At 37.7% G+C, this 72,089-nt stretch overlaps 5 protein-coding genes across 6 annotated transcripts; 4 read left to right on the top strand and 1 right to left on the bottom strand.

Annotated features, from left to right (window-relative positions):
- Positions 1-510: 510 nt before the first annotated feature.
- LOC149144844 (F-box/LRR-repeat protein At3g26922-like) lies at positions 511-2,433 on the top strand. The gene is made up of 2 exons (XM_089449930.1): positions 511-1,675; positions 2,161-2,433. Exons 1-2 carry the CDS (start codon positions 596-598, stop codon positions 2,422-2,424), a joined length of 1,344 nt encoding a protein of 447 aa, XP_089306056.1. The 5' UTR covers positions 511-595; the 3' UTR covers positions 2,425-2,433.
- Positions 2,434-6,402: 3,969 nt separating this feature from the next.
- On the top strand, positions 6,403-8,306 carry LOC149144845 (disease resistance protein RUN1-like). Its single transcript, XM_089452283.1, has 3 exons — positions 6,403-6,848; positions 6,953-7,992; positions 8,079-8,306. The coding sequence occupies exons 1-3, from the start codon at positions 6,752-6,754 to the stop codon at positions 8,304-8,306; spliced, it is 1,365 nt and encodes a 454-aa protein (XP_089308409.1). The 5' UTR covers positions 6,403-6,751.
- On the top strand, positions 8,088-9,559 carry LOC149144846 (uncharacterized). The gene is made up of 2 exons (XM_089449847.1): positions 8,088-8,280; positions 8,414-9,559. The coding sequence occupies exon 2, from the start codon at positions 8,414-8,416 to the stop codon at positions 9,182-9,184; it is 771 nt and encodes a 256-aa protein (XP_089305973.1). The 5' UTR covers positions 8,088-8,280; the 3' UTR covers positions 9,185-9,559.
- Positions 9,560-24,713: 15,154 nt separating this feature from the next.
- On the bottom strand, positions 24,714-26,575 carry LOC149144847 (uncharacterized). Its single transcript, XM_089452284.1, has 4 exons — positions 26,487-26,575; positions 26,209-26,378; positions 25,101-26,104; positions 24,714-25,014 (listed from the first exon to the last, which is right to left on the bottom strand). The coding sequence occupies exons 1-3, from the start codon at positions 26,573-26,575 to the stop codon at positions 25,806-25,808; spliced, it is 558 nt and encodes a 185-aa protein (XP_089308410.1). The 3' UTR covers positions 24,714-25,014; positions 25,101-25,805.
- A 17,072-nt stretch (positions 26,576-43,647) lies between these two features.
- Positions 43,648-45,847, top strand: LOC149144848 (F-box/FBD/LRR-repeat protein At5g56420-like). 2 transcript variants are annotated; one of them, XM_089449442.1, is made up of 2 exons: positions 43,648-44,797; positions 45,294-45,847. In XM_089449442.1, exons 1-2 carry the CDS (start codon positions 43,718-43,720, stop codon positions 45,600-45,602), a joined length of 1,389 nt encoding a protein of 462 aa, XP_089305568.1. In that variant the 5' UTR covers positions 43,648-43,717; the 3' UTR covers positions 45,603-45,847. The 2 variants fall into 2 exon arrangements, with proteins under 2 accessions (XP_089305568.1, XP_089305569.1); XM_089449443.1 differs by having other exon boundaries at positions 45,297-45,847.
- Positions 45,848-72,089: the final 26,242 nt, after the last annotated feature.

The following is a 72,089-nucleotide window of genomic DNA, read 5'->3' on the forward strand; positions in this document are numbered from 1 at the left end:
AATTCACCTTGGTCAAATGATGATATAGCCTTTGCATTTACATTCACCCTAGTCAAATAATGATTTTCTCACTTATGATGTAGCCCTTGCATTTTAGTTGTTATGGCTATTGGTCTAGTCACTTTTTTTTTCATTGTTTTTCATAGTTATATGGTGATAAGCTTCCATGAGAGTGTAGTAACAATGCACTATTTCTCTAATTAATAGAAATATATTTAAAATAATTCAAAATAAATAAATAAATATATATATATATATATATATATATATATTTTTTTTTAAATATAAACTTATTTTCTATATTATTTAAAAAAACACTTGAAATAAATTCTATCATAACCCTAATTATATTTATAAATTTCAATTAAAAATTAAAACGAATTGAGAAAAGACACATGTCAAAAAAAATCTTAGACAAACCAAATGAAACAGTAGCCGCTCCTGCAATTTCCCGCCATTTTATGAAATCATTGTGTCTCGTTACTTTCCATTGGCTTTCATTTCCCTCCCAGCATTTCAGTTTTCACCGCTGGTATTGGTTTTTGGCCTCGAATGCAATCCTTTTTCCATCAAAGGAGCTCTGTGAATCAACAGTATGCCGCCCGCTACAGACAAATTCTCCACACTACCAGATGCCATCCTCTGCTCCATCCTGTCTAAAATCCCGGTTAAAGAGGCCATCAGATCTTCCCTTCTCTCCAAGAGATGGAGATTTCTGTATACCCAAATGCCCCAACTCATTCTCTCTCCACATCTTCTTTTGGCCCCTCTGGATCCAGATCCCCTATCCATTGCAACGGTGGAGAATATCATCTCCAAAGATCCAGATCCCCTATCTATTGCAACGGTGGAGAATATCATCTCCAAAATTCTGCTCTTGCATTCCTCTGATCTGGAAGTCTTTTATCTATCCATCGACGTTTATCCTTCCGCGCCCATATGCAATATTGATACCCAATGGCGGTTTACACGCGACAGTGTATACAAATGGGTGCGGTGCGCAGCATGGAGAAATGTTCAACACCTCACTCTCTGTGATTCCCCAGATAGGGAAATCCCGCCTCCTGCCCTTTTCTCCTGCACTCGTCTCATTACACTCACACTCTACAATTACATTCTCTCACGTCTTCCAACCCATTTCTCTGGATTCAACCATCTCACCACTTGCAACTTTAACTATGTGGAATTGACAGACCAGTCTTTAGCTCAGTTTATATCACATTGCCCTCTTCTTCGAAATCTCAGCTTATATAACTGCGTTGGTCTGCAGCACCCTACCATCTCGGCTCCTAACATTACAGATTTAGAAGTGCATGATGGTGTGGAGGCTTTAACAGTGAACTGCCCGAAGCTTAATACCATGCATCCATGCCTGATAAAGGATTTGAGGGTGAATGGGATACTGTTTCATGAGATTTCATGTTCAATTTGGGAACTCAATATGCAGGGTGGAAGTAATTTGATTGGATTGAAAGTGGAATTGCCACCTGAGGCATACAATTTCTCCGCGGAGAGATTTATAGACATAATAGGGAGCTTCAAGTTATTGAAGTTGCTGGTCGTTTTTGTTGGGCCTTTGCTTAAAAGTGAAAAAGAGATGGATATTTCCCTTCTCAGTGTGTTCGACAGGCTTCCTCATCTTGAGGAACTATACATGGGCGAGGCCTTCTTCTCGGTAAGAGCAGAATCTCTACATAACTTTGATGTGTTCAGTGCAATAAATGTTTCCATGATTTTGTGTTTGAATTTGGTTCCCATAGGTATTAGGGTATCTATAATGTGCAAGACATGTCAGACAAGGCATATGCTGATTATCTAGCCTGTCTTACATTTATGTACATTTGTCTTACATTTATTTACATCTTACTATGGGCAGGCAGGCAGTGGGGTATGTTTATGTGGATTGTATATCCATGTATTCGAGGGGAATAAGTGAAATAAATGGTTGAATATGCTCCATGACTATGAAATACTAGAATCTGTAATCAATTGCTCAAAAAAAATCACGATACCTTAGCTTACTCAAAAAAATGCCCACTCTAATGTAGATATGCACATGCTGTAAAATTCTTCATTGGTATTGTTATTTTCCATATTTATGCCTTTTACCTTGTAAATGAGGGCAGAGATGGCTGACTATAGTTTTGAAATGAAATGCAGGAGCTAGCAAACTATGCTATACCTTTGTCTCTAAACTCCCCACTCTCTAATCTCCGTAAGATACATGTCTACATATATATAAATGGAACCGGTAACAGGGAAATATGTGTATTAGGTTGCCTTCTTCAGAGCACCCCTGCTCTACAGGTCATGGAACTTCAATTAACTGATGACGCGGATTCTGAAAGTCCAATGTATACATGGTTTTTAGAAAACGTGTTATATTTGAACAGAGCTTCCAAGCAAGCAAGGATAGTGTTATGAGAATCTCCTTGTAAATTAATGAAACTGTGACTGGTAAAAAGGATTTCCTTTTCCTTTTTCTTTTTTTCTTAACAGAAGGGATGGGCAACGAGATTTTGGAGAATTTAAAAAAGAATACAATTTAATATTCTTGAATGAAAATTCAAGATAGTGTTGGGTCATGTTCTTTATGAATCTCTTTAGCAAGGAGTTCATGAAGGTTGGAAAGGGCTTAGTTTATTACAGACCGAAATTAAATGATAATTGCTTTTGGTTTATATATTCATTATTGAATAAAAACAGCAAATGTTTCATTATCATCTATTTTTTATTCAAATAATTATTAAAAAGATAACTGGAAATGTTTCATTATTATCTCTTTTATTGTAAACTGAATTATTAGTTAATTAGGATCTGGAGAAAGGGATAATATCTAAGCCTTCTTTAATAATGTTTATGTTTTTTTTTTTTTTTATTATAAACTGAATTATTAGTTAATTAAGATCTGGAAAAAGGAACTATATCTGAGCCTTCCTTAATAATGTTTCATTATTATCTCTTTTATTATAAACTGAATTATTAGTTAATTAGAATATGGAAAAAGAGATAATTTCTCAGCTTTCTTTAATAATAATCACCAGGCATTTTACAATTCCATTATTATTTCACTTTGAAAATAAACAACAAATACTTAGCATTGGAATACAGTTACCACAAAAACAAAGAGATTATATAGTCATGCACAAATTGAAATTGCCCATTGTGAGGGCAATTACAAACAAAAAATCAGCTGTCAATTGATATCATATAGATCACTTTATCGCGAAAATAAATACTAATGCTCTTAAAAAGGTATTTTAGAACTAAATACTAATGTCATAAAAATATCATTTCAATAGGAATGTGAAAACAAAATATTCAAATTATATTATATTGATGTTTTTCATGATAATGGATATTGTTTATAATTTTTATTTTAATTTTAGATTTATCAAATATTGAGAGATCAAATTTTTTGAGATGTAATATTTTTTAAAGTAAAAAGAGATTTAATTTATTTTGACGCTTAATAGATTCAGGGATAAGATGGATCTAGTTAGTTCTTGTATAAGTATAACTAATTGGAGTATGAATTGCTTACAAGATGTGGTGATCAATTAAAGCTTTCAAAAAAAAAATCCGAATGAAACTGAAAATGTTGTGATAACAATTTTTTTTTTGGTGAGCCCCTTACCTTGTTAGTTGTAATGAAGCTTTATAACTTTATTTCTTTGGGAGTGTTTGGTTATTGATATGGAGAAACTTATTTTCAACTCAATGAGATGTCAATTCCAAGAAACTTGTTTTACACAACTAATTATCTCCTACAAAGTTCATGAGAATTGTAAATGATAAATATAGAGTTGAATGCAATTATGTTTGTGGCAGTGAAGGCATGGGAATATGAAACAAAATTTTTAATGTTATCTCTCAAATGATGTCCCATTTTAAACAAGACCTTTTTTTGCAGAGCAAAATGGAGTTGGGATGATCTATAATTTTTGTTTTAGTATTAAACTAATTTTTAAATTAAATTGTAGACACAAGCTAATTAATATTTATGAATAATTCATAATAACAATTGTTCTACTATTAATTTAATTACTGAATTATGATTAGCATAGTTATATAAATTAAATCACTTGTAACTATAGATGGATATCAAAACACTTAATTTGTAATCAGAATACTTAGTTCCTAAAATATTTCGTATAGTGAAAATAAAAATAAAAATAAAAATAATTTAATTATTAAAATAAATAAAATATATCAATAACCCTTTTCAAATATTTTCTAAATATTATACTTTTTCCTATGATTTATGATTTAGTATTAAAATGGATAAATTTGACACAATCACTTTGAATATAAAGTTTTAGTAGATTAAACAACTTTAACAAAATTCACACAAACTTTTTGTGTGATAATTGAGACCAATCTTAAGAAGATAAAACAACCTTAACAAACCAATTAAAACAAATGAGAAATTGAAGCCTAATCTCCCAATAAATGTTGAGCAATCTCTAGCCACTTGAAGCAGAATATGGAGCTCAAAGTGGGATCTTGGTAATCCTTTGACTTGCCAAAACCAAAAAAAAAATAAAAATAAATCATCAATTCTTGAATTCAAGAAAATCAATTTTTTGAAATCTTGAATTCAATTTCTTGTTATAATATCAATTTATTGATATACTTGGAGGCAAAAATTATAAAAACTATCCTTGAATAAAACAAATTCAACAATCTTAGGAAAAAATTGCTCAAGAAATCCTAAAAATTAGTAACTATACATCAATAAAACATTATTAATAAAATTTGGAAAAAAATGCTCACAAGTTCTAAAAAGTAAAAACTAATAACTAATTATCATAATAGTTATTAATTATAAAAGCCATGTGTAAACATGATTTTTTATTTTTTATATTATAATTAATGTAATTGAAAATGAAAATATAGAAAAAAATAGAAAAAGATTAAAAAAAAGAAATTAAGTCAAATTAAAAAGAATAAAACTTTATAAATATATATTGGAAAAATATTTTTTAATTATTATTTTTTTCTCTTTAAAATTCCTCATTTAAAAAAACCATATAAAAAGATAAAAACAGAAATATAACTATAATTTTTTTCCTTAATTATTTTTTCTTCTTTAAAATTAGTCATTTTAAATTGAAAATATGAAGAAAAACTATAATTCATGAAAATGGAAATAATAGAAAAAAGAAAATAAAAATAAAAAATTTAAATAAAAATGAGATAAAATTAAAAACAAAAAATAGTAACTAATAGAAATGGAAATTACTAAATAGTCCATAATAAGACCTCAACCAATTACCTTACAAATAAATCAATTTAAATAAAAATAAAAAATAAAAAACTAGATTCCCAAAATTAAACTATAAATAACGGACATAAATTTTTCCTAAACTGATCAATGCTTAATACCATTTATAAAAGGAGTAGTCTACCTAGGCGGTAGAATGGCCCGTTTTTCGGCACCGGTCGGAAAATCGTCCGGCTCGGGACATCGGGAATGTCTCCACCCTCCGCCACCCTCCTGGAGCTCCGCCACCCTCCCCTGGCAATTGTTGGGTATACGAACAAAGTCCCACATTGATTAGAAGTGGTAGAAGTGGGAAGGATCATGGGTATATAAGGATGAACAAATATCTCCATTGGTATGAGGCCTTTTGGGGTAAACCTTTTGGGGTAAAGCCCAAAAACAAACCCATGAGGGCTTAGGCCCAAAGTGGACAATATCATACCATTGTGGAGATATGTGGTGTCCAGAGTCCCAACAAGTGGTATCAGAGCCAAGTTCGAGGTTACCCAAGTGGATGAATCCTCGGAATGCCGAACAAAGATGGTGAGCCCCCGTAAGCCTGTGGATGAGCTCGGTTAAACAGGCGGTGTGCTCCAGATTCTTCATGGACTTGTCTTGTTCTCCAACACGGTGAAGAAGAGTTGACCTGGGATGGAGCAAGCTCTCGAGACAGGTGGTGCTACCATGTAAGGCGTGTGCTTCCAACGCATTGGAGCGGAGAATCCTGGTTGGTAGAGAGGGGAGAATCCTGCGGATGGTTTGAGGGGAGGCTCGATGGTCCTTTGTTCGAGGGGAGGATTGTTGGGTATACGAACAAAGTCCCACATTGATTAGAAGTGGTAGAAGTGGGAAGGATCATGGGTATATAAGGATGAACAAATATCTCCATTGGTATGAGGCCTTTTGGGGTAAAGCCCAAAAACAAACCCATGAGGGCTTAGGCCCAAAGTGGACAATATCATACCATTGTGGAGATATGTGGTGTCCAGAGTCCCAACAGCAATTCTCCGCTTCTCCGCCACCCTCCCCTAGCAATCCTGACATTCCTGCCACGGCCTGACAAAAAATCGGATTCGGATCGCAGGGAATGGGGCCTGATAGACTACTCCGATCCGGTTCCAATTCGATTTTTCACCCGCGCGCTGGTATTCATAATCATAACCCTGTTACTAATATGTGAAGCAGGTTAAAGAACGGCCTCGACTGAAGGAAGGAATGGAAGATTTAATTCAAGAAGCACTGGAGATGATAGTCAAAGCTTCTATCATGTGCTGCGTTCAAATTAATTCGTCAAAATTTTCCAGGCGAGTACTGAACGCTCTCATGCCCATTTTTATGTTTTGCTTACATCCCTCTTATCAAATAATCCGGTAAGACTAAATCTAAATTTGTTTGAGGAACTTTACTCACAGGTTTTTCTCAGCGCCCGTCGACAAGAAAGAGCTGGTTGAATTTCAAGCAGAGTTAGAAAAATTGTACAAGCATATGAAGACCCGATTCGATATCTGTCTTTACGATGCCATTGATTGTAGGTCGGTGCGTCCACCGACAACACTGGAGCGAGAATATCCTACATATGCAGGTAAATTATGAGACATTGTGAGTGTTGATTGGTTTTGTACAAATATGAATATTATTTTTAAGGTTTTAGGATAGTTTTTGATATGTTTTTATATGGTTAAACAGTGGGAATTGAAGAACCCATAAAAGAAGTTGTTAATCTTCTGGAATGGGAAAGTGAGAAAAATGCAGTTGCAGTTATTGTGTATGGTTTTGGTGGAGTGGGAAAGCCTACTCTGGCGGATGTTGTGTTTGCTAGACTTGATATTGTAGGCTGTAAATATTCGATGGTTAGACTTGATATTGTAGGCTGTAAATATTCGATGGTCAGATTGTTTGATGATATAACATCAACTCCAAATATTGTAGAGTTTCAAAAATGTATATTAAGAGATTTGATGGTGGGCATAGCTGAAGAAAAGGCGGAAAAGCTAGATGTTAGAACGTTAGAAAGTGGACAGCATCAAATTGGGAGTGTGTTACAGAAAGAAGTAGCCTTTCTCTACGTAGACAATGTTTTGGACGGTGATAAGCTGCAGCAGCTTTTGCCTAGGGACATGCATTTGGCCAAAAAAGTGAGGGTGCTCATCACTGCGCGGGAAATGGGTGTGCGTACTGTGTGTACAGGGTGCAAAATGGAAACCAAACAGTATCCTATGAACGGCCTTCCCACATCTGAAGCGAGGAGTCTTTTAGAGAGGGAAATGAAGGAGGCACAAATAGACTCTAGCCAAATGGAGAAGATAGTAAAGATATGCGGTGGAATCCCAAAACTTTTGACAGTGGTTGCAAGCTTTATAATCTCCGAAGGGGACAAACAGAAAGCCTTTCGGATAGTGATGGAAGACAAAGAACATTTGAAGGGTCAAGCACTGGGGGACATAGAGCGCTATGTCTTCGCCTATGATCATCTTCCTGAAAGGTGCAAAGGTCCATTTCTTGACATCTGCGTATTTTTCAAGGGAATGAATTGGGACTCTGTGGCAGATGTTCTGGGAGAGTCTGAATTGGATATGCTAGAAAAGAGAGCATTGGTTTCTAAAGACAGATTCACGTGCTTAAATGTGCACGATGTGATTTTGAAGATTGGTACCGTAAGGGCAGAGGAGACTAGATTTAATTTCACCAATGCAAATAGGAGTCAATTTCAAGAAGTTTTAGAAAAGGTATTAGAAATTGGAAAATAAATGCAGTGAATTATTTCATACAATCCCTTTCTCGATTATTATGACTAACTTAATTATAATTGCAGGACATCTCAGGAATCGATGGCCTCTGGTTTGATGGTTATGGAGATCCATTGGAAATGCCAGCAACAAAATTGGATTCAATGTCTAATTCGTTGAGAATTCTTCGGTTTGGAGTTTTAAATGTGAAGGGTAAATGTGAGAAGAGATTTGAGAAGTTGATGTTTTTCCAAGGAAAAGTTGCCGGTCTCCCATTTAGTATCTCAGGTAAAAGAATTGAGATATTTGAATGACAAATCTTCGATAAAGCAACTTTGCTCCATATATTTATATACGCGTGCTCATTTGCTCCAATGATTTGATAATGGTGTATAAGTTGCATTCATTTAATTATGTGCAGATGACTTCCAACCTGAAACACATGGAATTAAATGGAGCGGGATCTTCCCATGATTTTGAAATCTCTCCGAGTGATCTTCAGCGGCTCCGGAATTTACGGGTAGCGCGATTAATCAACTTTGAAGCATGGAGAAAATTGCCTGCAGAGTTGGGAGAGATAATACATGAGTTACGAGAATTAACTCTTTCCGGGTGCACATCTATAAAGGAAATACCAAGATCCATATCAAAGCTTCAATATTTAAGAGTATTGAATATGGAGGAATGTTATGGATTGACTGGGTTGCCTGAGGATATTGGATCATTGAGTTGTTTACAGAAACTCAATCTCTCAGAATGCAAGCATATAGAAGAACTACCGGAATCAACTTTAAAACTTCGAGTAGACTGGGTTCGAGAGTTGCATTCCAAGGGAAAGCTTTTGGAAGCAGTTGATCCTAGACTTCTTAATGAGTACCCTGTTGAAGAAGTTGGGCTCGTTCTTGAACTGGGTTTGCTCTGTTCCCATCCTCATCCCGAAGCTCGACCTAGTATGAGAGAAGTAGTGCAAATGCTTGCAGGCGATAAAGCACATCCTGTGCCACCTTCTGAACCTCCTTCGGCAGACACACCTACAAGAACTGAAAATCTTGATGAATTCATTGTTTCATTTTCTTCATACAAGCATGGTTCATCTATTGCTATCTCACATCCTAACAGAAGCTCAGATGGTAGGTTAGTTTTCACACCGTATAGAACATCACCACTTTCACTGTTAGCAGCAACAGCTTGAAAGGTGTGTGTAATTAAAACAAGTCATGGAGTAACTGTTGTTGAAAAAACATATTTATTTTGGTCCGTTGGTGCATGATCCATGTCTTCTTGTTTATTGGACTGGCCAATGATGAGTTACTTCCTCTTCAAACAGACTAAGAGCTGGAGTTCCAGAGATACAGAGCTTGGAGTTTTCCTTTTGATATGTCAGAAAAAAAAAGGCTAACAGATCTGAAGTCTATGATTGCTGAGTGTAGACAAACTGTGTGCAGTTTTACTAATCTTCAAAGAGTATTTGATGCAACAAAATGTAGTGATTTTTCTTCAGTTGACCCAGTTTTTCATCTCAGCAAATGGCTTGATTATCTGATACAACAGAGTGTAAATTTAGAGGAGAATTTCTTCTTGTTGAGATTTTCTGTTTGAGCAAAATAGGAAAAATCTCAGCTGATGACAACAATAGGGATTCAGTTCCTAGATTAGCTCCAGGTTGTTGGGAGGGAGTTAATGCCTCCTATATTTGATGTGAGGGAATTAATGAGGCTGTTAGATTCTCTAGGCTATATAACAGGCAACCATTCGGATGTTTGCTAAGAGAGTGTGAGGATTTCTTGATGTAATCTCCAATTTGATTAATAAACTCCTGATGCCTATGTTTGGTGGACGTAGCCCAGATTGGTTGGGTGAACCACGTTAAAAGTTGTGTCTTATGTGCTTGATTGTTCTACTGTGTTAATTCTGTGTTTATTTAATTTTGCTGTGCACCTGATCCAACAATTGGTATCAGAGCATGTTGGAGGTGCTGAGACTTGCGTACTGGAGGTGGATTGGCGTGATCGTGGATGTTTGTTGCTGCGTATACGTTGCTGTGCGTTGTGATTGGAGGTGCGCTGTGTAAAGTGATTCGGTAGCACTTGATCAGCGTTGGATTTGGTGGGCGCTCTTCAAACCGTTCCGATGCGGAGAACAGCGTGTATTGACAACAGTATGACGCAGTTTTCAAAAACGTATTCTTGATATGCATTAGAAATTGTGTATTGAAAACGGTATGATGCAGTTTGAGTTAATGCGTTTTTAAAATGATAGTTTTAAACACGGTGTTGATATGTTATAAACAACGTGGGTATCTATTTTGAAACCAGCGTGGATTTATTTAAACAAAACCTGCATATTAAAAATCGCATGGATATGATGTGTTGACAAACTGCGTGGATGTCGTTTTACATTGAAAAAATGCGTGGTTATGTTAAAACACAATGTGGATATATAACCGGACAGCGTAACCTGCGTGGGTATCTTTTGCAAACAGCGTAGATATATATATATTTTTGCAATAGCATTGATATAAAACTGTGGTATGCGCTGTGTACATATGTGAATTTTGTCTATAACAGTCGGCCCAAAATCACATAATCCTGTTAGGTTGTGTCCAAGTTCAGTTCGGTGAAACTATTTGCCCGAAATTTTTTAGAGAGTAAATTATTTTGCCTGAAAGGGATGTATTCCTCTTGAGTTTGATACTCAGTTTATATACTGGAATTTTGCACAGCAATAAGGCAGTTGTTTTTTGTGGTGCAAACACAAAGGCATAGGCAGTTTGTTTTTTAATTTGCTAATTGCTGGTATTTAATCACAAACTTTATTAAAAGTTGGGTTTTGGAGATTACTGTGTTTTTTGCTGATACAAAAATGGCGAAAACTCAAAGTGCCTGGTTTGAAATTGAGAAATTTAATGGCAAGAATAATTTTGAGATCTGGAAGGTGAAGATGCACGATCTGCTGGTTCAACAAGGTGTGGCGAAAGCACTGTTGGGGAAAAACAAAAGACCTGCTTCCATGACGGAGGATGAATGGGATGAGATGGATGATAGAGCTCTGAGCGCAATTCGGTTATGTCTGGCAGACGATGTTCTGTTCAACATTGTGTCAGAGAAAACCGCCGCAGGCCTGTGGACGAAGCTTGAGAAGCTCTATATGACGAAATCTTTGACAAATCGGATTCTCCTGAAACGACAGCTTTACAGTTTGCGGATGAAAGAAGGTACCTCAATTGCTGATCAACTGAATGTTTTTAATACCTTGTTGGTGCAATTAAACAGTCTAGATGTGAAATTTGATTCAGAGGATAAGGCAATAACTCTATTATGTTCTTTGCCTGAATCCTGGGATCACTTTGTTACTTCAATAAGTTTTAGTACATCAGAAATTCTTGAGTTTGACGATGTTGTTGGAGCCTTGTTGGCTGAGGAGACAAGGAAGAGGTCGAATGCAGACACCTCTACATCAGAGGTAATGATGGCCAGAGGTCGCTCACGAGAGAGACACTCCGGGGGAAAGCATAGTGACTCTCGCTCAAAATCCAAAGGAAAGAAGCCCAAGGTGAAGTGCTGGCATTGTGGCAAGGCTGGACATCTGAAAAAGGATTGCTGGAAGCGAAAGCAGGCTGCTAAAGAAGGCTCTTCGACAGAAAAGAAGGAAGCCAACACCACAGATACAGGTTCAGTATCTTGTTCAGGTATGAGTGATGAAGTATTGTCAGTTAATGTTTCAAAACATGATCAACATTGGTTGTTAGATTCCGGGGCATCTAACCACATGTGTATACATAGAGATTGGTTTAAAACATATAGATCAGTTGATGATGGTGTTGTGTACATGGGTAATGATGTAACATGTAATATTGTGGGAATTGGGAGCATACAACTGCAAATGTTTGACGGGACAACAAAAATATTAACTGATGTGAGGCATGTACCAGATTTAAGGAAAAATTTGATTTCATTAGGAGCACTTGATTCAAATGGATATAAAACTGTAATTCAAGGTGGAGTTATGAAAATCTATAAAGGTATCTTACTAGTGATGAAGGCTAAGAAAGTAGGAAATCTATTTCAGTTAGAAGGTAGAATTGGGTCAGATCATGTGTCTGTGTCTGAACATGACAGTAGTTCCATTCACTTATGGCATCAAAGATTGGGGCATATGAGTGAAAGAGGATTGAAAATTTTGGCTGACCGAAAGTTACTTCCTAATCTAAGATCTGGAAAATTGGATTTCTGTAAACATTGTCTGTTTGGTAAACAAAGTAAACAAAAGTTTAAAACAGGCAAACATACTAGTAAAGGCATACTTGATTATATCCATTCAGATGTGTGGGGTCCAGCTCCTACAGCTTCATATGGTGGTTCGTCTTATTTTGTATCATTCATTGATGACTTTTCTCGGAAAGTTTGGGTCTACATGTTGAAAAAGAAGTCTGATGTTTTTACAGTTTTCAAGCAGTTTAGAGCATTGGTAGAAAACAACATTGGTAGAACTATAAAATGTTTAAGAACTGACAATGGTGGTGAGTTTTCCTCCAAGGAGTTTGACAGCTATTGCAAGGATGCAGGGATTGAAAGACATAAGACCACGGTTTATACTCCTCAGCAGAATGGAGTTGCTGAACGCATGAACAGGACTCTTCTAGAGAGAGCAAGGTGTATGCTGAGTAACGCCGGGTTGCCGAAGGAGTTGTGGACGGAAGCAGTGGCAACTGCTTGTTATGTGATAAACCGATCTCCATCAACGTCAATAGACTGCAAGGTTCCGCAAGAGGTATGGACAGGACACCCTTGTGACTATTCTAAACTCAGAGTGTTTGGTTGTGATGCATATGATCTAGTGCCTAAACATCAGCGAACTAAATTAGATCCAAAGTCTAAAAGGTATATCTTTGTTGGGTATGGTGATGGAACGAAGGGATATAGATTGTGGGATCCTACTACCCGCAAAATCATCATCAACAGAGATCTAAAGTTTAATGAATCCTCTCTTGTACAGTTAGATGTAGATAGAAGATTGAAACAGGATGATGTATCTGATTTCCAGCATATTCAGTTTGACAGCATTTCTAATGATAGTCATAACGACCATAGTTCAGATTCTAGTCATGAACAGGTTTCAGAATCAGATTATGAACAGGGTTCAGATGGAGGACATGAACAGGTCTCAGATGGCGATCATGAAGAAATTCCTACAGTTGATAGACAGCCAATTGTGGAAGCACCAGAAACATTCTTAAGGAGGTCTACAAGGATCAAACGCCGTCCGAGAAGGTATGATGATCATGTTACTTCAGTTGCTTTGATCGCTAATGATGATGAACCTTTGTGTTATCAGGAAGCTGTAGAAGGTTCAAATAGTGACAAATGGAAAGCAACCATGAAGGAAGAAATGATGGCCTTAGGTAAGAATGGTACATGGGATCTGGTTGAGCTTCCGAAAGGCAGGAAAACTGTGGGATGCAAATGGGTCTTCAAGCTGAAACGGGGTGTGAATGATACGAAAGACAGGTACAAAGCTCGGTTGGTTGCAAAAGGGTTTTCTCAGAAAGCTGGCATAGACTTTCATGAGATATTTTCACCAGTGGTTAAAATTGTTTCAATTAGAATTGTGTTAGCATTAGTGGCTTTGTTTGATTTGGAGTTGCAGCAGTTAGATGTTAAGACTGCATTTCTACATGGTGATTTAGATGAGGAAATATATATGGAACAACTGGAAGGGTTTGTTCAGCATCGCAATGCGAAATTTGTCTGCAGGCTCAAGAAGTCATTATATGGCCTGAAGCAGTCGCCTCGGCAGTGGTATAAGAAGTTTGATTCTTTCATGTTGAGTCAGAAATATGTAAGAAGTGAATATGATCATTGTGTTTATTTTAAGCAGTTAAATAATGGCATGTTCATTATCTTAGTGTTATATGTTGATGATATGCTTTTAGCAAGCAAAATCATTGAAGAAATCAACAGGTTGAAGACTCAGATGGCAAGGACGTTTGATATGAAAGATCTAGGAGCGGCAAGACAGATTTTAGGCATGGAGATTTTCAAAGACAGGAGTAATGGTAAGTTGTGGCTATCGCAACAGAAGTATGTTGAGAAAATACTTTTGAGGTTTGGCATGAATAATGTGAAGCCTGTGTCAGTCCCTTTAGCTTCCCATTTTAAGCTTTCTTCGAGTTTATGTCCTAATACAGATGAAGAAAAGGATTATATGTCTCGAATTCCGTATGCTAATGTAGTAGGATGTTTGATGTATGCGATGGTGTGTACGCGACCAGATATTTCTCATGCAGTTGGGGTTGTCAGCAGGTACATGGCAAATCCGGGTAAAGAACACTGGTCAGCAGTGAAATGGGTGCTTCGGTACTTGAGAGGCACAAGTAGTTATTGTATTTCTTACAATAAGAGTAGTGAATTTGTTTGTGGATATGTTGATTCCGATTTTGCAGGTGATTTGGATAAGAGAAGATCAACTTCAGGGTACGTCTTTACTCTTGCAGGTGGAGCTATAAGCTGGATGTCAAAGCTACAGAACATTGTTGCTTTATCCACTACTGAAGCAGAATACATTGCTGCTTCGCATGCTTGCAAAGAGGCGGTTTGGTTGAAAGGTTTGCTTGGTGAGTTTGGTAGGTTACAGGACAACATCAGGTTACTTTGTGATAGTCAAAGTGCAATACATTTGGCTAAGAATCCGGCCTATCATAGTAAATCAAAGCATATTCCAATCAAATATCATTTTGTAAGACAGGTTATCACTGAAAGGGGAGTTTCTCTTGAAAAGGTGCATACAAAGGAGAACTGTGCAGACATGTTCACGAAACCAGTTTTGTTGGAGAAGCTACGCTGGTGTTTGGCTTCTCTTGGCTTGCAGAAAAGATAAAATAATAATAACAGGGCATCAGGCGAATTGTTGTCAAGGTGGAGATTGTTGAGATTTTCTGTTTGAGCAAAATAGGAAAAATCTCAGCTGATGACAACAATAGGGATTCAGTTCCTAGATTAGCTCCAGGTTGTTGGGAGGGAGTTAATGCCTCCTATATTTGATGTGAGGGAATTAATGAGGCTGTTAGATTCTCTAGGCTATATAACAGGCAACCATTCGGATGTTTGCTAAGAGAGTGTGAGGATTTCTTGATGTAATCTCCAATTTGATTAATAAACTCCTGATGCCTATGTTTGGTGGACGTAGCCCAGATTGGTTGGGTGAACCACGTTAAAAGCTGTGTCTTATGTGCTTGATTGTTCTACTGTGTTAATTCTGTGTTTATTTAATTTTGCTGTGCACCTGATCCAACACTTCTCTAATGTTTAAATTATATTTACAAGTCACAAAAAAATAACAATGTGTGTTGAGTTTCTTTCAAGTGTGAAGATATGCCGAGTTACATTATCTGTGTAACTAGCAGTTTCCATTGTATATGAAATGCATAAAGAAATCTCTGGCTTGCATTCTTGTGCTTCAGAAACAAAGTTGTTTCCCAATTGTATTTCTGATTTTAGCGGCGACATTGTTTCAATGTTTGTACATTGCTTATAGAAAAAAAGGTGAACAATCATCTGTTCCCTCTATATTAAAAAAACAATCCTTGTTGCTTTATGTACTTCTTTGTTATAGTTTTAAATATTTTGAATTTCCTATTTATCTTCATAATTTTTCTGCTGTAGATTCTTCTCTAATTGCTATAGGTTGCTCTCCAGGTAAAACAATTTAGCATCAAGTGGTTGTTGGTTTCAAAGGGGGACATCTTTGTTGCCAAGTTGAAGAAGCTTGGTTTGCAGAATCTTGTGTTCTTGAGGCCTTGTTTTGAGGTCTTGATCAGAAAGCTAGAGAAATCTCATTTTCTAGGTAAAGAAGCTCAAGTTGGACAATGTTGTGTAGTTGTAGTAGTGATTATTTTGAGGTAGCTAGCTTCAGTGAGAGGCTAATAAGATATATGTGGCAGGAGAAATGACATCTAGACATTTAGAGATCGATAAATTCTATGGCCACAACTTCCATTTATGGAGGTTGAAGATGGAATATTTGCTTATCGAAAGAGAGTAGAAATCAGTATGAAGGACACAAAGTCTGACATTGTGAAGTAGGAGGACTGGGGCAAGATGAATGATAAGGTCATGGCCTTGATTGGTCTTGATATATCAAATTCTATGTTAATGGATGTGTTAGGAGAAGCTAACTTAAACAGGGTGCACAATTTGATTGATAACAGCTATAATATATGTGTGAAAGTAGCTCATCTGCAGAATAGGTACTATTGAAGGATGAGCATAAAGTAACAGGAATTGCCACAAAATCTGAGTAGGGCAGTGAACCTCTCCACTCATGTTTAGATTCCAACTCGGATGACAGTTAAAATGAATGATTTCATAACTTAAGCCTTCAGACCTGGCAATAATAATCATAAAGCATACATGTATCAAACCCAATTGGGCTATCAAGTATTATTGATTGATAAAGACACCAAATCTTTGTAAACTTCAAATAGCTGTTGAAATGGTTCCCTATTAAGCAGATGTGAAATCACTACACATCAGAACTTGAAGTCCCTAGATTTATTAATGAAGTCTTCTTGTACGACTAATAAATTTATCTGAGCTCAGATATAGCTAGATTCCATGACGTCAGAATTAAGAGGGCATAGATATGCTTCATCTAGGTCATTAAGGGAATTGCTTCATCTAGGTCATTATCCATATCTAACACAAACAAAGATTGATTTCAAAGTGGTGTTTTCCAAGAATGTATATGAATAATGAAAAATGCCCCCGTTTAAAGCTACTATGGCTTTGTTTAATTTAACATTCCGTGTAAACTGATAAAATAAACTAACAGTTGTTTATTCAAAGAAACTCAGTTAACGAGATTAATATGTTTCCAGAGGCACAAATATGACAATTATCGATAGTACATAACACAAACTTAACTTGAAAATGTGTACTATAATTAAGTGAGGATTTATTGTAAGCATGCTACATGGGTTAGATTTTGTTTAGCAAAGCAATCAACACCCTTTTCTTTGATTTTTGGTAGACTACTCCCTTTGGCCCGAAAGCCAACACCTATTACATTGAAAAGGATCAACTTTACAGAGAAATAAAGCTGCTAGCTTTAAGGAATGAAATCCTAACAATAAACTAAAATAAAACAATCTCTGGCATGTTACAGGAAATCTAGAAATGATGAAATGGAATGCTTCAAATCTGAATTAGATCCACAGCTGATTGCTGACCCAATGCCTTGAAATCTGATATATACTCCACAGTTGCTGATTCTTCTCCATAAAATCTGAGACATGAAGCTGTTCCCTGAAAATCTGTCAGATATCCTTTAAACAACGCAAATTTTTCCACCTATCTGTTGTCACACAACACCTTTTTCTTTTACCAGGAGGAGTATTCTCCCTTGAGGAAGAGTAACTCAAATTAAATCTCGAGCATTTTGCTTGTTTAAAGCATCGGGTGGTTTTGAAACATGAACTACAAAATGAGTGCCCAAAGGAGCAGATTCAAAATACATAGAGGTGACACTGGTTTGTGTGTCTAGCTTTCAACGGCTCCCCTCTGGCTCACATAGCTTTGCTTTTCACTTAATACATTCCAAAACATTTTTGGTTCATCCACAGACTTTATCAAATCCTTTGACAGTCTATTACCCACTACAACACTGTTTGTTCCTCTGAAGATTCATTTGCAGATTTCAAGAATCTGTTCACTTCCATTCCTGCCCTTCCAGAGATGTAGTGTATAGATACAAAAGGAAGTTACAAATTTACAACATACACTTTTTAAGCTTAAAATGAAGCCATAGAAAATGGATGCACCATTAGAATTATTATTCAAAATTTCTCATTTTGTGACCAAATCACTCTCTTTGTTTAATGCTTTAGAAAAGCAAATAACCGTATTCTATTACCGTGCCACAACTAAATGATATATAGAGAAAATCAATAAGAGCCATGCTAAATATGAGCTATAACTCATTCATATAGTTGAATTACCAATGTCAAGCCATTCATAGGAAAATATAAAAGAGATCAATGCTGGTCCATAAGGCAAAGTAGAAAAGAAAAGAAAAGAAAAGGTACCTTAGATCACTAATTCACTCACTGAATGCTAAAAGGGACTAAAACAAGTATATAAGCAATGGGTGAAACTGTACACAGAATTGAACATCTTCATTTAATCTCAATCTAGTTCTCACATTTAAGTTTCTAAAATATGTGAACATGTCTTTGATCAACCAGAGTTTGTTGATGGAGAGGCAAATCACTTCAACAATTTCATAAAGGTGACTTAGACACTATAACCTTGATATGAGATTCAATCAATATTTAACAAAATATATTTTCTATATTTCCCAATCATTTGTGTCATGAGATGATATAAAACTATGATGCTGTCAACATTGTAGTATGTTACTATGCCAAGAAATTTGAGGCTGGAGGCCTATAACCCTCCTCAATGTCCCACAAGGTTATTACAAACATTTTAAGAAAATGATTCAAGTCGCAAGCTTCAAAAATCATAAGAAAGAATATTATCACCTTGCAGAGCATCAAATTGGCCAGGGAGCATTAAGTGAGGATTTATTGTAAGCATGCTACATGGGTTAGATTTTGTTTAGCAAAGAAATCAACACCCTTTTCTTTGATTTTTGGTAGACTACTCCCTTTGGCCCGAAATCCAACCCCTATTACATTGAAAATGATCAACTTTACAGAGAAATAAAGCTACTAGCTTTAAGGAATGAAATCCTAACAATAAACTAAAAATAAAAAAATCTCTGGCATGTTAAAGGAAATCTGGAAATGATGAAATGGAATGCTTCAAATCTGAATTAGAACCACAGTTGATTGCTGACCCAATGCCTTGAAATCTGATATATACTCCACAGTTGCTGATTCTTCTCCATAAAATCTGAGACATATACAGTGCTTGTATACTCTGCATATACAGTGCAGAGTATACTCTGCATATACAGTGCTTGCATATATAGTGCTTGTATACATCAGTTCCTCATTTTCCGAAGAAGTTAGATAAAAATGTCATAGTGCACAATGAAGCAGTGTCAAGTTAGTGGTTCAAGTCATTAATTGACAAGAGGATGCATCATCTACAACACAAATGACAGGAGGAATGCATCAAAAGCATGGACAACACCATGATTTCTTATGTAAAGGAGACAAATGTGTTGGTTGGTATGGACATATTTTTTAAAAGTGTACTTTATAAAACTACAAACTTGTATTTATGTAAGCACTGACAGGATGCATAATGTATTGGTTGGTATGGATGTAAGGGTTTATTTTTTTACAAGGAGAAAAAAGAAACTGTAGCCTCTAGAAGTGATTCATTATGTCCATCTAAACAAAGATATGATATGCAGATCCATGATGTTAAGATAATAAATTCACACAAGCACCCAATTATCAAACATTGACACTTGAATATGCAATACCAAGCTTTCAAGTGGTATCAGACCTGGGCATGGGCAAGTTTGTAATCTTCTTCAAAAGTACCAAATCAGGCTTCATAGAATAGAAACTGTTTGCTTTTGATTATTAGAACTTATAGCCAAATTTTTCTTCCCTAAAATTGTTTTTTGTCATTTGTTTGTAGCATAAGTTATAAAGCCACTAATGCCCTAAACTCTGCATATACAGTGCTTGTATACTCTGCATATAAAGTGCTTGTATACATCAGTTCCTCATTTTCCGAAGAAGTTAGATAAAAATGTCATAGTGCACAATGAAGCAGTGTCAAGTTAGTGGTTCAAGTCATTAATTGACAAGAGGATGGATCATCTACAACACAAATGATAGGAGGAATGCATCAAAAGCATGGACAGCACCATGATTTCTTATGTAAAGGAGACAAATGTGTTGGTTGGTATGGACATATTTTTTATTTGTGTACTTTATAAAACTACAAAATTGTATTTATGTAAGCATTCAAGGTTATAGAGTAAGGACAGGATGCATAATGTATTGGTTGGTATGGATGTAAGGGTTTATTTGTTTACAAGGAGAAAAAAGAAACTGTAGCCTCTAGAAGTGATTCATTATGTCCATCTAAACAAAGATATGATATGCAGATCCATGAGGATAATAAATTCACACAAGCACCCAATTATCAAACATTGACACTTGAATATGCAATACCAAGCTTTCAAGTGGTATCAGACCTGGGCATGGGCAAGTTTGTAATCTTCTTCAAAAGTACCAAATCAGGCTTCATAGAATAGAAACTATTTGCTTTTGATTATTAGAACTTACAACCAAATTTTTCTTCCCTAAAATTGTTTTTTGTCATTTGTTTGTAGCATAAGTTATAAAGCCACTAATGCCCTAAACTCTGCATATACAGTGCTTGTATACTCTGCATATACAGTGCTTGCATATACAGTGCTTGTATACATCAGTTCCTCATTTTCCGAAGAAGTTAGATAAAAATGTCATAGTGCACAATGAAGCAGTGTCAAGTTAGTGGTTCAAGTCATTAATTGACAAGAGGATGGATCATCTACAGCACAAATGACAGGAGGAATGCATCAAAAGCATGGACAACACCATGATTTCTTATGCAAAGGAGACAAATGTGTTGGTTGGTATGGACATATTTTTTATTTGTGTACTTTATAAAACTACAAACTTGTATTTATGTAAGCATTGAAGGTTATAGAGTAAGGACATGATGCATAATGTATTGGTTGGTATGGATGTAAGGGTTTATTTGTTTACAAGGAGAAAAAAGAAACTGTAGCCTCTAGAAGTGATTCATTATGTCCATCTAAACAAAGATATGATATGCAGATCCATGATGTTAAGATAATAAATTCACACAAGCACCCAATTATCAAACATTGACACTTGAATATGCAATACCAAGCTTTCAAGTGGTATAAGACCTGGGCATGGGCAAGTTTGTAATCTTCTTCAAAAGTACCAAATCAGGCTTCATAGAATAGAAACTGTTTGCTTTTGATTATTAGAACTTATAGCCAAATTTTTCTTCCCTAAAATTGGTTTTTGTCATTTGTTTGTAGCATAAGTTATAAAGCCACTAATGCCCTAAACTCTGCATATACAGTGCTTGTATACTCTGCATATAAAGTGCTTGTATACATCAGTTCCTCATTTTCCGAAGAAGTTAGATAAAAATGTCATAGTGCACAATGAAGCAGTGTCAAGTTAGTGGTTCAAGTCATTAATTGACAAGAGGATGGATCATCTACAGCACAAATGACAAGAGGAATGCATCAGAAGCATGGACAGCACCATGATTTCTTATGTAAAGGAGACAAATGTGTTGGTTGGTATGGACATATTTTTTATTTGTGTACTTTATAAAACTACAAAATTGTATTTATGTAAGCATTGAAGGTTATAGAGTAAGGACAGGATGCATAATGTATTGGTTGGTATGGATGTAAGGGTTTATTTGTTTACAAGGAGAAAAAAGAAACAGTAGCCTCTAGAAGTGATTCATTATGTCCATCTAAACAAAGATATGATATGCAGATCCATGATGTTAAGATAATAAATTCACACAAGCACCCAATTATCAAACATTGACACTTGAATATGCAATACCAAGATTTCAAGTGGTATCAGACCTGGGCATGGGCAAGTTTGTAATCTTCTTCAAAAGTACCAAATCAGGCTTCATAGAATAGAAACTATTTGCTTTTGATTATTAGAACTTACAGCCAAATTTTTCTTCCCTAAAATTGTTTTTTGTCATTTGTTTGTAGCATAAGTTATAAAGCCACTAATGCCCTAAACTCTGCATATACAATGCTTGTATACAGTGCTTGTATACTCTGCATATACAGTGCTGGCATATACAGTGCTTGTATAAATCAGTTCCTCATTTTCCAAAGAAGTTAGATAAAAATGTCATAGTGCACAATGAAGCAGTGTCAAGTTAGTGGTTCAAGTCATTAATTGACAAGAGGATGGATCATCTACAACACAAATGACAGGAGGAATGCATCAAAAGCATGGACAACACCATGATTTCTTATGCAAAGGAGACAAATGTGTTGGTTGGTATGGACATATTTTTTATTTGTGTACTTTATAAAACTACAAACTTGTATTTATGTAAGCATTGAAGGTTATAGAGTAAGGACAGGATGCATAATGTATTGGTTGGTATGGATGTAAGGGTTTATTTGTTTACAAGGAGAAAAAAGAAACTGTAGCCTCTAGAAGTGATTCATTATGTCCATCTAAACAAAGATATGATATGCAGATCCATGATGTTAAGATAATAAATTCACACAAGCACCCAATTATCAAACATTGACACTTGAATATGCAATACCAAGCTTTCAAGTGGTATCAGACCTGGGCATGGGAAAGTTTGTAATCTTCTTCAAAAGTACCAAATCAGGCTTCATAGAATAGAAACTGTTTGCTTTTGATTATTAGAACTTATAGCCAAATTTTTCTTCCCTAAAATTGTTTTTTGTCATTTGTTTGTAGCATAAGTTATAAAGCCACTGATGCCCTAAACTCTGCATATACAGTGCTTGTATACTCTGCATATAAAGTGCTTGTATACATCAGTTCCTCATTTTCCGAAGAAGTTAGATAAAAATGTCATAGTGCACAATGAAGCAGTGTCAAGTTAGTGGTTCAAGTCATTAATTGACAAGAGGATGGATCATCTACAACACAAATGACAGGAGGAATGCATCAAAGGCATGGACAGCACCATGATTTCTTATGTAAAGGAGACAAATGTGTTGGTTGGTATGGACATATTTTTTATTTGTGTACTTTATAAAACTACAAAATTGTATTTATGTAAGCATTGAAGGTTATAGAGTAAGGACAGGATGCATAATGTATGGGTTGGTATGGATGTAAGGGTTTATTTGTTTACAAGGAGAAAAAAGAAACTGTAGCCTCTAGAAGTGATTCATTATGTCCATCTAAACAAAGATATGATATGCAGATCCATGATGTTAAGATAATAAATTCACACAAGCACCCAATTATCAAACATTGACACTTGAATATGCAATACCAAGATTTCAAGTGGTATCAGACCTGGGCATGGGCAAGTTTGTAATCTTCTTCAAAAGTACCAAATCAGGCTTCATAGAATAGAAACTATTTGCTTTTGATTATTAGAACTTACAGCCAAATTTTTCTTCCCTAAATTGGTTTTTGTCATTTGTTTGTAGCATAAGTTATAAAGCCACTAATGCCCTAAACTCTGCATATATAGTGCTTGTATACTCTGCATATACAGTGCTTGTATACATCAGTTCCTCATTTTCCGAAGAAGTTAGATAAAAATGTCATAGTGCACAATGAAGCAGTGTCAAGTTAGTGGTTCAAGTCATTAATTGACAAGAGGATGGATCATCTACAGCACAAATGACAGGAGGAATGCATCAAAAGCATGGACAACACCATGATTTCTTATGCAAAGGAGACAAATGTGTTGGTTGGTATGGACATATTTTTTATTTGTGTACTTTATAAAACTACAAACTTGTATTTATGTAAGCATTGAAGGTTATAGAGTAAGGACAGGATGCATAATGTATTGGTTGGTATGGATGTAAGGGTTTATTTGTTTACAAGGAGAAAAAAGAAACTGTAGCCTCTAGAAGTGATTCATTATGTCCATCTAAACAAAGATATGATATGCAGATCCATGATGTTAAGATAATAAATTCACACAAGCACCCAATTATCAAACATTGACACTTGAATATGCAATACCAAGCTTTCAAGTGGTATCAGACCTGGGCATGGGCAAGTTTGTAATCTTCTTCAAAAGTACCAAATCAGGCTTCAAAATTCCAAATAAGGGGTTTGATTTGTGTCTTGTTTGCTTCATGTTTTTAGAACTCATGGAAAAGTTTTGTGCAGTTGGTAACAAAGTTCATAAATAAATAAGAATGGACGTTTCAGGTTGACTTGGTTCAAAAGCAACAGGGTCAGAAAACTGCACATCAAGATGCTATGAACCCAAGAGCTTCTTTCTTAAATATGAACACCGTAAATAAAATTAGATTTGTTTTGATCATATAACATATCTAACATTTGAGAATATATTTGAAGAACAATTTAGATTGATGTTCAAAACACTAATTCATTCACAAATTGTGGTGTGTATACAACATTGTTACAACTTAGTCTGCAGTATTAGACCAATTACGTGAGAAAATACAGAAACATTGCAATAAAAAGAACCAACAATTCAATTTGTCAAACAATTACAGAGTCATGTGAATTAACTTGACATTCCATGTCAAAGTTCAAAATTTCATGAAACTTCAGGAGAGTAGTGGCATATAATTGAACTTTTACATTTGCATTGATGAGGGCTCAAACATTCCTCGATGCTCATCAGGGACCCATATTTTTAATATTGCACTGATGAAGGCTCAAACTTTCCTCAAATTTTGCAGGCACCCATGTTCTCAATGTACCTAGAGCCTTCTCAAACAACCCAACATTCCATGTCAAAACACAAAGTTTCATGAACTTTAAGAGAACAGATTATGTCCATGAACAGATTATGAAAAAGGTATTTTTATAACAACATAACAATGGGAAAACATATCCGTAAATTCCGGAGCCGCTGAAGATCACTCGGAGAGATTTCAAAATCATGGGAAGATCCCGCTCCATTTAATTCCATGTGTTTCAGGTTGGAAGTCATGTGCACATAATTAAATGAATGCAACTTATACACCATTATCAAATCATTGGAGCAAATGAGCACGCGTATATAAATATATGGAGCAGAGTTGCTTTATCAAAGATTTGTCATTCAAATATCTCAATTCTTTTACCTGAGATATACTAAATGGGAGACCGGCAACTTTTCCTTGGAAAAACATCAGCTTCTCAAATCTCTTCTCACATTTACCCTTCACATTTAAAACTCCAAACCGAAGAATTCTCAACGAATTAGACATTGAATCTAATTTTGTTGCTGGCATTTCCAATGGATCTCCATAACCATCAAACCAGAGGCCATCGATTCCTGAGATGTCCTGCAATTATAATTAAGTTAGTCATAATAATCGAGAAAGGGATTGTATGAAATAATTCACTGCATTTATTTTCCAATTTCTAATACCTTTTCTAAAAACTCTTGAAATTGACTCCTATTTGCATTGGTGAAATTAAATCTAGTCTCCTCTGCCCTTATGGTACCAATCTTCAAAATCACATCGTGCACATTTAAGCACATGAATCTGTCTTTAGAAACCAGTGCTCTCTTTTCTAGCATATCCAATTCAGACTCTCCCAGAACATCTGCCACAGAGTCCCAATTCATTCCCTTGAAAAATACGCAGATGTCAAGAAATGGACCTTTGCACCTTTCAGGAAGATGATCATAGGCGAAGACATAGCGCTCTATGTCCCCCAGTGCTTGACCCTTCAAATGTTCTTTGTCTTCCATCACTATCCGAAAGGTTTTCTGTTTGTCCCCTTCGGAGATTATAAAGCTTGCAACCACTGTCAAAAGTTTTGGGATTCCACCGCATATCTTTACTATCTTCTCCATTTGGCTAGAGTCTATTTGTGCCTCCTTCATTTCCCTCTCTAAAAGACTCGTCGCTTCAGATGTGGGAAGGCCATTCATAGGATACTGTTTGGTTTCCATTTTGCACCCTGTACACACAGTACGCACACCCATTTCCCGCGCAGTGATGAGCACCCTCACTTTTTTGGCCAAATGCATGTCCCTAGGCAAAAGCTGCTGCAGCTTATCACCGTCCAAAACATTGTCTACGTAGAGAAAGGCTACTTCTTTCTGTAACACGCTCCCAATTTGATGCTATCCACTTTCTAACGTTCTAACATCTAGCTTTGCCGCCTTTTCTTCAGCTATGCCCACCATCAAATCTCTTAATATACATTTTTGAAACTCTACAATATTTGGAGTTGATGTTATATCATCAAACAATCTGACCATCGAATATTTACAGCCTACAATATCAAGTCTAGCAAACACAGCATCCGCCAGAGTAGACTTTCCCACTCCACCAAAACCATACACAATAACTGCAACTGCATTTTTCTCACTTTCCCATTCCAGAAGATTAACAACTTCTTTTATGGGTTCTTCAATTCCCACTGTTTAACCATATAAAAACATATCAAAAACTATCCTAAAACCTTAAAAATAATATTCATATTTGTACAAAACCAATCAACACTCACAATGTCTCATAATTTACCTGCATATGTAGGATATTCTCGCTCCAGTGTTGTCGGTGGAGGCACCGACCTACAATCAATGGCATCGTAAAGACAGATATCGAATCGGGCCTTCATATGCTTGTACAATTTTTCTAACTCTGCTTGAAATTCAACCGGCTCTTTCTTGTCGACGAGTGCTGAGAAAAACCTGTGAGTAAAGTTCCTTAAACAAATTTAGATTTAGTCTTACCAGATTATTTGATAAGAGGGATGTAAGCAAAACATAAAAATGGGCATGAGAGCGTTCAGTACTCGCCTGGAAAATTTTGACGAATTAATTTGAACGCAGCACATGATAGAAGCTTTGACTATCATCTCCAGTGCTTCTTGAATTAAATCTTCCATTCCTTCCTTCAGTCGAGGCCGTTCTTTAAGCTGCTTCACATATTAGCAACAGGGTTATGATTATGAATACCAGCGCGCGGGTGACAATTCGAATTGGAACCGGATCGGAGTAGTCTGTCAGGGCCCATTCCCTGCGATCCGAATCCGATTTTTTGTCAGGCCGTGGCAGGAATGTCAGGGGAGGGTGGCGGAGAAGCGGAGAAAGAGGGTGGCGGAGGGCGGAGACATTCCCGGTGGCCGGACGATTTTCCGGCCGGTGCCGGAAAACGGGCCATTCTACCGGCTAGGTAGACTACTCCTTTATAAAATGAATGCTTAATACCATTTATAAAAGACACATGTCAGAAAAATCTGAAACAAACCAAATGAAACTGTAGCCGCTCCTGCAATTTTCCCGCCAATGTATTATATCATTATGTGTCTCATTACTCTCCATTGGCTTTCATTTCCCTCCCAGCATTTCACTTTGCACCACCGGTATTGGTTTTTGGCCTCGAATGCAATCCTTTTCCATCAAAGGAGTTCTGTGAATCAACGGTATGCCGCCCGCTACAGACAAATTCTACTCGCTACCAGATGCCATCCTCTGTTCCATCCTTTCAAAAATCCCGGTTAAAGAGGCCATCAAATCTTCCCTTCTCTCCAAGAGATAGAGATTTCTGTATACCCAAATACCTCAACTCATTCTCTCCCCCGATCTTCTTTTAGGCCCTCTGCATCCAGATCCCCTATCCATTGCAACGGTGGAGAATATAATCTCCAAAATTCTGCTCTTGCATTCCTCTGATCTGGAAGCCTTTTATCTATCCAACGACGTTTACCCGGCCGCGCGCGTATGCATTGATAGCCAATGGCGGTTTACTCGCGACAGTGTGTACAAATGGGTGCGGTGCGCAGCATGGAGAAATGTTCAGCACCTCACTCTCTGTGATTCCCCAGAGAGGGAAATCCCTCCTCCTGCCCTTTTCTCCTGCACTCGTCTCATTACACTCACACTCTACAACTACATTCTCTACCGTCTTCCACCCCATTTCTCTGGATTCAACCATCTCACCACTTGCAACTTCAACTATGTGGAATTGACAGACCACTCCTTAGCCAACTTTATTTCACATTGCCCTCTTCTTCGAAATCTCAGCTTACAAAACTGCGTTGGCCTGCAGCAGCCTCCCATATCGGCTTCCAACATTACAGATTTGAATGTGTATAAGGGTGTGGAGGCTTTAACAGTGAACTGCCCGAAGCTTAATAACCTGCATGTATACCTGATAAGGGATTTGAGGGTGAATGGGATACTGTTTCATGAGATTTCAGGTTCAATTTGGGAACTCAACATGCAGGGTGGAAGTAATTTGATTGGATTGAAAGTAGAATCGCTTTCTGACGAATACAATATCTCAGCGGAGAGATTTATTGACATTATAGGGAGCTTCACATTATTGAAGCTGCTGGTCGTTTTTGTTGGGCCTTTGCTTAAACGTGAGAAAGAGATGGATATTTCTCTTTTCAGTGTGTTCGACAGGCTTCCTCATCTTGAGGAACTATACATGGGCGAGAACTTTCTCTCGGTAAGAACATAATCTCTACATAACTTTGATGTGTTCAGTGCAATAAATGTTGGAACGGGCTTAAACTAAGAAAAATATAAATATTATAATTGCTTTAAAGTTGGTCTATATTTTTGTTAATTTTTCCGTTGGAACTCCTTGATTGAGTGATGGTATTGGGTCATGTTCTTTACGAACCTATTTAGCCAGTTAAATGGAGTTCATGGGGATTGGAAATGGCTTACTTCATCGTCGTAAAGCGACTTTATATTTTTAAAATATTTTCTTTGGAATTCCTTAATTGAAACACATTTTGATAAAAGAAAAATGTTTAATTATTATTTTTTGTATTGCATACAGAATTATCAGTTAATTAGAAAAGGGATCATTTCCAACCTTGGCTTAGTAATAGTTACAGGTATTCTATAATTCTACTGGTATCTCATTTGTAAATTAAACAATAAAAAAGTGGAGGAATCTAAATATATGAAATTAGAAAAAAAAATGATTATATTGTCCTATAGAAATTGAAATGCTCTTTACTCTTTAAACAGAAAAATCAGTTGATATTAAAATGCTCTTTAGTCCTTAAACAGAAAAATCAGTTATGTTTATTAGGTTGAAAAATCACTTATGTTTATTAGGTTGTAAAAAATGTATTTGAAATTAGTATGATGTTGATATAAAGAAATATGGTATATCTTAAGAGTATTTGTCATGTAAGAGATTTTATAGGTTTTCATTGGTTTTGCAAATGAGAGGAAATTTTGTTTTTAGATGAGTTTTGTAACATAAATGTGAAAATGTTTTTTTTTAAATAAATATTATTTTTATTTTTATTTTTATTTTTTGTCGGATAAATTAAGTGATAAGAAAGTTTGGATTTTCTATTTATAACTTTATTGAATTTCTTTTTATTGAATATTTTTTTTAACATAAATTTGAAAATGTTTTTTTTCTAATACTTATTTATTATTATTAATTTATGTTTTTTTTAATATTTATTTATTATTATTAATTTTTTTTGTTATGGTAAATGAAGTGAAAAGAAAGTTTCCATTTTTTTTTATGTATGATTTTATTGAATTTTGTTTGTAATATAAAATTGAAAATATTTTTTGTTTTAGTGTTATTATGACAAGTTATAATTTGTTAATTTAATGTTAAATTATTGGTTTTTAGAATTAATGATGAAAGATATTTATTTTAGTGTATTAATAAGTGATTTTTTTAAATGAATGGTTGTTATAAGAGCTTATATAAAATATTATAATGGATCATTATTGGTTTTTTTTCAAATTAAAAAAATAAATGTTCTTTACTTTATTGTTTTGTTTTTTTATTTTGATGTGCATTGCTTTTGTCCATTATTAAAGTGTAGTCTTATGGCTATAATTTGATAGTTTCAATTTTCACTGCATGTATTTAAGTAAAGCATACAAAATAGCTTCTCATTTAAAATGAAATATTGACTCCAAAGAATCTCATGAAATAGTGGATTTCAAATAAAACTTACTTCACTCTCTGTGATTCCTATATCAATAATTCAAGGCTAAAAGAAAGAGTAATACCCTTAATTTACTTTTGATACATTCACTACGCAAACACTAGTCTATAATAAAAACTCTTGATTTCTTTAGATTGTGACTATACAACAAAGATTCTTGATTCTTTGGATTATGACTGAGTAATTAGCAATGGTTGCCTCTTATTTGGAAGAAAGACTCACCATCCATACTAAAGGTGATCTCTTGTTGTAGGTATTGCAATAAACCCATATTTCTTATGCTTAGGACTATCGGATTTAGTAAAGGCTACAATGGTTGGGATTAAGGCTATTGGATTTAGTAAAGGCTAAAATGGTTCGGATGACTTCCCTCTCTACACAAATATTAGGTTTCTTTCATTGTTAATCTTATTTTTGTCTCCTTTATTACAACATGGTAAACTTCCTAAATTGGCCTTTAGTGCCTTAATGGACCAATTATTTGTGATTCTAGAATGTCAAATCCATATAGTTTGATAATGGCTCTTTTTTTACTTTTCTCAAGTGCTTGTTCAATTCTTTGAGTGGAAATGTTGGCATCTTATTTGCAATTGGAAAGCAAAGTCTCTTTGTTCCTCACCACAACTCCCCTTAGCATGAAGCAAATAACCATCAACATGAAACCCAATAATTGTATTGGCGGAACTCCATATTTTTCTATCTTGTGGCCTTTTGAATGCTCCTCGATTAATTAGAATGCTAAAGGCCCAAAAATTGCTTATGGCATGCAACTTTCTTCTTATCAAGCTTGTCAAATTGTTCCTTTAGCTTTCTTGAATGCCAACACTCATTAGAAGTTGTCATATTTCACTTTTATGTGTCAAGAACAATTTTTTTTCTAGAAATGACCTTTTGGCCCTTTTCTTTTGCTTATCACATGGAAACCTCACACTGCTTGTAGATTTATTGAGGCTTCTTCATTGCCTCATGGACCCTTTTGTCGATACCATGTGTTGTGTGGTTGTTGATGGTAGGTGCTCCCTTCAATCCTTGTGGGGTCCCCTTTCCTTTGTAGACACACTTTTGCTGAAGTTGTCTTGTCTAATGGGATAGTAACTCCATGGAGGCCTCAATATAATGAAGACCCCATTGTAATGTCATAGAGTTTCACGAGGGATCTCCCTAATGAAGATTTGGGGTAGCTTTGAGAAAACCTTGACTCTAGAGGACTGGAGTCTTTGAATTGCCCCTTTGGCTAGTCTAATTGAAAGCCTTTTAGTGGCCACCCTTTTAATATAGTGGAGCCTTGGTTGGGATTACCTTGGCAAAGTTTAGGTAACTCCACAAAATCCATGGCACTAAGGCGAGTCCTCGAGTGTAGTTGGGTCTCTTGATGGACCTTCCCTAATATAAAGTTGGGGTAAATTTATCAAACCCTTAGTACTAAGCTTTAGTCTCAACTATTGCTAGTCTACTTAAAGAGACCACCCACATTAGAGCTTATCCAATCATTATTTACCACTTTCATTGTTAACCATATCACTCTACCATGTCATCAAACATACACCAAGCACGAATTCAAGGGTTTTATAGCACATAAATTAAAAATTTAATCACTTGACCATTTTGGTCCTTTGAAGATCCAATTTGGATCAACTACTTACAAAGATCAATTGAAGCATAATGTTAATTATCTCTCCGTGCACCAAAAAGGTTTTTTTTACAATACGAATATATGTATCATGTTTGTAATGCTTATGTGGCACATGAAGCTTCTTGATAAATTTAGTGTATTTAATAATGCTTGCAAAGATGTAGGCTTATGGCCCGGTCAACAATGATAATAGTTCAAAATCTCGCAAGAAGATTTTGGATGAGTAGAGGTGAAAAAGACACACTATCCATACTCTGATTTGGTACTAGTCTCTTTTTTTATTCAAGTAAGATATGCTATTTTTGTGTGACTTGAAATAACTCTTTAAGATTGTAAATTTCTTCTCTCCATTTTCTCTTCTACCTTATTTGAATTTCATGATGACATTTAGGACAACTCTTGAATATGCTTTTATATTTTGTTAGAAAGGATGAGTCATGATGAGATTTAGGACAACTCTTGAATATGCTTTTATATTTTGTTAGAAAGGATGAGTCATGAGCATTGGCCTTATTGGACTACTATGATTATGAGTTGATTGTTAAAGGGAAGTATATTGATTGAACTATTTGCCTTCAAAATGAAAACCATCTCAATATTTCAGTTTGACATATACTATGGAGTTATGATGATATTATTGATGTGTAAAAAACATGTTGTATAACTGTAAAGTAGAGAGGGATAGTTTTTTTGTGAAGGTTTGACTTTCATCATTTTAGAAAAATAGTACATAAAAATTATGGTTTATGGTTTAGGTTTTGTGTCAGTAGGGAAATAGAAAAACCAGACTAGTAACAGAAGTTCAAGATATCAGTAAGACGAGCGCGCGTGCGGAGCAACGGAGATCACAGTGAGCACCTATGTGCTGCTCCATCGCCATGGCCCCAGGAGGGGGCCCGAGGTCGATTCTTCCCTGTCTTTCGAGCTGACAACGTTCCAGAGGCTTGTAGCTGCATGCAACAAATGCCCAGTAAATGAAAACCAACAATTTTTTTTCAAAAGAATGGAAACCATCCCCACGGTTGCCCTGCCGACTGAAGAACCATGTAGATCGGCTCTGAATCTGGCAGAACGAGGGCTCATTGGGAAAGTCACCGGGCTATGGCTCTCGCCCAAAGCTGTTGATGCATGGGTGCAAAGGAACTGGAGACCTTTGGTCAAAGAAGGAATCAAAAGTCATTTAGTTGGTAAGGGCTTCTTTGTGTTTGTTTTTGAGTCGATAAAGGATAGGAATCTCATATTCAGGAATGGCTCATATTTCATGGGCCCTCAGGGTCTGTATATGAACCAATGGACTCTGGATTTCGATCCGACACAGGGTGTTCCCTCTGTTGTTCCTATATGGGTACGCCTGCCTCATTTACCTCTGCACTGCTAGAACCCCAAATCCATAGAAACCATAGGCAATAAGCTTGGAAAATACATAGATCACGCTGAAAGGAGGGATCAATACTCCTGTGCGAGAATTTGTGTAGAAGTCGACTTAGAGGAAGGCCTCCCTGAAGCTATAAAGCTTACAATGGCTAACTGGTCTCACATTCAAGTGTTAGACTACAAGCAACTCACGTTTAATGCTGGCATTGCCATGGCTATGGGCACTTTGCCAGGCATTGTAAAAAGAAATCATAGGAGGAGGCCGAGAACTCGAAAGGGTAACAATGGACTCAGGTCAAGAAATCAACAACAACTAAACAAAACATCAAAACCAAAGGGAAAGGAGTGCTTACGGGGAGCGGAGCACTGCCAATGGTACAAGGGGAAGGGAGCACAGGTCCTCCAAGAGCAGAGATATCCAACAACCCCTTCGAAATACTCAGCACACCAGAAGAACCCCTAACTCCAGTAGTTGAAGAGGCTGAACAACAACCCATTAATATGGAAGAACAGAAAAGACTGGAAGAAATAAGCCCCCATCAAGCCGGATCTCCAAAAAGTGCCTCTAGTCCCCCATTCTATGCAGAAATGACGAGGAAGAAGTCTCTTGAGATTTCTAGTTCCTCGGAAGATGAGACAATCGAGAGGCCTTAAAAGAGTTGGGAGGAAATCACACAAAGAGGCAAGGGAAGAAGAGGTTGAGAGACCAAAAATGCAAGGCAGCCAGGCCACGATTGAGATGGCCATAGGTAGAAATACTAGAACAAGGCCTCCCAAGGGAGGGTCTGCTCCCCCCTCTGCTAGTAAATAATGCGATTAGTCTCTTGGAATTGCAGAGGCCTGGGGAATCCCTTAAAAGCTGAAGCGGTGAAGAACCTATTGAAATCAGAAATCCCCGATATCCTCATGCTCCAAGAGATTAAAATAGAAGGGGATGCTCTTCTTTATCTTAGCGAAGTAAAATGGAAAACAAAAGTCAAAAAAGCAATAAGTGCAAGGGGTACATGTGGTGGGCTTGCCACTCTTTGGGAGGAAGACAAATATCAACTCGAGAGCTCCTTCCAAATGCAACACTGGATTTAGACTGAACTCCGGCACCATGCAAGTAAGATCACCTTCGCACTCTTTAACCTTTATGTCCCTGTGCTTTATGCAGAAAAGAAGGATTGCTCGAAAACCTTGTTCGATTTTTTGGACGCTTACTCCCCCAAGAACATAATTCTAGCAAGAGACGACAATCTAATCTTCGACCCAAAGGAAAAAAGAAGAGTCAACACTAGGGACCATTTACTTCCCTTTGTGGAAGACCTGATTCAACAATGGGACTTACTGGATTTTAAGCCAAAAAGGGCTCTGCACTTGGTCAAACAACAGAGCAGGGGCGGAGCATATATCAGCTCATTTGGACAGATCTTTACTTCAGAGCACCTTCCTATCTGAAAAGAATATTATCTCCACTAAAATTCTGCCAAAGTTGACTTCTGATCATAAACCCATTCTTTTGCTGTTTGAAGAAGAGGAAAAATTGGGGTCCATCCCTGTTCTCGTATCGCCCAACAATGTGTGGGAACAAAAACTAAATGCCACCAAAACAACCTTGAAAGAATGGATAAAAAAGCCTATAGACTCCCCAGCTATGCTCAGAAAGTAGAAAACCAAGCAGCTGCTCGATTTGCAAATGGGCATGGAGCAGCAAAACATTACATGTTCAGAAATTCAGAATGAACAAGAAGCTCAACTTAGCACTCTCCGATCATTCAGAGTGGAGGAAGAATCCTTGAGGCTCAAATCACGTAATCTCTGGCTTATGTCTGGAGACAAAAATTTTGCCTTCTTCCATAAGAAAATTAGAACTCGTTTGTCTAGAAATCACATTGCTGAAATTACCTCTTCAGATGGGTCTGTCCTCAAAGGCACAACTCTATTAAAAGAGGTTGCAACCTCTCATTACCAGCAGCAAAGAAGAAGGCGTGGACAATGTTGAGAAATCATTAGACTTCCTCACACACGTTCCAATATTGGTAAGCGAGGAGGATAACTCAACACTCCTGAAGCCCTTCACTGAAGATGAAATCAGCAATGTCATCTGGATGATGGAACCAAACAAAGCTGCAGGACCAAATGGGTTCTCCATTCATTTTTATAGAATTTGCTAGGACATCATCAAGGCTGATATGTTTTGTATGATCAAAGGCTTTCTCTAAAAGGCGAAAGTGGGAGGAAGCACAAACTCCACTTTCTTAGTGCTAATCCCAAAAGGTTCAAGCAAACCCGGAGGCTTTTGATCATTTTAGGCCAATCTCACTGTGCAATGCATCCTACAAAATTCTCTCCAAACTTCTGGCGAATAGAATAAAGCCTCTGCTAGAAAAACTCATTTCTCCCAACCAAGGGGGGTTTGTTAAAGGAAGGCATATCTTCGACAACGTGATCCTGGTGTAGGAAATCATTCATTCCAGCCACCAACGCCAAGAGCAAGGGATGCTCATTAAGTTGGACATGGCGAAAGCCTTTGACCGAGTATGGCATTATTTCATTCTCCAAGTTCTTTCTGCTTTTGGTTTCAGCCCTGAGTTTATAAAATTGATTAAAGCTTGTATAGGAGAGCCATGGATAGCCCCTTTAGTAAATGGAAGACCGACCAACTATTTCAAAGCCTTGAGGGGCATAAGGCAAGGTTGCCCACTGTCCCCCTTCCTGTACATTTTGATGGCAGATTCCCTAAGCCGAAAGATGACAACAGAGAAATTAAAAGGGACACTCCTAGGCATCAGGCTGATAAAAGGTTCAGACCCAATCAACCATGCCTTGTTCGTCGATGACTCTCTTCTTATGGGAGGCGCCTCCATTAAAATTGCAAGGGCTTTTAACGATGTTATTCAAAGCTTTTGCAAAGTATTCAGAGTCTGGTCAACAGGAGGAAAAGTGCAGTGTATGGTTGGGCGGTAGACCAACAAACTATTCTTCGGATTTCTCAAGCCCTGGGTTTCACGGGCTTTGCCTCTTGGGACAAAGTCAAGTACTTGGGACTGCCTTTAACTCTAGGAATCAACAAGGCCCCTCATTGGCAGGAAATAATCAACAAAGTAAAGGCGAAAATGATTGCTTAGGGCAGCCAGTGGCTTACCACAGCCAGGAAGCTCATCCTTGTAAAATCTGTTCTCTCCTCCCTTCCAATTTATTAGGCCTTGTTTCTCTTGGCTCCAAAAATGATCACCGAGCAGCTCTGTACGCTGATTTGAAATTTCCTGTAGTAAGGAGGAAAGGGGAATCAAAAGAAATTTCATTTAGTAAGCTGGGACATTGTGAAAAGGCCATTATCAGCAGATGGTCTTCAGGTAAGAGACCCTAGGTTGGCCAATCTGGCTTTGGGAGGAAAGATTCTTTGGAAAATCTTCTCAAATCATTGACATCCAGTAAGTCAAGTTCTCATTAAAAAGTATTTGCATGGGCTCTCAATAAATAATATGGATGAAGGAGTCTCCTGCAAAGGAACCACTCTTTCGAAGCTATGCAGCCGAGGTTGGGAGTTCTTTAAAGATCATCTGTACAGAATCCCTGGAAATGGTGAAAGAATCGGGCAATGGGAAGACAAGATCATGGGCCTCCAACCCCTCAAATTCGCCCTTGAATTTGCAGATCTGCGTGTTTTGATAATTCAACAAGACATCCATAAGCTGGCAGATATTTCTTCTTGGGACTCTGGTGGGAATTAGAGTGCCTGGGCTTTCCAACGCCTCCCAGATAGGCTGCACCCTCAACACCACCTCTTCCTAGCTGCGATCTCGGGACTGGCTCCCATGCATATTCGTTCAAGGGACAAATGGGGTTGGGGGAAGAATGATGCTTACTCAACATCGCAAGGCTTTGCAGCTCTCCAAGAACATCATCCTCAGATCCACTCTCCTTCGCTCTCGCAGCATGTCTGGGACCCCTTTGGCCTCCCAAAGATAAACTTCTTCTGTTGGATTCTCATGCACAGAAGGGTCCTCATAGGAGACAACCTAGCGAAACGTGGAATCATCGGACCCCATAGATGCCCTCTCTGTTGTTTGGCTCAGGAAACGCTTGATCATCTGTTTATTGATTGCATATTCACTCAAGAAGTCTAGATGCAGGCTATGCACAGATTCAATGTTAAAACCCCAACGCAACTCTTAGTAGTTAATCTATTCACCTACTAGAAAAGACGATCCCCTCACGCACTGAAGAGCAAATCCACGTGGACCAAAATCTGGTATGCAATACCAAAATTCATTCGCTGGGAAGTGTGGTTAGCAAGGAATGAAGCCATTTTCAAAAATAGTCTGCACTCTCCCATTGTAGTGGCTGCCAAAGCCAAAGCATTGTTGTTGGAAACTATCGAGAACTGGCCTCATAAGCCAAACAATGCGCTCCTCCTTGAAGAGATCAGCTGGTTCGGTGATTCTCTGAGGCGTGCCAACGAAAAAAAGAACCACTCTTGGCTGTGCTCCAACCCTGAGTGGCGGCTCCAAATCTTTGAATTGAAGTTTCAAAAGTGGTGGAAGAAACAGGGCGAAGTCACGATGTTCTTTGACGGAGCCTCCAAAGGAATTATGGGGAAATCAGGAGCAATGGGGTAATCTACTCCCCAAATGGGCACAGCAAAAACAGTTTCAGTTAGGGCCTAGGACAACACTAACAACCAGACATAAATCTTAGGATTGCTCAAAGCATGCTAGCTTGTTCAGGGGAATGTTGGGGAAAACCTTCAAGTCTTCGGGGACTCAGAAATCCTGATAAAAATCTTAAACACAGAAGATCATCTCAATAATCCAGCGCTCAACAAGACCCTGCAGAGACTCAAGAAAGTGCTACAAAGTTTCACCATCAATTCATTCTACCACATCCTCCGAAATATAAATAAAAACGCTGACATAAGGGCAAACATGGGCTGCCAATTCATTCTACCACATCCTCCAAAATCTAAATAAAGAAGCTGACATAAGGGCAAACATGGGCTGCCTCTTAGCTCAAAAGAAAATTTAAAAAAAATGATGAAGCATCTGTATGGCAACCTATTCCAATTCAAGAACAGGGTATTGGTGGCAAAGAGATCCTAGCTTCGCCCTCCAACTGGCAAAGCATCTGTCTCCACGTTTTTCAAACAATGATGCAGACAACAATCAAATAATCTCATCTCTTCTGAACTCCTGTTTCGCAAAATCTCTCTGTTTCAGTATTACAACGAGGATCTCACTTGCTACTCATCCCTTTCACCTCGGCCAATACTCCTGAGCGCCCAAGGTAGCATCTATGCATTCAGCAATCAAGCAAGAGTTAAAAATAGCGGATCAACTTAATACACCCATGAAATCAGAGTTGATACGTTGAAGGATTCGATCCTGGGCGCCTCCAATCTTCGACTCTTCCTATCAGTGTGAACGGAAATGCAATACAATCTGCTTCCTATGCATCGTTCTCACGGTACCCTTTGTAACTGCATTAGAATCTAACGATGAAGAGGGATCTCATCGCATGGTCAATGGAACATCAGTTTCAACTCCATCCGTTTCAGTGGATGCTGTATTGGAAGCATTCCGCGAAAGCTCTATGTAATAGAGGTTGTTTAGGGTTCAGCCCAACCTTCCAACACTTAATAAAATCTAATCGTTCCTGTTAAAAAAAGAAGATATCAGTAATAAAAGTTCAAGATCTTAAGATTACATTGTGTTTGACCATTGCATTTGATAAAACAAAAGGCTAGAGAAACTACAAAAACTATGAGACTGACAATAGGCACAGAGGCTTATCATTTCTGAGCAAAATTGACAAAATTAAAGAATACTCTTATCATTCCAAAGAGCCATTCCTGTAAGCTATGGTAAGGAAAGCACTATTAACATAGAGTTGAGACTGACTTGGCCAATTATTCAGAAGACCACTAAAACCCTGTTGCCGGTGGAAAGCACGCTTAGCGATTCTACTTGGCCAACCCCTCCACATACCAAAATGGCAACGCGAACTCAAGTGTGTGGAGAACCCATTGTATGCCAACCAAGAAGCATTGTTGCGAAGGCCAAAATAAACAGAGAGCATGTATTGAAACACAGAACTCAGAAACTTGCCTTCATTCGATGATTGAACAGGTATTTATACATGACAGAAAAATTTCTGGAGTCTGATGGGGCAGTGGCTTCTTCAGGAAGCTTGCCCATTTGTCAATGAATTCTAGAAACTACCTGCTGAATTCTCTAGAACAGTCTAGCAACTACATTAGTGCGGGTGGTTGGAATTAATGTCTTCCAACACTCCCCCTTAATTCCAACCATATGACAAATATACTATAGCACAATATACAAGACACTATATTCTTAGTTGTCATGCCTGCTGGTCTAAGTCTCAGCTAGGCTTACAACAAAACATTTCAATTTTGACTTCTTGCTAAAGGGTCCATGCTTGTTCATTTGCTGGTGCAGTTTCATCTTCACCTTTATGGATTTCCTAAAAGAATTCCTCTGCTCCTTGCTTATGTACTAAACATCAGCAATCTTTTCCGGATTGGGATGTAATGCAAGACCCCGAACACGGTAATCTAATTCAAGTTCTCTCCACTTTCCATGAGGAGCTACAAAAATGCACTTATCTTCGAACATGAGTGGCCTCCGAACAACATCCATGGTAGTATCCTCTACTGTTGCAGAAATCTTAGAAACAGAGCCAATCACATTACTAGCAATTGGGTTTAAGGACAAACAAGTTTTGCTCTCCTGTGGAATGGACTCCACCTCTGAGTATTTATGGTCATCAATAAAATCATTGTGTTGATCTAATAGTCCTTGTGACTCAAAAATACTACCAGAATAAAATATATTATCAACAATACTTCCAAATAGGTTTTCCAAAACATCATAAAAAAGATCAACATCCAATATTATCCCACTCATTGTACTTCAATTATAGCAGTAACCTTATACACACAGTGGCAACCACAACCAACTCATTCACAGTGATATCTCCACACACGTCTCTTCCAACAACAATCGATCACACAAATCAGAGGTAAACCCTCAGCTTAATCTCTAACATAGGTCTCCTCTCATTGTTGAGCAATCCACTGCTCAACAGTCGCGGTCGTCCTGCACACAACAGAGGATCGTTCTACCTCCGTGCGAGTGCTTTCCTTGAATCTTTCAGAACACACCTCTTCCAAGCATACGCCTCTTCTGTTGTCTCTTTGCAGCACACCTCAACACTTAGACAGGCTGCACCAAACCTTCCGCTGCGCTCCCAACTATATTTTCAATCTACATACACCGCTCTTCAACAACGCTACAAGACATCCACAGGTACTTGTCCACTAGCGTAGCTCACCCTCAACTATCCAACAACAATGCAACAACGCAGGGATTCACTCTTCCTTGCCAGTGATTTCTGCCACCTTTAATGATCCCCTTTTCTCACTATTCCTCTCTCACGAACATGATTTCAATATGCACAAAGAGATTGACGAACTGTCACAACTCCTCCAAATGGTTGGCAGGACTTCACACAAATCCATATGGCTAAAACTGGTCGCACAGGTGCTCACGATCCAGGCTGCCACTACTCCATGCTCGCTACACTTTCGGACAACACTATGCATCCTCTTCGTTGATCTCTTGTGCAGAACCTCCTTCTTGGCACCACCTCAATACTCAATCATTGAAAGGCGAACACTCAAACACTTAGCACCATAGATAACAACTCAAACAAACACTTGGCACCATAACCTAGCCTCAAGACCCTTAGCTCCACACACGGTGCTCAATGACGCTTCCACACTACAACATGAATATGTGCAACAGTCACTCAACTGGACAACACTTGTTGCATGCACCAGGTGATGTCTCACAACATACCCAGGGATTTCTGCAAAGAATCACCTCCACGCAACGCTCACACTCTTTCAGCATCAACAACGTTGTTAGACCCTCTATGGGTCATGCAGCAACACCAAAAACAACACAATCACTACAAATCACTCAACTCGCTCAACGACATCCACGCATCTTCACACAACACTCACTTTTTTAACACAGTTATAGACGCTGTAATAAACAACCTCACTAATATTCACGATCTCGACCCTTTGGAGTTGCAACGACATAAACATCAGACAATGCTGCAAACAAGCAATACACTCAGGCAACAGTCTCCAGTTCTTCACCGCAGCTAATAATCGGCTCTTAGTGATGGCGCTCTCCAACAACACCAAATAGCTGGCAAGCACTCAATCTCTTGATTTAACACCGGATGCTCACCAAGCAATGGTGATTTAATGCACTAGTACCATGCGCTCAGCCACATCAAACAATCTGCTCTCCACTTTCTCGACGCACAGTGGGTATTGCAACACTTCTGTGTGGCAAATACAACATCATAGCACAGTTGGATTCTGCACACTCAACATAGCTAGAAGGCATCCAGTTAACCACCTAAGAACATCCAATTAACACAAATATATTATTGATACTTGATATTATTTTCTTATAATTTTAATATGAATTTTGCTTTATTTAATTTATAAATACAAATATTACATTACATATTAATCTTATATTATAAAAAATACAAATATTACCTTACCTATTAATCTTATATTTTTTATTCTTTTAAAAATAATTTATTAAATCTACTTATTCTATATACAATATTATTCTTTTAAAAATAATTTATTAAATCTACTTATTCTATATACAATATTAGAGAGAATTAAATACATTGAGTTGTAAAATGTACTTTCCTTCTCTCAGCTCAATTACTTAATACCTTAAGACATATTTCAATAATATAAATCTATAAACCCTATCCAACAAAGTAATTTATGATCAAAATCTTCGTGCCTAAAGTAAATCCATATATAATGACAGAGATTCTAGAAACAATTACATTTTCAAAATTCTTAAAAAAAGGTCATTTTAGGGATAAAATTTATATGGTAGTTAACATTTTCTTATATAAATAGATCTATATACGCTTTATAATAAAAGGTGTAATGAAAGGAAGCATAGGGGTGGAATATATTTCCTAGAGTAATCGATGATGGAAGAATGCACAAAATCTTAGAGCACAATAGTTGTGAATAATTAACCATATAATTGGGTATATTCAATGTATTATTCAATAATTAAATGGTTATATTACATTTTAGTTTCTGTGTACGTTTAATAAGTGTGTTCACTTAATGGATCACTATACTAATTTTTAATGAGATTTATATCCTATATTTTATAATAAAATATCTATTAAATAAATTTAATTATATAATAATATAAGTAAATACTACTAGTTATATAATATTATAAATATATAAATAACCAAATTTAATTAGTTTTATTAAATATAATAGAATTATTTTATAATTAAATGAAAGCTAATTATATTATAAATTTAGTTTAAAAATTTAATTTAAAATAATTTGTTTATTGAGTTTATTTTGGTGGTTGGGAGGTATGATTGAGATCTCTACCCAGATTTAATTAGAGCATTAATATAAGGATTGTGAATCTTGTTAGAGGCATTCTCCAGCCCAACATAATAGAGATGTTGTAATTCAATGTAAACTTTTTAAATAAATATAAAAAATAAAAAATCAAAGGTAACCCCATAAAAATAAAATAATAATAAAAACAAAAATGACAAAAAATAAAATAAAATAGACAAAATTAACCCTATACAAATAAAATAATAATAAAAATAAAAATGACGGACGGTATTGAAAACCACCCATGGTATTCATTTGGAATATAGCCTATTTAAGGGGGAAATTGGACAAGGTTAGATCCATCTTAATTCTAGGTCTATCAAGCGCAAAGAGGGATCAAATCTCTTGAGATGCAAACCCTCTTAAAGTGAAAAAAGATTTGATGATCTAGAATTAAGATAAATCTAGACTAAATAAGAATAAATAATCCCTAAAAAACATAAATATATATCTCTTATATAAAATATAAAAATGTTTGCCTTGTTAAAAAATTTAAAATAAATTCTATCATAATTAATCTAACTATTTTAAAACTTGGACAAAATTAACCCTAATTAATAATTAATCTAACTATTTTAAAACTTGGACAAAATTAACCCTAATTATAATTATAAATCTAGGTTTATTGTTGCGGAGGGACTTACCTTCTCGCATTCTTTCACCCGGGCTAGCTTGGCATCGCTGTGTGGCTCTTTATCCAGAATTGGTTGGGTTTATGGTGGTCTTTTGCTTTTCCTAGGTACAAATAGAGGTTCTTTTCGGAGTAGCTATGGAAATACTTCTTTGTCTTTTTTGGAACTCTGTCTGTGATGCATCATAAGAATTAACAGTCATGCTTGGTGTTGGGATGATGTGCTTATGGATGAGATGTGGTTTTTGGTATCATGTTTATGGTCTTTTTGTTGTGTGTATTTTTTTTCAAGCGGTTGGCATATTATCTCGTTCCGACATATTGGTTGGTATCATGATTGAAGATTTATTGGTTTTCTAGTAATTAGTTGTTGATATGATTAGTTGAGAATTTAATTTACTTATCAAATGATGATATAGCCTTTGCATTTACATTCACCCTAGTCAAATAATGATTTTCTCACTTATAATATAGCCTTATTTTCTCACTTAAAATATAGCCTTTGCATTTTACTTATTATGGCTATTGGTCTAGTCACTATTTTTTTTTCATTTTCTTTCCTACTGATATGGTGATACTCTTTCATGAGAGTACGGTAACAATGCACTATTTCTCTAATTAATAGAAATATATTTGAAGTAATTCAGATAAATAAATAAATATAAACCTATTTTCCATATTATTTAAAAAAACACTTGAAATAAATTCTAGCATAACCCTAAATATATTTATAAATTTCCATTAAAAATTAAAATGAATCGAGAAAAGACACGTGTCAAAAAACAAACCAAATGAAACAGTAGCCGCTCCTGCAATTTCCCGCCATTTTATGAAATCATTGTGTCTCGTTACTTTCCATTGGCTTTCATTTCCCTCCCAGCATTTCAGTTTTCACCGCTGGTACTGGTTTTTGGCCTCGAATGCAATCCTTTTTCCATCAAAGGAGCTCTGTGAATCAACAGTATGCCGCCCGCTACAGACAAATTCTCCACACTACCAGATGCCATCCTCTGCTCCATCCTGTCTAAAATCCCGGTTAAAGAGGCCATCAGATCTTCCCTTCTCTCCAAGAGATGGAGATTTCTGTATACCCAAATGCCCCAACTCATTCTCTCTCCACATCTTCTTTTGGCCCCTCTGGATCCAGATCCCCTATCCATTGCAACGGTGGAGAATATCATCTCCAAAGATCCAGATCCCCTATCTATTGCAACGGTGGAGAATATCATCTCCAAAATTCTGCTCTTGCATTCCTCTGATCTGGAAGTCTTTTATCTATCCATCGACGTTTATCCTTCCGCGCCCATATGCAATATTGATACCCAATGGCGGTTTACACGCGACAGTGTATACAAATGGGTGCGGTGCGCAGCATGGAGAAATGTTCAACACCTCACTCTCTGTGATTCCCCAGATAGGGAAATCCCGCCTCCTGCCCTTTTCTCCTGCACTCGTCTCATTACACTCACACTCTACAACTACATTCTCTCACGTCTTCCAACCCATTTCTCTGGATTCAACCATCTCACCACTTGCAACTTTAACTATGTGGAATTGACAGACCAGTCTTTAGCTCACTTTATTTCACATTGCCCTCTTCTTCGAAATCTCAGCTTATATAACTGCGTTGGTCTGCGACATCCTACCATCTCGGCTCCCAACATTACAGATTTAGAAGTGCATGATTGTGTGGAGGCTTTAACAGTGAACTGCCCGAAGCTTAATACCCTGCATGCATACCTGATAAAGGACTTGAGGGTCAATGGGTTACTGTTTCATGAGATTTCGTGTTCAATTTGGGAACTCAATATGCAGGATGGAAGTAATTTGATTGGATTGAAAGTGGAATTGCCTCCTGAGGCATACTATTTCTCCGCGGAGAGATTTATTGACATAATCGGGAGCTTCAAGTTATTGAAGTTGCTGGACGTTTTTGTTGGGCCTTTGCTTAAAAGTGAAAAAGAGATGGATATTTCTCTTCTCAGTGTGTTCGACAGGCTTCCTCATCTTGAGGAACTATACATGGGCGAGAACTTTCTCTCGGTAAGAACATAATCTCTACATTACTTTGATGTGTTCAGTGCAATAAATGTTTCCATGGTTGTGTGTTTGAATTTGCTTCCCATAGGTGTCAGGGTATCTATAATGTGCAAGCCATGTTAGACAAGGCATATGCTGATGTGGTTTAGCAAACAGATTATCCTGCCTGTCTTACATTTATTTGCATCTTACTATGGGCAGGCAGGCAGTGGGGTATGTTTATGTGGATTGTATATTCATGTCTTATGTTTATGTGGGTTGTACATTCATGTCTTTGAGGAGGATAAATAAAGTAAATTTTGCTCCATGACTATGAAATGCTAGAATCTGCAATCGACATAAATTTATGATACCTTAACTTACTCAAACTAATGTACATATGCACCTGCAGTAAAAATTTTCATTGGGATTGTTATTTTCCATGATGTTTCATATGCATGCCTTTCACCTTGTAAATGAAGGCAGAGATGGCTGACTGTAGTTTTGAAATGCAATGCAGCAGCTAGCAAACCATGATATACCTTTGTCTCTAAAGTCCCCACTCTCTCATCTCCGTAAGATACGGGTGTGCATATATCTAGATGGAACCAGTAACAGGGAAATCTGTGTATTAGGTTGCCTTCTTCAGAGCACCCCTTCTCTAGAGGTGATGGAATTTCAATTAACTGATGACGCGTATTCTGAAAGTCCAATGTATACATGGTTTTTAGAAAAAGTGTTATGCTTGAATAGAGCTTCAAAGCAAGCAAGGATAGTGGTATGGGAATCTCCTTGTAAAATACAGGCTGCAAAATCATTGAACCTGTGAATAGTAAAAGGGCTTTCCTGTGAATCGTAAAAGGGCTTTCCTTTTCCTTAACAGAAGGGATGGCCAACGAGATTTTGGATAACGTTAGAAAGAATACCATTTAATGTTCTGGAATGGAAATTCAAGATGGTATTGGGTCAGGTTCATTATGAATTTCTTTAGCCAGTTAAATGGAGTTCATGGAGGTTGGAACGGGCTTAAACTAAGAAAAATATAAATATTATAATTGCTTTAAAGTTGGTCTATATTTTTGTTAATTTCTCCGTTGGAACTCCTTGATTGAATGATGGTATTGGGTCATGTTCTTTACGAACCTATTTAGCAGTTAAATGGAGTTCATGAGGATTGGAAATGGCTTACTTCGTTGTAAAGCGAGTTTATATTTTTAAAATATTTTCTTTGGAATTCCTTAATTGAAACACATTTTGATAAAAGAAAAATGTTTAATTATTATTTTTTTGTACTGCATACAGAATTATTAGTTAATTAGGAAAGGGATCATTTCCAACCCTGGCTTAGTAATAGTTACAGGTATTCTATAATTCCACTGGTATCTCATTTGTAAATTAAACAATAAAAAGTAAGGGGAGAAATGCAGATATTTCAATACGCGGGAGGAATCTAAATATCTGAAATTAGAAAAAAATTGATTATATTGTCCTATAGAAATTGAAATGCTCTTTACTTTTTAAACAGAAAAATCAGTTGATATTAAAATGCTCTTTAGTCCTTAAGCAGAAAAATCAGTTATGTTTATTAGGTTGTAAAAAATGTATTTGAAATTAGTATGATGCTGTTATAAGGAAATATTGTATATCTTAAGAGTATTTGTCATGTAAGAGATTCTATAGGTTTTCATTAGTTTTGCAAATGAAAGGAAATTTTGTTTTTAGATGAGTTTTGTAATATAAATGTGAAAATGTTTTATTTATTTATTTTTATTTATTTTGTGTCGGGTAAATTAAGTGATAAGAAAGTTTAAGTTTTCTATTTATGACTTTATTGAATATTTTTTTGTAAGAAAATGTTTTTTTTTTAATATTTATTTATTATTATTAATTTATGGTTTTTTTAAATATTTATTTATTATTATTATTATTATTTTTTGTTATGGTAAATGAAGTGAAAAGAAAGTTTGGATTTTTTTATGTATGATTTTATTGAATTTTGTTTGTAATATAAAATTGAGAATATTTTTTGTTTTAGTGTTATTATGACAAGTTATAATTTGTTAATTTAATGTTAAATTATTGGTTTTTAGAATTAATGATGAAAGATATTTATTCCACTGTATTAATAAGTGATTTTTTTAAATGAATAAAATATTATAATGGATCATTATTGATTTTCTTTTCAAATTTAAAAAATAAATGTTTTTTACTTTATTGTTTTGTTTTTTTATTTTGATGTGTATTGCTTTTGTCCATTATTATAGTGTAGTCTTATGGCTATAATTTGATAGTTTCAATTTTCACTGCATGTATTTAAGTAAAGCATAAAAAATAGCGGCTCATTTAAAATAAAATATTGACTCCAAAGAATCTCATTTAAAATAAAATATTGACTCCAAAAAATCTCATGAAATAGTGGATTTCAAATAAAACTTACTTTACTCTCTTTGATTCCTATATCAATAATTCAAGACTAAAAGAAAGAGTAATACCCTTAATTTACTTGTGATACATTCACTAGGCAAACACTAGTCTATAATAAAAACTCTTGATTTCTTTAGATTGTGACTATACAACAAAGATTCTTGATTCTTTGGATTATGACCGAGTAATTAGCAATGGTTGCCTCTTATTTGGAAGAAAGACTCACCATCCATACTATAGGTGATCTCTTGTTGTAGGTATTGCGATAAATCCATATTTCTTATGCTTAGGAGTATCGGATTTACTAAAGGCTACAATGGTTGGGATTGAGACTATTGGATTTAGTAAAGGCTAAAATGGTTCGGATGACTTCTCCCTCTCTACACAAATATTAGGTTTCTTTCATTGTTAATCTTATTTTTGTCTCCTTTATTACAACATGGTAAACTTCCTAAACCGGCCTTTAGTGCCTTAATGGACCAATTATTTGTGATTCTAGAATTTCAAATCCATATAGTTTGATAATGGCTCTTTTGTTATTTTTCTCAAGTGCTTATTCAATTCTTGGAGTGGAAATGTTGGCATCTTATTTGCAATTGGACAGCAAAGTCTCTTTTTTCCTCACCACAACTCCCCTTAGCATGAAGCAAATAACCATCAACATGAAACCCAATAATTGTATTGGTGGAACTCCATATGTTTCTATCTTGTGGCCTTTTGAATGCTCCTCGATTAATTAGAATGCTAAAGTCCCAAAAATTGCTTATGGCATGCAACTTTCTTCTTATCAAGCTTGTCAAATTGTTCCTTTAGCTTTCTTGAATGCCAACACTCATTAGAAGTTGTTATATTTCACTTTTATGTGTCAAGAACAATTTTTTTCTAGAAATGACCTTTTGGCCCTTTTCTTTTGCTTATCACATGGAAACCTCACATTGGTTGTAGATTTATTGAGGCTTCTTCATTGCCTCATGGACCCTTTTGTCGATACCATGTGGTGTGTGGTTGTTGATGGTAGGTGCTCCCTTCAATCCTTGTGGGGTCCCCTTTCCTTTGTAGACACACTTTTGCTAAAGTTGTCTTGTCTAATGGGATAGTAACTCCATGGAGGCCTCAATATAATGAAGACCCCATTGTAATGTCATAGAGTTTCATGAGGGATCTCCCTAATGAAGATTTCGGGTAGCTTTGAGAAAACCTTGACTCTAGAGGACTGGAGTCTTTGAATTGCCCCTTTGGCTAGTCTAATTGAAAGCCTTTTAGTGGCCACCCTTTTAATATAGTGGAGCCTTGGTTGGGATTACCTTGGCAAAGTTTAGGTAACTCCACAAAATCCATGGCACTAAGGCGAGTCCTCGAGTGTAGTTGGGTCTCTTGATGGACCTTCCCTAATATAAAGTTGGGGTAAATTTATCAAACCCTTAGTACTAAGCTTTAGTCTCTACTGTTGCTAGTCTACTTAAAGAGACCACCCACATTAGAACTTATCCAATCATTGTTTACCACTTTCATTGTTAACCATATCACTCTACCATGTCATCAAACATACACCAAGCACGAATTCAAGGGTTTTGTAGCACATAAATTAAAAATTTAATCACTTAACCATTTTGGTCCTTTGAAGATCCAATTTGGATCAACTACATACAAAGATCAATTGAAGCATAATGCTAATTATCTCTCAGTGCACCAAAGAGGTTTTTTTTACAATACGAATATATGTGTCATGTTTGTAATGTTTATGTGGCACATGAAGCTTCTTGATAAATTTAGTGTATTTAATAATGCTTGCAAAGATGTAGGCTTATGGCCCGGTCAACAATAATAATAGTTCAAAATCTCGCAAGAAGATTTTGGATGAGTAGAGGTGAAAAAGACACACTATCCATACTCTGATTTGGTACTAGTCTCTTTTTTGATTCAAGTAAGATATGCTATTTTTGGGTGACTTGAAATAGCTCTTTAAGATTGTAAATTTCTTCTCTCCATTTTCTCTTCTACCTTATTTGATTTTCATGATGACATTTAGGACAATTCTTGAATATGCTTTTATATTTTGTTAGAAAGGATGAGTCATGATGAGATTTAGGACAACTCTTGAATATGCTTTTATATTTTGTTAGAAAGGATGAGTCATGAGCATTGGCCTTATTGGACTACTATGATTATGAGTTGATTGTTAAAGGGAAGTATATTGATTGAACTATTTGCCTTCAAAATGAAAACCATCTCAATATTTCAGTTTGACATATACTATGGAGTTATGATGATATTATTGATGTGTAAAAAACATGTTGTATAACTGTAAAGTAGAGAGGGATAGTTTTTTTGTGAAGGTTTGACTTTCATCATTTTAGAAAAATAGTACAAAAATTGTACATAAAAATTATGGTTTATGGTTTAGGTTTTGTGTCAGTAGGGAAATAGAAAAACCAGACTAGTAACAGAAGTTCAAGATATCAGTAAGACGAGTGCGCGTGCGGAGCAACAGAGATCACAGCGAGCACCTGTGTGCTGCTCCATCGCCATGGCCCCAGGAGGGGGTCCGAGGTCGATTCTTCCCTGTCTTTCGAGCTGACGACGTTCCATAGGCTTGTAGATGCATGCAACAAATGCTTAGAAAAAGAAAACCAACAATTTTTTTTCAAAAGAATGGAAACCATCCCCACGGTTGCCCTGCCGACTGAAGAACCATGTAGATCGGCTTTGAATCTGGCAGAACGAGGGCTCATTGGGCAATTCACCAGGCTATGGCTCTTGCCCAAAGCTGTTGATGCCTGGGTGCAAAGGAACTGGAGACCTTTGGTCAAAGAAGGAATCAAAAGTCATTTAGTTGGGAAGGGCTTCTTTGTGTTTGTTTTTGAGTCGATAGAGGATAGGAATCTCATATTCAGAAATGGCCCGTATTTCATGGGCCCTTAGGGTCTGTATCTGAACCAATGGACTCTGGATTTCGATCCGACACAGGGTGTTCCCTCTGCACTGCTAGAACCCCAAATCCATAGAAACCATAGGCAATAAGCTTGGAAAATACATAGATCACGCTGAAAGGAGGGATCAATACTCCTATGCGAGAATTTGTGTAGAAGTCGACCTAGAGGAAGGCCTCCCTGAAGCTATAAAGCTTACGGTGGCTAACTGGTCTCACATTCAAGTGTTAGACTACAAGCAACTCACGTTTAAATGCTGGCATTGCCATGGCTACGGGCACTTTGCCAGGCATTGTAAAAAGAAATTAGAGGAGGAGGCCGAGAACTCGAAAGGGTAATAATGGACTCAGGTCGAGAAATCAGCAACAACTAAACAAAACATCAAAACCAAAGGGAAAGGAGTGCTCACGGGGAGCGGAGCACCGCCAATGGTACAAGGGGAAGGGAGCACAGGTCCTCCAAGAGCAGAGATATCCAACAACCCCTTCAAAATACTCAGCACACCAGAAGAACCCCTAACTCCAGCAGTTGAAGAGGCTGAACAACAACCCATTAATATGGAAGAACAGAAAAGACTGGAAGAAACAAGCCCCCATCAAGCCAGATCTCCAAAAAGTGCCTCCAGTCCCCCATTCTATGCAGAAATGACGAGGAAGAAGTCTCTTGAGATTTCTAGTTCCTCGGAAGATGAGACAATCGATAGGCCTTCAAAAAGAGTTGGGAGGAAATCACACAAAGAGGCAAGGGAAGAAGAGGTTGAGAGACAAAAAATGCAAGGCAGCCAGGCCACGATTGAGATGGCCATAGGCAGAAATACTAGAACCAGGCCTCCCAAGGGAGGGTCTGCTCCCCCCTCTGCTAGTAAATAATGCGATTAGTCTCTTGGAATTGCAGAGGCCTAGAGAATCCCTTAAAAGCTGAAGCAGTGAAGAACCTATTGAAATCAGAAATCCTCGATATCCTCATGCTCCAAGAGATTAAAATAGAAGGGGATGCTCTTCTTGATCTCAACAAAGTAAAATGGAAAACAAAAGTCAGAAAAGGAATAAGTGTAAGGGGTACATGTGGTGGGCTTGCCACTCTTTGGGAGGAAGACAAATATCAACTCGAGAGCTCCTTCCAAACGCAACACTGGATTTAGACTGAACTCCGGCACCATGCAAGTAAGATCACCTTCGCACTCTTTAACCTTTATGTCCCTGTGCTTTATGCAGAAAAGAAGGATTGCTCGCAAACCTTGTTCGATTTTTTGGACGCTTACTCCCCCAAGAACATAATTCTAGCAAGAGACGACAATCTAATCTTCGACCCAAAGGAAAAAAGAAGAGTCAACACCAGGGACCATTTACTTCCCTTCGTGGAAGACCTGATTCAACAATGGGACTTACTGGATTTTAAGCCAAAAAAGGACTCTGCACTTGGTCAAACAACAGAGCAAGGGTGGAGCATATATCAGCCTATTTGGACAGATCTTTAGTTCAGAGCACCTTCCTATCCGAAAAGAAGATTATCTCCACTAAAATTCTGCCAAAGTTGACTTCTGATCATAAACCCATTCTTTTGCTGTTTGAAGAAGAGGAAAAATTGGGGTCCATCCCTGTTCTCGGATCGCCCAACAATGTGTGGGAACAAAAACTAAATGCCACCAAAACAACCTTGAAAGAATGGATAAAAAAGCCTACAGACTCCCCGGCTATGCTCAGAAAGTAGAAAACCAAGTAGCTCCTTGATTTGCAACTGGGCATGGAGCAACAAAACATTGCATGTTCAGAAATTTAGAATGAGCAAGAAGCTCAACTTAGCACTCTCTGATCATTCAAAGTGGAGGAAGAATCCTTGAGGCTCAAATCACGTAATCTCTGGCTTGTGTCTTGAGACAAAAATTTTGCCTTCTTCCATAAGAAAATTAGAACTCGTTTGTCTAGAAATCACATTGCTGAAATTACCTCTTCAAATGGGTCTGTCCTCAAAGTCACAACTCTATTAAAAGAGGCTGCAACCTCTCATTACCAGCAGCAAAGAATAAGGCGTGGACGATGTTGAGAAATCATTAGACTTCCTCACACACGTTCCAAGATTGGTAAGCGAGGAGGATAACTCAACACTCTTGAAGCCCTTCACTGAAGATGAAATCAACAATGTCATCTGGATGATGGAACCAAACAAAGCTCCAGGACCCAATGGGTTCTCCATTCTTTTTTATAGAATTTGCTAGGACATCATCAAGGCTGATCTATTTTGTATGATCAAAGGCTTTCTCCAAAAAGCGAAAGTAGGAGGAAGCACAAACTCCACTTTCCTAGTGCTAATCCCAAAAGATTCAGGCGAACCCGGAGGCTTTTGATCATTTTAGGCCAATCTCACTGTGCCATGCATCCTACAAAATTCTCTCCAAACTTCTGGCGAATAGAATAAAGCCTCTGCTAGAAAAACTCATTTCTCCCAACCAAGGGGGGTTTGTTAAAGGAAGGCATATCTTGGACAACGTGATCCAGGTGTAAGAAATCATTCATTCCAGCCACCAAGGCCAAGAGCAAGGGATGCTCATTAAGTTGGACATGGTGAACGCCTTTGACCGAGTAAGGCATTCTTTCCTTCTCCAAGTTCTTTCCGCTTTTGGTTTCAGCCCTGAGTTTATAAAATTGATTAAAGCTTGTATAGGAGAGCCATGGATAGCCCCTTTAGTAAATGGAAGACCGACCAACTATTTCAAAGCCTCGAGGGGCATAAGGCAAGGCTGCCCACTGTTCCCCTTCCTGTACATTTTGATGGCAGATTCCCTAAGCCAAAAGATGACAACAGATAAATTAAAAGGGACACTCCTAGGCATCAGGCCGATAAAAGGTTCAGACCCAATCAACCACGCCTTGTTCGTCGATGACTCTCTTCTTATGGGAGGCGCCTCCATTAAAATTGCAAGGGCTTTTAACGATGTTATTCAAAGCTTTTGCAAAGTATTCAGAGCTCTGGTCAACAGGAGGAAAAGTGCAGTGTATGGTTGGGCGGTAGACCAGCAAACTATTCTTCTGATTGCTCAAGCCCTAGGTTTCACGGGCTTTGCCTCTTGGGACAAAGTCAAGTACTTGGGACTGCCTTTAACTCTGGGAATCAACAAGGCCCCTCATTGGCAGGAAATAATCAACAAAGTAAAGGCGAAAATGATTGCTTAGGGCGGCCAATGGCTTACCACAGCCGTGAAGCTCATCCTTGTAAAATTTGTTCTCTCCTCCCTTCCAATTTATTAGGCCTCATTTCTCTTGGCTCCAAAAATGATCACCGAGCAGCTTTGTACGTTGATTCGAAATTTCCTGTAGTAAGGAGGAAAGGGGAATCAAAAGAAATTTCATTTAGTAAGCTGGGACATTGTGAAAAAGGCCATTATCAGAAGATGGTCTTCAAGTAAGAGACCCTAGGTTGGCCAATCTGGCTTTGGGAGGAAAGATTCTTTGGAAAATCTTCTCAAATCATCGACATCTAGTAAGTCAAGTTCTCATTAAAAAGTATTTTCATGGGCTCTCAATAAATAATATGGATGAAGGAGTCTCCTGCAAAGGAACCACTCTTTCGAAGCTATGCAGCCGAGGTTGGGAGTTCTTTAAAGATCATCTGTACAGAATCCCTGGAAACGGTGAAAGAATCGGGCTATGGGAAGACAAGATCATGGGCCTCCAACCCCTCAAATTCGCCCTTGAATTTGCAGATCTACGTGTTTTGCTAATTCAACAAGACATCCACAAGCTGGTAGATATTTCTTCTTGGGACTTCGGTGGGAATTAGAGTGCCTGGGCTTTCCAACGCCTCCTAGATAGGCTGCACCCTCAACACAACCTCTTCCTAGCTGCGATCTCGGGACTGGCTCCCATGCATATTCGTTCAAGGGACAAATGGGGTTGGGGGAAGAATGATGCTTACTCAACATCGCAAGGCTTTGCAGCTCTCCAAGAACATCATCCTCAGATCCACTCTCCTTCGCTCTGGCAGCATGTCTGGGACCCCTTTGGCCTCCCAAAGATAGACTTCTTCTGCTGGATTCTCATGCACAGAGGGGTCCTCATAGGAGACAACCTAGCGAAATGTGGAATCATCGGACCCCATAGATGCCCTCTCTGTTGTTTGGCTCAGGAAACGCTTGATCATTTGTTTATTGATTGCATATTCACTCAAGAAGTCTAGATGCAGGCTATGCACAAATTCAATGTTCAAACCCCAACGCAACTCTTAGTAGTTAATCTATTCACCTACTGGAAAGGACGATCCCCTCACGCACTGAAGAGCAAATCCACGTGGACCAAAATTTGGTATGCAATACCAAAATTCATTCGCTGGGAAGTGTGGTTAGCAAGGATGAAGCCATTTTCAAAAATAGTCTGCACTCTCCCATTGTAGTGGCTGCCAAAGCCAAAGCATTGTTTTTGGAAACTATCGAGAACTGGCCTCATAAGCCAAACAATGGGCTCCTCCCTGAAGAGATCAGCTGGTTCGGTGATTCTCTGAGGCATGCCAGCGAAAAAAAGAACCACTCTTGGCCGTGCTCCAACCCTGAGTGGCGGCTCCAGATCTTTGAATTGAAGTTTCAAAAGTGGTGGAAGAAACAGGGCGAAGTCACGATATTCTTTGACGAAGCCTCCAAAGGAATTCTGGGGAAATCAGGAGCAATGGGGTAATCTACTCCTCGGATGGGCACATCAAAAACAGTTTCAGTTAGGGCCTAGGACAGCACTAACAACCAGACATAAATCTTAGGATTGCTCAAAGCATGCCAGCTTGTTCAGGGGAATGTTGGGGAAAACCTTCAAGTCTTCGGGGACTCGGAAATCCTGATAAAAATCTTAAACACAGAAGATCATCTCAATAATCCAGCGCTCAACAAGACCCTGCAGAGACTCAAGAAAGTGCTATAGAGTTTCACCATCAATTCATTCTACCACATCCTCCGAAATATAAATAAAAACGTTGACATAAGGGCAAACATGGGCCGCCAATTCATTCTATCACATCCTCCAAAATCTAAATAAAGAAGCTGACATAAGGGCAAACATGGGCTGCCTCTTAGCTCAAAAGAAAATTTAAAAAAAATGATGAAGCATCTGTATGCCAACCTATTCCAATTCAAGAACAGGGTATTGGTGGCAAAGAGATCCTAGCTTCGCCCTCCAACTGGCAAAGCATCTGTCTCCACGTTTTTTCAAACAATCACGCAGACAACAATCAAATAATCTCATCTCTTCTGAACTCCTGTTTAGCAAGATCTCTCTGTTTTAGTATTACAGCGAGGATCTCACTCGCTACTCATCCCTTTCACCTCGGCCAATACTCCTGAGCGCCCAAGGTAGCATCTATGCATTCAACAATCAAGCAAGAGTTAAAAATAGCGGATCAACTTAATACACCCATGAAATCAGAGCTGATACGTTGAAGGATTCGATCCTAGGTGCCTCTAATCTTTGACTCTTCCTATCGGCGTGAACGAAAATGCAATACAATCTGCTTCCTATGCATCGTCCTCACGGTACCCTTTGTAACCGCATCAGAATCTAACGATGAAGAGGGATCTCATCACATGGTCAATGGAACATCAGTTTCAACTCCATCCGTTTCAGTTGATGCTGTGTTGGAAGCATTCTGCGAAAGCTCTATGTAACAGAGGTTGTTTAGGGTTCGGCCCAACCTTCCAACACTTAATAAAATCTAATCGTTCCTGTTAAAAAAAGAAGATATCAGTAATAAAAGTTCAAGATCTTAAGATTACATTGTGTTTGACCATTGCATCTGATAAAACAAAAGGCTAGAGAAACTACAAAAACTATGAGACTGACAATAGGCACAGAGGCCTATCATTTCTGAGCAAAATTGAAAAAATTAAAGAATACTCTTATCATTCCAAAGAGCCATTCCTGTAAGCTATGGTAAGGAAAGAACTATTAACATAGAGTTGAGACTGACTTGGCCAATTATGCAGAAGACCACTAAATACCTGTTGCCGGTGGAAAGCACGCTTAGCGATTCTACTTGGCCAACCCCTCCACATACCAAAATGGCAATGCGAACTCAAGTGTGTGGAGAACCCATTGTATGCCAACCAAGAAGCACTGTTGCGAAGGCCAGAATAAACAAAGAGCATGTATTGAAACACAGAATTCGGAAACTTGCCTTCATTAGATGATTGAACAGGTATTTATACATGACAGAGAAATTTCTGCAGTCTGATGGGGCAGTGGCTTCTTCAAGAAGCTTGCCCATTTGTCAATGAATTCTAGAAACTACCTGTTGAATTCTCTAGAACAGTCTAGCAACTACATTAGTGCGGGTGGTTGGAATTAATGTCTTCCAACACTCCCCCTTAATTCCAACCATATGACAAATATACTATAGCACAATATACAAGACACTATATTCTTAATTGTCATGCCTGCTGGTCTAAGTCTCAGCTAGGCTTGCAACAAAACATTTCAATTTTGACTTCTTGCTAAAGGGTCCATGCTTGTTCATTTACTGGTGCAGTTTCATCTTCACCTTTCTGGCTTTCCTAAAAGAATTCCTCTGCTCCTTGCTTATGTACTTAACATCAGCAACCTTTTTCGGATTGGGATGTTATGCAAGACCCCGAACACAGTAATCTAATTCAAGTTCTCTCCACTTTCCATGAGGAGCTACCAAAATGCACTTATCTTCGAACATGAGCGGCCTCCGAACAACATCCATGGTAGTATCCTCTACTGTTGCAGAAATATTAGAAACAGAGCCAATCACATTACTGGCAATTGGGTTTAAGGACAAACAAGTTTTGCTCTCCTGTGGAATGGACTCCACCTCTGAGTATTTATGGTCATCAATAAAATCATTGTGTTGATCTAATAGTTCTTGTGACTCAAAAATACTACTGGAATAAAATATATTATCAACAATACTTCCAAATAGGCTTTCCAAAACATCATCAAAAAGATCAACATCCAATATTATCCCACTGATTGTACTTCAATTATAGCAGTAACCTTATACACACAGTGGCAACCACAACCAACTCATTCACAGTAATATCTCCACACACGTCTCTTCCAACAAAAATCAATCACACAAATCAGAGGTAAACCCTCAGCTTAACCTCTAACATAGGTCTCCTCTCATTGTTGAGCAATCCACTGCTCAACAGTCGCGGTCGTCCTCCACACAACAGAGGATCGTTCTACCTCCGTGTGAATGCTTTCCTTGAAGCTTTCAGAACACACCTCTTCCAAGCATACGCCTCTTCTGTTGTCTCTTTGCAACACACCTCAACACTGAGACAGGCCGCACCAAACCTTTCGCTGCGCTCCCAACTATAGTTTCAATCTACATACATCGCTCTTCAACAACGCTACAAGACATCCACAGGGACTTCTCCACTAGCGTAGCTCACAAAAACAACGCCTCAACTATCCAACAACAATGCAACAACGCAAGGATTCGCTCTTCCTTGCCAGTGATTTCTGCCACCTTTAATGATCCCCTTTCCTTACTATTCCTCTCTCACGAACATGATTTCAATATGCACAAAGAGATTGAGGAACTGTCACAACTCCTCCAAATGGTTGGCAGGACTTCACACAAATCCACATGGCTAAAATTGGTCACACAAGTGCTCACGATCCAGGCTGCCACTACTCCATGCTCGCTACACTTTCAGACAACACTATGCATCCTCTTCGTTGATCTCTTGTGCAAAACCTCCTTCTTGGCACCCACCTCAATACTCAATCATTGAAAGGCGAACACTCAAACACTTAGCACCATAGATAACAACTCAAAGAAACACTTGGCACCATAACCTAGCCTCACGACCCTTAGCTCCACACACGGTGCTCAATGACGCTTCCACACAATGGCATGAATATGTGCAACAGTCACTCAACTGGACAACACTTGTTGCACGCACCAGGTGATGTCTCACAACATACCCAACGATTTCTGCAAAGAATCACCTCCACGCAGCGCTGACACTCTTTCAGCATCAACAACGTTGTTCGACCCTCTATGGGTCATGCAGCAACACCAAAAACAACACAATCACCACAAATCACTCAACTCGCTCAGCGACATCCACGCATCTTCACACAACACTCATTTTTTTAACACAGTTATAAACGCTGTAATAAACAACCTCACTAATATTCACGATCTTGGCCCTTTGGAGTTGCAACGACATAAACATCAGACAACGCTGCAAACAAGCAATACACTCAGGCAACAGTCTCTAGTTCTTCATCGCAGCTAATAATCGACTCTTAGTGATGGCGCTCTCCAACAGCACCAAATAGCTGGCAAGCACTCAATCTCTTGATTTAACGCCAGATGCTCACCAAGAAATGGTGATTTAATGCACCAGTACCATGCGCTCAGCCACATCAAACAATCTGCTCTCCACTTTCTCCACGCACAGTGGGTATTGCAGCACTTCTGTGTGGCAAATACAACATCACAGCACAGTCGGATTCTGCACACTCAACATAGCCATCAACTTCATGTTACAGGCAACTTCACTTACCACGGATCACACTTTACTCTCACGAACGAAGCACAAGGCTTGAGCTCTGAAACTAACCCGAAACCCTCACAGAAAACACGCAGTCTCTACCTACCCTTCACACCACGGAGCACTCGCGACCCTGGTCAAACACAGCCGGCCAAACACAGCTCACTTAAGCTCTGATAGCAAAACAGAGAGCATGTATTGAAACACAGAACTCAGAAACTTGCTTTCATTCGATGATTGAATAGGTATTTATCCATGACAGAGAAATTTCTGGAGTCTGATGGGGCAATGGCTTTTTCAGAAAGCTTGCCCATTTGTCAATGAATTCTAGAAACTACCCGCTGAATTCTCTAGAACAGTCTAGCAACTACATTAATGCTGGTGGTTGGAATTAATGTCTTCCAACAAAAATTCTGTTCGACACGACAGGTACCAAGCCTCTGACCATCCTGGCACCACATAGAGCAAACCTGAAATGAAAACGAGCCATAATCATGCCCAGGAGGACCGCCTGAGAACTTGAGCAGCAGAAACTGAGCAATTGATATACGTCGAGCCTCCTAATTTGACGCAAGAAACTTTGTAATGAAAGCCGATGTGGCTAGAAGGCGGAGGGATTTCAGGGGAGCCTTCGCACCGTCATTAAATAAGAAAGTCTGTGAGACAGGGGAAACCACACTATCATGTGAGTGGGTCGGTTTGATCCCCAAACGAACCAAGAAAATTTTGCTGGAATGGCAGTGCCATGCACCAAATGAAAAGCCACCGCAATTCGCCATGTCCGCTAGAGTCAACAGATACCCACTGCAGGTCCAATAAAGGAATGCATAATATTGAAAAGAAGATCGGCATGGCTGCAGGTGAGTCGCATATCGGAGCTCAAACCAAATGTGGCGAGATGATGGCCGGCTTATAGAGACATATCCAGGAGCAGATTACACTACCAATTAATGTTATACCCAGGCTTACAGTTGCAAAGACCTTCCCTGTTATGATGTATTGCCATAATTGATTTTCGCACTACGGTGTACTCACACTCAGTGAGATAATCGCAACATATGAAAATTTAACACCCTGTACTTACCCTCGCACGATGCCGCATGGCCAGCCAGGTGGCCTGTGGATCGAAGGTTGTTCATAATGGCAGTTCCTATTTCCACCTCCATAGCAAAGTTAATGCTATGTCCTTACACCCTATGACAGCGGCAGACAACCTCCTTGACGTTATGGTGCCCTTACATGCTCGACCATGGATCATGGCATGCATCCCTCTCCGGTGATTACAGGTCACGCAGCTCCGGCGACTCTGTCGTCTGCCGTGCTCCTGCCCATCGACCCTGCCCGCCTCCACTTTGGCCTCCACTCTCTCCTTTACCATTTCAAACCTCCTCGGTTTTCGATTTCAAACTGGCATTGGCACGCATATTACCATTTCAAACCTCCTTGTTTTCGATTTCAAACTGGCATGGGCGCGCATATTTTATTTTCAAATGAATTGAGATCTTAAACAATTTCAATTTTGGCAATAGAACTAAATTTTTTTGTTATGCCCCGCTATTGTACCCACTCTCGGAGAACAGCAACTGACAAAGCAGAAACAACCTCAGCAAAACCGACACCCTGAGGGAATAACAAAGGGGACATCTTCATCACGGGGAGGAGATGCCAAGAGTTGCCAAGCCTGTGCACTCTGTGGATTGCAAGACCATGATCAAGCAATATACCATCTCTCTGTTATCATAGAGCACAACTCCTACAAGGTGCTCATGCTTGAAAAGCTTCTGACACTAAGACTGAAATATAGTTTCAGCAACAATAATGTTAATTCTAAATTAGCAAATAATGAGTTGGCTATTGATGCACTACTTACAGTGGGCATTAGTTTGTTCTGCTCCAAACGACTTTGCTTCTGGTTTGGCGATTTGTTTGTGACATCATTCTGCAGAAAAACCCTGATCATGAAAAAACCGCCAAAATTAGAGTGGGGCTGGAAAATCGAGTGAAACTAGAGGTTATTGAAGTTATTACTAAAGGTGTGGGAGGAAGAGGGCACTGGTATCAATGTCCCAATGGCCATTACTACATGGTGGAATGCGGAGGACCAACGCAGACATCTCAATGCCCAGATTGCACGGTCACAGCGGGAGGACTGTCTCACCGTCCAGCAGATGGAAATTGCCATGCAGACATTGATGGCAGTTCTCATCCTGCCTGGAGCAACAACACAGGTCTTGGAGCTCTTTCCTGACAGATGATGTTGAAATTATGAGTATGTTTGGGAGTTTTACAGTTGCAGCAAGAGGAAAAGGTGTATAAGTACAGTGTAGTAACCATCAAAGTGGAATAGTTGTCTAGTTTGAAGAGTCTGATCATTTTTGAAATTTTGGCCGAAATGCATTACTATGTTATAAAATATGTGAAAAAATACTCTGGTATCAAATCCATGTCTTTTATCAATTGGTTTTATGATTTATCGTTTCTTAGTTGATATTATCAAGGAATGTGTGTTTGTATTAGCATTTTTAAATTTATAGTAAAAAGAGTAATAGAATATATATTTTCATTGCCCATTGAATATTTCAAGTAAATTTTTATGGCCCGTTTAAATGTTAAAATTACTATTTTTTAAGGTCAAAATTATCATTTATAGATGGTGAGAAATTATTTAAATTCTGCTCGTATAATGATGATTGGATGTGTTTTAAAACCATTTTTCATATCTTTTCAAATGCCAAAATTGTTAATTTTCAACTCTGAGAATGTGCTTTCATTTCATGTGTTTGTGTTATTGATCAATGTACATAACTCCTAGAGTATGTACTATGCTTTTTCTTGGTGTGGTCATGTATGGTCGTGTATGCCATCAATAATCAATATTAAAGGAATAACTTTCCCCGCTAAAAAAAATCTATCACTTCAATCTGAATTATCACTTCAAGCTATAATTTTGACAAAATGTTATGATGTTTGAAAGGTAATTGTTTCTTATATTTTAGGCAATTAAGTGGTAGTGTAGTAATAGTTATTATAGGTACCAAGACTATAGTTTAAATAAAAGATGATACCAGATGAAACCACACAAAAAAAAATGACATATGAGAGCAACTTTAATAGATGATAAAAGTAGATGACAGAGAGATGAGAGCAACTCTAGCTGTAGTAAATTCTTAACTAAGTTATATGGAAGCTGGTGCTCTGTTTAACATTATTATTAGTTATATGGAAGTTGGTGATACGTTTAACATTATTAATAGTGGATGGTGAATGTGTTAGTAGATTGTTTAACATTGTTGAGATAAGAGATTATTATTAGTTAATTATAAATAAATTGAAAATAGATTAAAAATAATATTGTAAATGTTATATATTTATTTGAGATCATTTTGTATTGTGCTGGAAAGTGTATTTTGTGTGGGAAAAGTTTTAGACAATTATTAGAAAGGTTTTAGACAATTATGCAATTAGTGTTAATATAGAAATCATAAAAAATTTGTAAAACTCTAAAAATTGGAAAAACTTGAAGAGATATAACACTCTCCATTTTTCTTGACCATAAACAAATTAAAAAAAAACAATATATAAATGTGGTATATCTGTTTAAGATTTTTGTTTTGTGTTATCACTTTTCTCAATTATAAACCAATAAAAAAACACACATACACAATATACAAATGCGGTATATTGGTTTAAGATATTTGTTTTTTTGTTATTATGAGATGGTGTTCTTTAAGTCATGAGAGGTTTATTTTATTTTATTTTGAACTAATCAAAATGTTAAAGAATACATCTCTGCCATACTTGACTAGATATTACTTTTGATACATCTCTACCATACTTGACTTGATAGTACTTTTGACACAAAAAATCATAAAAAACAACTAAATTATTTCTTTATTATTATTATTATTAAAAAAATTGATATATAAGTTAAAAATATATACACTTAAAGAAAAACATTTACCAATATTCTTAATGGATATTTTTAATTTGTAAATGAATTTTGTTAGAATACCACGGCATATCAATACTAGATGCCCAAAAAACATAATTCATTTCACATTATCTTTTTAATTAATTAATTTAATTAAAAGGAAAAAGAGATATAACTACTTTAGAGCTTATACGACACATAAATTATATATTAAATTGCCTTATCAACCAATATTACACTAAAATTATATATTGAATTGCTTTATCAACCATAACAATAAGATTTCTATGATTCAAAACATTTTACTTATAAACTCCACAAAGATAAATTAGCACAACCACATTTACTAATGTGGTTGATATAAGCCTATAGGCATTTATCAACCACATTAATAATTATTAGATATATATTGTAAAAATTGCTATTAAATATTAACCATTTGTAATTATTAATAGTTATATAAATAATAACACACACACACACACACACATCCGATATTCGGTGGAACGGTGTGAGCATGGCGGCTAGGGTTTGAAGAAGACTTGCTCAAGCTGCAGCCATAGTACCAACTCTGGAGGAGAACAGTGCCAGAGCAGCAGAGCTTCATAGAAGAGGGCAGGTTCTGACCCTCCAGATGAAAAATGCGCGGTCCAGCGGGACCACATATTATAAACAGGTAATGATGCACAAGGAAAGAACTGCACTAGACGGGGTGCAAATATCAGGCTCTGTGAAGTCAGGAAAGGAGGATCTGACCAACAAAGGAGAGCTAAACAGTGAGGGCAAAGATACCCCGAAACAAAAAGAAATCATTGGCAGCAACAATACTGAGAACAGAGACAGGAAAAACCCTTCCCCTGAGGATGTAAGAGCACACGAAAACGGGCTTGAGAATGAACGATCAAGAGACAAGGAGGATCTAAACCAAACCAAGGCAGGACAAGAAGGAACAACGACGGGAGGCAAAAAGAAAGAAACCCAGGGACCGTGCAAGCCCAAAGCAACTGAAACCCTACGGGTAATAATCTCTGACCCAGAACTACAGGCGTACCGCGACCACATGGCAGAACATGCAATGCTCTACAAGTTTATGGGTTTCTGGCCAACAGAACGAGCCTTGTGCATGTGGATAAAGTAGCAATGGAAACCCAGAGGGGATGTAAGACTCCACTTAGGAGCCAAAGGATTCTTCACAGTGGTTTTTACCAATCTGGATGACAAGGATCGAATCTTTGATGGAGGCTCGTATTTCTTTGCCTCAGTAGGTCTTTACATGAGACCATGGAGACCCAACTTCGCACCGGAACAAGAAACCTTCAAACAGGTATCAGTCTAGATTTTCTTGTTCTCTTTACCAATTGACTACTGGGGACATGCAGCACTTGACCATATAGGCAACAAGTTAGGCACCTTCATCAAAGCTTCAGAGGCAACATTACAGAAAAGATACACCTCCTGTGCAAGGATTTGTGTCGAGATGGATGTTTCGGGAGCTCTTCATGAGGGCCTATGGTTGGAATACAGAGATGAAGTGTATTTTCATGCTACAGACTATGAGAAGATCCCATTTTGTTGCAGAAAATGTCATGAACATGGACATTTGATCTAGAATGCCCAATGAACAGAACGACGGAGAAACCCAAGGATAATAGAGGAGATAAGAATAAGGAGGCCTTTGTTCGACCTAATGCTAGACAGAGAGCAAACAAAAGACGACAAAATAAAGCAAATACCTCCTTCAGAAACACAAGCCATGCTTTTGAGGTGTTGGAATCAGAGACGGATTCAGAGGACAACAATCCAGAGCGGGAGACATTGCGAGGAAGCCAGACCACAACCACACCAGGAACAAAAGAACCCATTTCTATTCCATCCAACAACATCCCACATGCTCAGGGACCAACAGAAGTATTAGAAGAAGACTCAGAGATGATGACTAGCAAAATAGGGCTAGAGGATATGGAACTAAGCGACATTCTTGAACAAGAAGGTATGGATTTACCAAACATGGTAGAAAATTGGAAGAAGAAATGCATGGAACACATATCGGAAGAGGAGGTGAACAGAATCAACAACTTATTCATAGCAAGACAACAAGAAGAACTGGATTTGCAATGAAGGAGCTTGGAAACAGAAAAAGGGCTAGGGGTAAGAGCTCAAGGACTACATCAAACCACTACCAACTCAAAACGCCGGAAAAAAACAAGGAAGCATTACAAAAACTTGCTCAGATGCTCCTAAACTCAGGTAAGATGAAAGCCCTTGAGGCATTCACACTCACCTCCTAAAATTTGTTAATTATGAAAGTACTTTCATGGAATGCTAGAGGGCTTAATAGCCTAAAGAAGCAGCGGTTACTAAAGAAAAAAGTCAAAAAGGAACAACCAGATATAATTTTTTTGCAAGAAACTAAATGCTCAAGAAAAACAATGGAAAATATCAGTAAAAAATTGGGTAAACGAATGGAATACCTAGAAACAGCAAGCAGTGGATGGGAAGGGGGCCTGGCCATTCTTTGGAATCCTCAGGTTCTCTAGCTTATATCCTCTGAAGCTGCCAGATCTCATATATCTATAGAAGTCCAAATGGTAGGAAATCCAGCCACCTATCTCTGCACAAATGTCTATGGTCCTCAGAAACTAGAGGCCAAATTGTTATGGCTCAGAGCTCTATCCAACTTGCAGCAGAGATATCCCCAAGCAAAAGCCATTTTCGAAGGTGATTTTAATATGATCACTTCGCTCATGGAAAAAAAGGAGGCATCAGATCACTCAACAAGGATTCTGAAGCTTTCAAAGACTTTATTAAATCAACCAGGCTGGTAGACATCTTCCCCAAGAGTGGAACTTTCACATGGAATAATAAAAGAGGGGGTGATAGGCAAATCGCCTCTAGACTGGACAGGTTCTTAGTGACAGAAACCATTCTTCTGGAAGGGATTACTATGGATTCGGACATTCTACCAAGTGGAGGTTCAGACCACTGGCCCATAATAATGAATGCGGCTATCCTAGGCACACCAAGGAATAAACCCTTCAGATTTGAAAATTTTTGGCTTAGTCATCCAGAGTTCACAACGAAAATAGAGGCACCGTTAGGCATAAGAAGCACTAAAATGTTCATTCTCCAGGCTAAACTTAAACATATCACAACCAGGTTAAAGTCCTGGAATCAAGAAGTCTTCGGCGACATTTCAAGGAAAAAACGAAGCTAGAGGAGCAATTGGAACAAATTCACAAGGAATGGATCCAGGGAAATATTAATCAAGAAATAATGAATACAGAACAAAAACTCATGCAGGATTGGCAGATCAGATGCCAACAGGAGGAAACTCTATGGAAGCAAAAATCTAGAATTCAATGGCTTAAGGAAGGTGAAAAGAACACTAAATTTTTTCACAGATCTGCCATTGATCATAGAGGTGCTAATAAAATATTAAGAATAAAGGATGATCAGGGAACCTCGGTGCAAACTCATCATGAAATCTCGAGCCTTCTCATAAATCATTTCAGCCAAATTGCATTGGAACCTAATATTGACAGAGAGGTAGCTATTAGGGACCTAGTGACTTCTATTCCCAAGCTCATCTCAGAGGATCAAAACAAGGCTTTAAATCAAGAAATTACCTTGGAAGAAGTGGAAGAAGCGGTGAAAGATATGCCAAATGGTAAGGCTCCAGGACTGGATGGCTTCACCATCGACTTTTACAAAGCCTGTTGGGAAATAATCAAAACAGAGGTATGGGAAGTGGTGGAGGATTCCCGGCGCTCCTCTTCCATCCTAAAATCCCTCAACTCTACGTTCATAACCCTTATTCCAAAGGAGGAGGAAGCAAACACTCCGTTGAAGTTCCGGCCAATTGCATTGTGCAATGTGGTGTACAAGATCATATCTAAAGTCATAGCTAACAGACTAAAACCAATTCTTCTAGGTATCATTTCGGAAGAAAAATCTGGTTATGTAGAAGGGAGACAGATTATGGACAACATACTACTAGCTCAAGAGATGATTCATACTCTTCGAACTCAGAAAAAAGCGGGCATGCTAATGCAGTTGGACTTATCAAAAGCTTATTGTAAAGTCAGTTGGAACTATTTGGAGGCTATTTTGGATGCCTTTGGCTTTGTGAAGCAATGGATAATTTGGATCCAAGCATTGATTAAGTCTACCAAATTTTCCATTCTGGTTAACGAAGCTCCCACAGCCCAGTTTAGACCCTCTCGAGGTTTACGACAAGGGGATCCCCTATCCCCCTTTCTTTTTGTAATTCTAATGTATGGTCTTAGCCGGCTTATCAAAAGAGCAAAATAGGATGGCATAATTTAGGGTCTCCAACCCTTGCCCTCAAGCCCTGCAATAACTCATCAGCAGTTTGTCGATGACACAATGTTGCATGGTACACCCTCTGTCAAAGAAGCTCTTGGTTTCAAAAACATTCTCAATCGCTTCAGCCTAGCCTCAGGTATGGAACTTAATCTAGCTAAATCTTCCATTTTATTTTTTAATGCGCACCTAGCAGTCCAGAAAAATCTATCTACAGTCCTCGGTTTCAAGAGGTGTAACCTCCCTTCAAGGTACCTAGGCATTCTGCTGACTGATAAACCTTGGCAAAAAATCCATTGGGAAAAAATGATTGCCAATCTAGAGAAACAGCTCATAGGACCCTCAACTTTGCAGGCTGCCTAGTCCTCACCAAATCCGTCCTCCAGGCTATTCCTCATTTCATGCTTTCTATTCTCTCGGCACCTAAAGGTGTGCTTCAGAAAATCTGACTCATTCAGAAGGATTTTCTTTGGTCGGGCAACTCAGTGAAACAGAAGTGGTCTTTAATGGCGTGGGATTAAATATGCAAACCCAAACACTTGGGTGGGTTAAATCTTCAGGACCACTATACCGTCAACTGAGCATGTGGAGCCAAGTTATGGTGGAGATGGGTAAAGGAACCGAATATACCTTGGGCCAAACACTGGAAATCAAAGTATGCTAATCACTATAGCTTAAAGAATTTGATTAGGATACAAGAACCCCCAGACGGATCTCCAATATGGAACCTTGCAAGAACTAATCGGAGCATAATTCAGGAACAGATTTTTTGGTAAGTACGTGATGGACAGACTGCCCTGTTCTGGGAAGACGCTTGGCAGCAGTTACCTAAGCTCGAAAGCCCTGATTTCCTAACCATTCAGAGAAGAAACCAGGAACTAGGGAGGACAATAGTAAGTCATTACTGGAAACCTAACGATAATAATCAAGCATGGAATCAGTGGATATTCAACGATACAGAGCAGCCGGTAGAGGAAGATAACATTATAAGAGCACTACGGAAGATATGCTAAAAATAGTTATAAATACCTATATACCCAATCATGCACATAGTACAATATGTACACAATACCTCATATCCAACATGTACATAGCACCATATATACCCAACACTGAATATGCAACATTCATACAACACTATCTGTACTACACCATGTACGTAACATTACATAATCAACATGTACACACACTAAATATACACCACACCGCATGCACACAACATCATAGGTGAAACAAGTACAACATATATGACATATGCACAAGAATCGTACCACAAATCCAAAACCACACTGACTCTTTACCAAGCAACCTTGCTTCCAGTGTCTTATTCGTGCTTGTCCTAGCATGTCGCAGACCACACTGCTTTCACTTTGCTGATGTATCCCTCAGTATAACCTATCCATAACATAAGCATAGGCATAATATAAACATAAAATATAAATTCATATTCACATGATAATGGCCTCATATGTTTGTCATGACTACTCTTCCCACTTGATTCCTCATAGACCAGGAACCTCTTCATGTCATTTGCCTGTGTAAGCAATCATTCCTCCACAAGAATGATTCCTAATGACCCGGTCAGACAGTGACATAGATACATGTACACATACATACATCATAAAATAATAATGATCTCGTCAATCAACGTCATACATACATACATATGTACATATAAACATTAGCATAAAATAATCGTGATTCATGATCACCCTATCAGACATGACATACATACATGCCTAGATGTATACAAATATAGACATCAACATAATCATGATCACAACAAAATTTCCAAATATTATAAGGTCAATGTTAAGAGAATTTCCTTTATTTATGCAACACATGTGCAATATTGAGAACAACAGTCCCAACATAGCCAAGGCATCTGACAACTCAAATCCATTTACTTTACCTTTTCTTGATTACCTTTCCTATGTTTGTACTACCACCGTCCCTTTACCACAATGGACCCAACCAGTCCAACCGAATGTCATAGTACTACCTTTTGCTGCACTTACTCATGCATAGAGCTTCATCTAAATCTTACACTACATGTTGGGTACCACACATCTCTCCCCAAGCTCCATCAATTTTCCTCTTTCCCAACCAATCCCCAAGAATCAAAACACAAAAGGCAAGTCAAGGAGCAAACAAGAAGAAGATCATGAAAACCAATGACAACAATACAACACCACAACCAAAGTGGCAAGGCCTTGCACCAGACATAAACAAAACAACAAATCAAGCTCAACGAATCATAAAAGACCAAAAGCACAAGACTAGCAACAAACGCCATGACTCAATCCCCATGATTCTCAAGGAAATCTCAACCTGAGTCTTCTTCAAGATTTCATGGAAATCTCTCTTGCCATGCAACTTCCTTCATCATATTGCCATCAACACATAATTGTCAATGCATAAATAAACATAACAATACATTGGTTACATTACCTTGTTATGTCAAGCACATTGCTTGTAACAGAACACATCCACACCATCTCTCAAGGGACTCCAATTCCCTTGACAGATCCACCTACAACCAGAGACTAGCTAATATACCTGTCAAGTACATTTTCATGACTATAACATGTATCCACATAATGCCAGACAAGATTAAGGTTAAGAAGGCTTCATGTATGCAAGCACTCATTCGTTTGGAACTAAGGTTTCCAAACATAACCAAAGGAATTCTTGCCCAATTCTTTTCTTTGACCTTTTTACCTTGTTGCAATCGAGGTTTATTGTGTATTGTCACATCACCCAACTGTTAGTGATATAAACACATCAATTATTACCTTGTCAAGATAATACCAACATGCTTCTTGCAACTGCTCACACGTGTCAACCACATGTTCCACGTATCAAGACAATTATATCTATCAATTTGAAATCAACTTTTACAAACAATCATGTCATAATCCATAGTCAACTCATAGTCATTAGACACAATACTACAACTATCAACTACATTCAAGTACATATCAACTGTCTCAGCACATATATGTTCATACAATTACCTTAAAACAAAATCATTTGAATCCATACTCATATTATGCAATTCATCAAACATTCAACCAACTTGCAACATATCATGTTAAATAAATTAACTAGACACCAAACACTCAAACACCAAATAGATGTCATAATCAAATAGTCAATCACCGAGTATATTACATAATCAAACTCATATCTTAGTGTACCTTAGGGGAGGATATCTTGTCTGCACAATCAATCTAGTTAGCAAGATATAACTTTACAACATGTCAACTCAAACATAAATAACATCACGATCTCCATAACACTAACTAACTAACATGTTCACATCATAAACCCATAAGCATTTATCGTTCATGCATAACAATCACATATGTACGATTAAACTAGATTAGTACAACATCATATCATAAATATGTTGGCTCATACCTAAATATCGCAACCATAACTATTTGCATAGGTCAAACCAATTTAACACAATACATGTAACATCAAGATCTCCAATTCAATGAACATAACCATCATGCATATGACCAATCCAAATTACAACATCAAGATCTCAATGAAATAACCCTAATCATCAAGTTAATAGCACATAACAACAATAAGCTATATACCATGCTCATCAACAACAATAGCCTAATCATCAACCTAACTATCCTTTAACATACTCATCAACAATATATAACATAATCATCAAGTTATCTAACATAAGCAACAAAAGCAATGAATACAACCACATGTTACTATCATTCTTGACTATCTGACATATGTGCATATGACTATACTAATCAACTGTCATTTATCATGAATGTAACCATAACATAAAAAGACATGTACATAAACCTAATGTATATAAACCTAATGCATATCACAATCCTTAACTTGCATACCTGCATGTCAAACATACAATACCTGTATGATGATCTTCTCTTACCCCAAAGTCTAATGCTGCAACCTCATTATGATGATCTGCATCTCCTGCTCTATCTCAGCCAACACATTAGTAACATAACAACCAATAGCACCATGATGACCTAAATTGCATACAATGACTTCACAAGGCATGTTTGAGCTACTATTCATGCATAACTATAACCAAGACCATACATGCATAACAACTTCATATAGACATATAACACATGAGTACAAAACCAGATACCCATCATCCTAGCTAGAGTCTAGTCATCAATGCATGACCATATCAACTACACAAACCATGACATCATGCATGACAACAACAACCACATCATGTGCACTTGATAATATGTGATCACTGACGTGCATAACATTGCATAATCAACCATACACACATGAAGACATACTTCATGACAACACCTTCAACCTTCACATGGCAACATCACTACAACCATGAACACCACCATGCAAATGCAACAAGCATATGGACTACATGCATAATATACACATATGCAACCAACATGAAAGCATGATCAACACACAACCCAAGGTGAGCGTAACCATGCTCTAATACCATTCTGTAACACCCTCCTCCCACATCTACCCAAGCAAACAGCCAGTCGGGGTAAACATGTGACGAGAGGATACTATGGTATGATTCAACCTCCTAGGTAACCTTAAGGAAATGTAATCGACAAAAACACCACACACAGACCTCTCTTAGGTGCTTCAGGACCCTCAAGAGCTAATCCACCACTCCAGGTGCCCAATCACTGAGTTAACCTAGCATTTAAATGAATTAAACCCAAATTCTCTCCCATGACAAGGCATGTATGCGACTATAACCCTATAGTCACTCTTATAGGCTTGCCTACCAGCGACCAGAGATCCAAATTGTCAGTGTTATGCTAGCGACTCTGGGATTTGAGCCACTTTTTCAAGCCCAGAGTCCAGGTCACTGCCCATAACTGAACCATCTCTTCAAATCAATAAAATAACATGGAAATGACAGTACTAAAGAAAATACTTGTTCAAGACCTTGACTGGACCCCTACTAGCCATTACAGGTATTTTGTCAAACACTTAGTAAATATACAACCTACAGGTGTAATTAACATATCTAAGCATAGGGGTCTCATACTTATTTGAGATTCGCTATGAAGCATTGTCTCCTTATAACGTTAACCGCCATTTCATCCATTAGGTCATAGATACATTGATCATTCAATAACAAGTAAGAACATAATGAGAGTTATACATAACTGTTGTCATAAAATACATACATAA

This window comes from Pinus tabuliformis, chromosome X (genome assembly GCF_031772625.1).
Source record: "Pinus tabuliformis cultivar Carrire ecotype Pingquan chromosome X, CPIR1, whole genome shotgun sequence".
Classification (NCBI taxonomy): Eukaryota; Viridiplantae; Streptophyta; class Pinopsida; order Pinales; family Pinaceae; genus Pinus; species Pinus tabuliformis.

What these genes read in the sequence shown, in the direction of transcription:
- LOC149144847 (XM_089452284.1), bottom strand. Translation starts at nt 26,575, where the DNA reads ATGGAAGATTTAATTCAAGAAGCACTGGAGATGATAGTCAAAGCTTCT. An exon ending in AATTCGTCAAAATTTTCCAG is followed by an intron (nt 26,379 to 26,486) that starts GCGAGTACTGAA and finishes CTTTACTCACAG; the next exon opens with GTTTTTCTCAGCACTCGTCG. An exon ending in AGAATATCCTACATATGCAG is followed by an intron (nt 26,105 to 26,208) that starts GTAAATTATGAG and finishes ATGGTTAAACAG; the next exon opens with TGGGAATTGAAGAACCCATA.
- LOC149144846 (XM_089449847.1), top strand. Translation starts at nt 8,414, where the DNA reads ATGACTTCCAACCTGAAACACATGGAATTAAATGGAGCGGGATCTTCC.
- LOC149144845 (XM_089452283.1), top strand. Translation starts at nt 6,752, where the DNA reads ATGAAGACCCGATTCGATATCTGTCTTTACGATGCCATTGATTGTAGG. An exon ending in AGAATATCCTACATATGCAG is followed by an intron (nt 6,849 to 6,952) that starts GTAAATTATGAG and finishes ATGGTTAAACAG; the next exon opens with TGGGAATTGAAGAACCCATA. An exon ending in TTCAAGAAGTTTTAGAAAAG is followed by an intron (nt 7,993 to 8,078) that starts GTATTAGAAATT and finishes TTATAATTGCAG; the next exon opens with GACATCTCAGGAATCGATGG.
- LOC149144844 (XM_089449930.1), top strand. Translation starts at nt 596, where the DNA reads ATGCCGCCCGCTACAGACAAATTCTCCACACTACCAGATGCCATCCTC. An exon ending in TGGGCGAGGCCTTCTTCTCG is followed by an intron (nt 1,676 to 2,160) that starts GTAAGAGCAGAA and finishes AATGAAATGCAG; the next exon opens with GAGCTAGCAAACTATGCTAT.
- LOC149144848 (XM_089449442.1), top strand. Translation starts at nt 43,718, where the DNA reads ATGCCGCCCGCTACAGACAAATTCTCCACACTACCAGATGCCATCCTC. An exon ending in TGGGCGAGAACTTTCTCTCG is followed by an intron (nt 44,798 to 45,293) that starts GTAAGAACATAA and finishes AATGCAATGCAG; the next exon opens with CAGCTAGCAAACCATGATAT.